A 72,089-nucleotide genomic window follows, 5' to 3' on the forward strand; every position below is an offset into this window, starting at 1 on the left:
ATATAAATAGTATGTGGGTTATTCGAGCCATAGGTATTTGGCGTTGTAGAAAGAAGGCTTTAACATAAACCTAATTAAAATGTCCAATGCATTTTGTTGGGATTCATTTAGTTGAGCTAACATACCCTGGTAGTAAACTAAGTCAGGTTTCAAGAGTAGAGTAGATTCTACTAAAATTTCCTTCATGCCTTATCCGTGGCAGTGCATTGTTCATGAAACCAAAGCTCCAGATAAGGGTTTAATATGATTTTGAGAATTACTCCCTACCTTATATGTAACGTTTGGCGTAGTCCACATTTCAAGTGACTTATACTGCATGATCTCCTTAAGAATCAACTTTAAACTCTAAATGTGTTGGCGAAGGAAATTATGAGCAAGCATATACTATTTTTAAAAAATGATGGTGTTTTTTCGAGAACGTTTAGTTTAATTGAAAAAAATACCTTGTAGAATACATTTGCTGAGTGCAATGAGTGCAGTTGTAATTGTGGAAAGTTGCGTATTGATATTAGAATGCAAATGCAGGTATTAAGTTGATCATTTAATTGACTTACACAGCAGAGTATGTGTATAGCTATATTACGGGGACACAAATCGTTATTCATCTTTTTACTTGAATTATTTGGACTTTTAAAAAGGTACTAAATGGCTAAATAGTTAAGTACACGAATCCTGCTTATTTAATACGACATATGGAAATTTCTTTGCTAGTAGTTTTTGCACAATGATGAGCTTGAAATACCAGAACTGAACCCAGCAAACACGCGACGTCGGTACGACGTTGGATTAATGTTGGATTTTGGTCGCGACGTTGGCGACCTAAATCCAACGTCTATCCGACGACATAATCCCGACGTCGATACACCGTCGGATTACGACGTTGTACCGACGTCGGATTCAGGTCGGAAATGTATAAGTCTACATTCCTCTTATATAATCATACTTTGTCGTACACACTCGTTGTAAACCAGACTGCGATGTTTTTTTGGAATATTTTTAGCACATATCATATTTAAGAAAAGTTACGCCCCTTCCGCGCATAAAAAAATGCCCACTAGGTGGCGCCGTTATTCATTGGAGCTATCTTAAGTAGACGCATTCGCGGATTCGGTTTAGTTTAGTTTTATACGTTTTAGCAGTACTAAATCGCAAGATTTATACCCGTTGAACTTTCTGCATTAATCATCGGCTTTGTAATTGCATTGATATTTTTGGGGAAACAAAATCTTAAATTTCGAAACTTCGTGTGTACCTAGCTTTGCAAGTGAAATTGGCGGCCATTTCAACCGACAGAAGGTAAACGGACAAAGGATTCGAAAACGACACAGCGTTTAGTGGTTAAAAGCAGAATAAACCAACTCGAAAAGGTATGCTCGTGATGTATTGACTTCGTTTTATGAATATTGCAAAACAAGAATGTAATTACGGTACCTGAATGCATGAAAATGTCTTGCATTATTAAAATTCAAAGCTCCGGATAAGCTACGTAATTTTGTTTCAGACAATCTGATTTCTCATCAAACCCTTTATTTTGTGATCATTCTTTGGTATTGTATATTAATAATAAATATGATGACTCGTCAAAATGTAGTGTTTGGTAACATATTCACAATCGATCTCATAATATCCCAGTTATCAAAGCTTATATGGAACTTGCAATAACTGTTCCTGTATATTAACATTGTTCCCCACCCACCCCATTAACAACAACTAACTACATTAACGGCTAAATGCAGAACATCAAACGATATTGTCATAGTGTCAATACAGATGAGTGATCGAAATATGTGTATTTGTGTTGTTTAAACAAAAGATTACGGGTCAGTGCCTAGATTATGGAAAACCATATACATTTTGCTAGAAATTATCAAAAAAGATTATTTTTAGCCCCCAACACTATAATATTATTGTGATTACTGGTCAAAATATCTTGGACGAATTGCATAAACAATATATACAGTCGGCATGATATATGTCAACTTGATATTTATTAACAAAATGGGTTGTCAGTTGTTCAACCTCATGTAACATGGTGTCGGGACAATTCGGACCAAGAGATGAGACAATTCTTACCAACTGTCTTTTAATTCTTTATATATTGAATGTAAAGATTTGCATGCAAACATGACATTTTGGATGAAGATTTATAAATAACATGCACCGTAATAAAGTTTTAACTAAAAAGGTGGTATTTTGAAGATACATGTTCTGCTTAGCTATATTTATAAATGACACTTGCAGCAAGCAAATATCAGTATATATAAATGCAATGCTTGTATACATCATGGTCAATTGCATTGTTGACAGTGCGGCGTTTGATCACGTGTTACATCTCTTTAAATTTGTGAATTGAAGGATGTAGAACACACGGCATATGACTAGTGTCTTTCAAGCTATATAATATTGTATAACATTTGTCAAAGCAAACATAAAGTATAAAATCAATGGTCACATTTGCATTATTTACATATCATCGATAAGTTTAAAGCTAAGCTGTCAATAAGTTGACTATGTGTGAATAACATAATAATAATCTATTCTCTCAAGTGCTTGATTGCGATCACGCAAAAAACGCTGTTTTATAATTATTGGATAATTTACGTAGTTATGCGTGTGTTTTATAACCTACTTAAAATCACATAATCTGAGGCAGGTGTGAAATTATTCTGAAAGGGCGCTGGTCAGTTATTTACCTTATTTTGCATAAGTTTTCTGTTCAAATTTACGCCAACTTATGAAAACTCATTAAAGTGTTGAAAATTAACGCATTTACTCATTGTTTTAGAAAAAATAGGTTGCAATAATAGAGATGTAAATAAATTATGTGTATTCAAATAAAAAAAAAATGATTTTTTTAAATATGGGGTCTGAATTGTGCCATCTCGTGGTCAGAATTTTCATATCGTGGCATCTGTGCGAATAAGAAACCTTATTTGCATGATCACTGTGAATAGTAATTTCCATCTATGAATTGTATTGTTTAGGAGATATTAGGATTGTTGCAAGTAAATGTGGCCGAGAGGTTTGAGTCTCCGACTTGAAATCCCTTGGTCCCTCACCGCTGTGGCTTCGAGCCTCGCAAGGGGTGAGATTTTTTTATGTGAGGAAGCCTTCCGGCTGGCTTGCGATAGGTCAGTGGTTCTACCCAGTTGTCTGTCTGTGCAACTCAGACGGGTTTCTGGGGTCTTCCTCCACTTGGTTTAGCCGGACATCGAGCAATGACTGCAATACTGTCGAAGTGACGTAAAACCCAACATAAACAAACAAAAGTAAAATATATCTTATATAACACATTTTTAATTAATCTTGGGTTCTTTGATTGAGGACATGATGGGGAAAAAGTTTTTGTTTTTTTGTTTTAAAAAACAAACATTTTTTGGTAGGATTTCAGAGACGTGTTCTGTTCCTTTTGGTGGACATGAGGAACGACATCCTGTCCCTCAAACGAGAAAGAAAGGTCGATGAGATGGTGCCGATGAGGATCGCTCCCAGGCCGCTACAATGGAGGATTACATGGGACTGGTGGAGAGGATTAAAATACCAGATGAAAGACACAAAATGGTGAATACAAATTAAGATACACTTAACTGCGGCTTTTTAGATAAATGACATACAATTGAGACAAAACATTGCTTTATACATTAGTTAAACTGATAATATATTACAGAGATTCACTCCTTTTACCAGGAGCCCTGATATAACCCCCGTCTGTTTTGTTTTGCCCTTAATGAGAATTCAGAAAATAAAAATGTGTCTTGTATCAGACAATGCGAATGTCCGTCGGACAGTCGGACATGTCCGGTATATTTCAATTTTGACCGACGAAATTTTGTGTTGGTCGGTCACAATGTCCGGTGAAAAATTAAAGTCAGCACCGTTTAATTTTCGGAAAATTTACTTTCAGTTTCTAAATAAATGTTCAGAGTTATTTTTATATCATGATTATTCAGCGTGTTAATCCGTGTTTCACTATTTGTAAACCCCGTTTCAACATGTTTCCGTAAAAGCCGATAAAACGCGTAAGGTTCCGATTTCAGCTGGTACTCTAATACTTTTATTTTACGGAAATGTTCGGAAATTACAAAATTCCGTTATGTAGTGGTTCCCGGCAATCGTGTTAATTTAAATATGATGATTAATAAACCGAGCTGACTTTCTTTCCGCTCTGTTTAACATTGCCAATAACAAGAACTCTACTTTCGTTTTTGCATAAATGTTGTGCCTGAGTTTGACTTGTAGTACAATTCGTAACATTTTATAACCCTATTGTATCTTTAATTTAAAGATGAATTAAGAGTAAGATCTAGCTGTTTCATGGGTAGACGAACCAGATATGAGTTTTTATTGGGGAGGCAAGGGAAGAAAAAAATTATGACATTTATAAGATTTTGTTTACATTATGTTTGGCTTTTTTTTGTAATTTATTATAGTACTGTAGGACAAATCTAACCAAAAGGATCTAAACCTGTTATAATGGGGAATTACAAAACTTATTTAAAAAAGAGGTTTATTAAATCAAGGTTTAGGCTTATGTTACTGAATACTGTTTGTAACATTGCGACAGGTAAAAATTTGGTGCGACAGGTAAACTTTCAGTGTTTACCTGTCGCAATGTCCTGTGAAGAAGGAAAAGTTTTCGCGTTGTCTGCAACTTATATTAGTGTATTTTATACACCAGCAAGTGGCAATTAATTTATTGGATGAGAGTAATAATTTTTATATGTTGCCCTTAAATGCAACTGATTGATCATGAATATTTTATTTATCAATATCTACATTGATTTAGCAAATGTTGATATTTTTAAATGTTGTTCCAGGTGCAGGCTCTCTCGGCCATCGGAGGTGTTAACGTGAGTGACAACGTGAAGAACATCCTGGAAAAGTAAGTTATCGAGCAGAATTTCTTATTTAGTAATGCTATTTAATGAACTAAGCTAAATACTGTTCAAATTAAAGTAAATAATATGTTAGCAAAACAATTGTGTATATAAAAAGATTCTAACAATATTAAATGAACTTGCTATTTAAAGTCTTGTTTGTTGTACCGTGGTAATAAATGCAAGCTGCGCTTATTTCATTATGGGCTTTCGTTTAACTTAGTTGGATTATGTGTTTTCAGATTGATGTCCAATGAGCTGATGTCCCTGTTTAACATGAAGGGCAACAACAATAAACTTTCCTTCAAATCCTCTGCTATTTGTGGAATTGTGATTGGTAAATATGATTTTATTCATTTGATAAAATACTGTTAAACAGTATTTCAAATTATAAACATAAATATGTAAGATTTTGTGATAGTGTGGTGGTAGTAATAGAAGTTGCAATACTTATATAAATAGAAAATAAGTTCACAGCATCATTTTATTAAATGAACAAAACATTACCAAGAGAAACTACAACCAGCGATGCAGTATGATTCAGTACTATCAAAACAAGATTAATAATACATTCTATAGTTAAATTAAAATTTCTCAATTCAAATTAAAATGTCAGAAATTGGTTTAGAAAAAATATGTGTCAAACAGATTTGATTCAATTGAGTCACTGAGTAAATCAGCATCTCATCTGGATCCAAATTATTGGTAAATGATGTATTTAAATGGTTTAAGTACGAGAAGGGTCAATAAAATGAGATGATAGATGGTCAATTTATATAGATATACCTGTTGATATATAGATACAGACTTTTCCTACATCGAAAGATTTAAAAGAGAGGCTAATGTAAACCATTCTTCAAAAGAGTTAATTACTGTAGAATAACAGCTGTAATAATATTTAGAATGCAAAGAGCAAATCTAGCTGTGATGACATTTGCAAACAGTTTGGTTCAGGCAGGTGAGAAAGCAAGTAACTCCGTGTCTGATCTGTAATCCAAACTGTTTGTCTCACTGACTGTAACTGCAAACTTGTGAAAACAAATAACTTGAATATTAACTTTAGATTTTGGCTGTGTATTGTTTTGAACATTCAATTATGGACCCAGAACAACCGCTGCATCTCTGTTCTGTACTAATATGGGCCTTTAATGTTTACACTTTAGTACATAGACTAGTATATTGAGTGATACCCATGCTAACTGATGAGACAAAGTTCATATGCTTCATTTAAAATGTGTCGGCTGAACAAGTTCCTATCTGATTGCATAGCAAACATGCTAAATATCCATAAAAGCTGTTTAAATAATGAATTATAACCCTCGCCTATAATTATTTTTTTAGCCAGTGCTATGAAAACAAAGGTGAAAGAGGGCATGACGGAGCATGAGGTGATGTTGGCAGTCCAGACTTGTTTGAAGTATGCCCCAGATCGTCGGGGTGGAGGCGGACGCAAGAAAAATACTCCCTAATTTGTATGCCCCCACAACTAAAAGGGGTGATATAGATTTACATTTGTATGTATATCTGTGAGACTTCATGGCTTTATTATTAAGGGTATGAACTACTGCCACTGTGTATTTTCATCAAATGGCACATAATATTTATGCTGCGATGGTCCTTAGTTTTGCAAAATATGATGATTTGACAAAGTGGAAATGGGGGCACCTGTGTCCTATGTATATATTTTAAGCTTATATTGTTTAGAGGGTCAATCAAATAGCATCTTTGAGCTAAGCACAGGGTACTGCAGTTGTTAAATAATGTACTTTGAATTGTAGTGGGTGACAGTGCTGGTTTTGCATGACATCTCCTTTTCTTGAATTGTACCCTGTTTAGGCTATATTTCACAAACAATTTTAAATATCTGCTTATTTGCTGGTTTTAATCAAGTTTAAATGGAATTTGTTGTCTTTGTTTACAACATTTTTGTGAACAAAGATAAAAACTTCCTTTTTATTTTGATATTTGTCTTGCCTATAGTGTAACCATTCAATTTTAACTGATTGTTGAATATAAGTTTGTGAACTTGGGCATACTAGTCCATATGCAAATTACACGAATCGATTTATATGGTTACTTGTCCACCATAACTAGATCGAAATGACACTTCGTTTTTATGGAAGAGACATACATTTGTACAATAATGCTGGTTATTTCATTGCACATTTCTATTGTATAAATATAAAACAAATAAATGATTTGGATGTAGATATTCTAAGATATGACTCAAACAATATGTCTTGTTTGAGAATCAAACTGTTTGCAACTTGGTTGCATTTGTAAACAAGTGAATATTTGAAGCGAACGACATTGTTTGCAACAGCATTAATGTGTAGAATTGATTGATTTGATCCGGGACTTCAATGTTTTTTTTTCAAATTTCAACTATTGCACTGTGTTTTCATTCATATCCATACTTTAATGAATTAAGAAAGTAACTTAAGGACCAATAAATGATTCAAGGTTGTTTATTATCTGATTGATATGGTTCAGAGTTCAGGTGCATATAGGCATTGCATTGAGTGGCTAGCAATTGAGTCACCAGGGTGTTGGGTCTAATTTTTTTGGTTTAAATAAAACATCAAAACTAAAAATCAGATAACAAATAATGGTCATGCATTTATCTTTTCGATACTAACATAAATGTTTTCATTTGTCGAACTGATGTTTATTGTACATTAACTCATCTCCTAGAGACGCATAATTGCGCATCTATTGTGGCTGCCATTTAAAGACATTATGAGAAATCGAGTATTTGCCCCTCAGGAGAAAATGCTCTATTTCTCATGTCTTTAAAACCATTGATATTAGGCAATACTTTGAGATTATATTAAGTATGCTAAAAATAGAAAAATATCGTCAAAATCTAAATATAGTATAGGGGATAATGAGTTAAAAGCAGCCAATTTTGTTCTTGTTTAGGATTCCTATGTTATGTTAGAATTCATTTTGATCCATACTCTTCTAGGAGTGCCTAAGCGTTTGTTCACATCAGATGTGGAGTTACTATATATATATATGCTTTGCATCTTATCTAGATCTTACCTTGTTGAAATTATGCCAAATAGTTGACATGAAACATTTGTCAAATAATTGTTGGAAAAGGTGATCATCTACATACTGACATCCATTGTTTATCTTTTTATGTAAAACCTCTCTAACCCTACACTTTTAACAAACGATGTCTATTTTCTGTAAGTGCAGGTGATAGCTGCGTTATTGCAGGCTTGCACACATACAGACGTTTTCTGTCCACATGGAGCTATAGCACATGACAATATTCATATATCCAGAGTGTCTGGTTTAGAGAGAATTTACTGTATGCAATATTTTCGTAATGTCTGCAAAACGATATGTTAAAAATTGTAGAAGTTTTATCATGTGTGTAATTTAATAACGAATACCATGCAAGCATAATAAAATTGATTTCGTAGCTAGTTGTTTTATTTTATGAGTCATTGTCTACCAGGTTGCATAATTCATCCTGCATAAAAACTGGATGTTCTCCGATTCAGGTTGCAGTAAAATTCCAAAATAAGAATTTAATTATTAAATGGTTGGATTTAGGTTGGATTCACGTTGGAAAAGGGTTGAATTTTGGTTGGGAAAAGGTTGGATTCACGTTGGAAAAGGGTTGGATTTAGGTTGGGAAAAGGTTGGATTCACGTTGGAAAAGGGTTGGAAAATGGTCGGACCCCGACGTCTATACGACGTCGGAAAAAAGACGTCTAAAAAACTTTCAAATCCAACCAAAGTCCAACGTTAATCCAACGTCGGGGTCCAACGTCTATACAACGTCGGTACAACGTCTTTTGTTTGCTGGGAAAGTCTCTGACGTTTTGCCGAACGAGTGTTAAAAGGACCATAGTGAAAAAAGTATGTTTACCATTACTTTGATTACTCTTTTAAAACTGGTTAAAGATATTATTTTAGCAAATGATGGTTTGATCAGTTTCGCAAAAAATTAAAACAAGTCTAAGAATTTGAGGACTGCTGCAGCATATATTGCAAGGTCGTACACTGAGGAGCTGGCCGAAAGGATAAGTATTGAAATTGTATCTGTTTACAAACTTTGACATTGGCTCTCCGATATGGGTGCCAGGTTTGTGCTGCGACATTTGAAAGTGACGACAATGCTAAAAAGGGCAATTATTATAAAAAATTTTATAAAAATGAGTCATTTACCAGGCGGTTGAGCGGCATTGTTGTTTCGCACGAAACCCTGCTTCGAATCCTCGTCCGGAGTGGAACTATATCCAATCAAGGAAATATGGTCTTCTGATAACTTAATATTGCCACCGTTTAGGGGCCATTTTGAGTTAAAAGTAAACGCTTTCTAACTTATCTGAATGTGAAAATGTATCACTTTATCAGTATGACCAGGAGCACATACTTTCGAGTTACTCTCGTGTACAATGCACAAAATACCCTTGACCAACAGTCACACCCAATGCTTTCTTTTTATAGATTTTATCGACATTTCATGATGTTTGAAGTATTTGTCACATTTCAATTTTAACATAAATTAAGTCACTGTGTATTCCAGATACATTTAAAACACGGCTTGCATAAACATATATCGTCATATACTCGACATTAAAGTCATGAGATAACGCGTTGTATTGTCTACATTCAAAAAAATATTTCTAAGGCACAACTTTTATGCTAATCTGGAAAATGTACACTCTTACTTACACTAATATAAAGGTGAACACATATCCATGAGTTTTTTACAGCGACTAAAAACTACATGATATGGGTAAAGGGTCTGGCATTAAAAGACAGCACGTTTACAATGTAACCATATAAACACAGTACAGCAAGATTGCTTATGATTGTTGGGATCACATTTTATTTGACCTGTTTTTAACAACAAAACTATTTTATGCAATTGCTCAGTTTAAGTTCCAACGGCAGGACATTCTCAGACGGGACACTAGTGCTGTCTCTTCATCGCTCAGTTCAGGGTTCAAGCGGTTAACTGTTGGATGTTTACAAACATTAGATTTGAGTATACTTAAATTTGGACATTAAACAGTAGAGAACTATTTTGCGACATTTTATGTGTTACAAATTTAGTAGAAGAGTAACTGACAGGGAATCACATTTAAAGATGCACTCTCACTCCCACATAAGAAGTACCGCCATTTACCGAAACTGAGAAAAATAATAGTTGTTATGAAGGATACCGAGTTAGATATGGAAAAAAAGATGCGTAAAACACAGAATTCCCTTATTATGAGACAATAATTGATTACTGTCGGACCACCAGTCATTCATTTTCAGTGCGTTCTAAGCTACTAAATACATGTTTACAATCCTATTATCAGCAATAAATAGTTTCCATAAATGCATAATAATGCAAGAATAAAAAGTTTATCACTCAAAAAGTATGTTTGTCATACATATGTATGGGTTTACATTACGATTGTCACCATAATATGATTCAAAACTATTTACGTACATAAATTTTTCAGTAATAAACCATTTCGCAGTTCTTTTTACCGTTAATAGAAACACACATACAATTACATTAAAACAGTCAGCCATAGTAATGGTTTGTCCTAATTCAAAGCTATTGACGTACATATAATTTTTGCAGTTCTTTTCGCCGATAAATGAAACACATATATGATTACATGAAAACAGTCAGTCAACTAATCATTCACTATAAAGTTAATGCCGCTCAACTGCCTGGTAATAGTATTAACGCATCATTACGCGATGAACAGTTTTTCGTTTGCTAAACCGTTCTTTTTATAAAGAAATAAACATATATTAACTGAGCCTGTAACATAATAAAAAAGGTATAAGATCAAAAAATAAATAACCTAACCCACTTGTTTTTTTAATGAATTCCGCAAAATTTGTTGACAACGGAAATAAAAAAGACTGTTATTTAATGACTAGTACGATTATTCCACACATTTTGGAATGGTTACCGGCAGCATGCAGTCTTTACGCATTCCATATAGGAAATTGTTACCTGTGATTTTTGTTTCTGTAGATACAGACTGGTCAATTAGTAGCGATTAAAGATTTTATATACAGCTTTTGTATAAAAGGTCATATATTTTGTAGGCAACCTTATAAGTTTTCATGATAAAATGATATGTGCAGTGAAAAACATTTAAATCTGTGATGGCACAATACTAAAATATGTCAAATAACTGTTATGAATCACTATAGGTCCATGACTAAGATATAGTTGCTGTATTTGGCTTGTAATGGTTCACTCTGAGCTTATTAGTTTTATCTGAGAGTTAGCATATGAACCTAGAATTGCCATTCGTTGTTCTCACGTAGTTGCGTCAGGACCGCTACCCTGGATAGTTAGGGTGGTGCAATTGTTCAATAAAACATTTTAAAATAAAACTATTATGATAAGCACTTTTGGCATTTGTGTCTATAAACTTTTAAATAAAGTAACAAATGCAACGAAAAGTACAGGTCTTTCTTATATTTTGTAAAGTATTGCATTCACATCAACCTTTGGGCGACACAATAACACGGAATTTACGCATATTTCGAAACTATTTTTTTGAGGGAATTTTGAAATCTTTTAAGTTGAACACAATTAAATTTTCTGTTAAAAAAAGTTTTGTTTTTCACATTTATGAACTCTTATCTTAAACATATAACTATGACAAGAAAATTATTAACAAAAATATAAATGTATCCCAAAGGTTGTTTTCAAAATATACACACTTTTTTGAAATTCATGATTTTTCCTAAAATGGTATTCCTGCTGATTAGTGCTTAATGACTGAACCTTTTTAAAGCGTTCAAAATCGTTTGCAAAATTGTTTTATTATTTTAAAAAATAAATTAATAAAAAAAAACACAATTACTTTTGGGCGACACAACATATATCCTATGGGCGACACGAGTCTCCCAAAGGTTGCATCAAAGTTACCCAAAGGTTGGATTGTTCTAAATATATATATATATATATATATATATATATATATATATATATATATATTGCACGCATCCGCGCTAATATCGGGCAAATTCCCGGTAGCTTTATATATATTGCACGCATCCGCGCTATTATCGGGCAAATTCCCGGTAGCTCTATATCTATTACACGCATCCGCGCTATTTTCGGGCTAATTCCAGATAGCTTTATATATATTGCACGCATCCGAACCATTATCGGGCAAATTCCCGGTAGCTCTATATCTATTGAGAATATATATAATATATCTCTATCCGCGCAATTACCTGACAAATAGTTGATAACCAAATATCTGTTGTACGCATTCATGCCATTTACAGATACATTGTTGATAACCCTTAATATATTGTCCAAGCAGCCATGCCATTGTCTATAACCATGTATCATATGCACGCATTGTCGAAAACCCTGTATCTTTTTTAAGCACCCGTGCCATTAACGGACAAATAGTCGGTGACCATATATATTTAGCAAAGTAACGTGCTATAAGTAAAACAAAAAAAGTGTGTCATATAATATATAAAGTAAGAGTCAAGCAAAAATTCGTACATAATTCCCATGCAAAAGTCATCGACATTAACAAAATACGCATTACATGATCGATATGTGTTATAGCGGTCAAGTCGTCCTAATGGGATAGAAGGTTTCGTTGAAGTAAATAATTGGAATCAGAACTCAACAGCTATATACAATTTACATTACTTTACCGAAATGACCAGTGGATTTCATATTGGCATTGGTTCGGACTATTGGGGGATTAAGCAGCAATCCTTTACTACCTGCCCTTTTTAACTTTTACGTCAGACAATCTGATTTATAGAATAATGTACAATACAACACCGACCTTTTACTTCTTTATGCATTCCTTGGGCGGTCAAACTACATGCCAGTTTTATGTACGTTACAACACGGACCTTTAAAGTCTGGATGTATGCTATAGGCAGCAAAGCTGATTGCCAGAAGTATGTATTCACAACAACGACCTTTATCGTTTTAATGCATTCCCTTGGCGGCGAACCTGATTTTTAGAAGTATGTACTCTTAACACAGACCTTTGTCTTTTTGGTGCATACCTTAGGAAGCCAAGCTCATTGTAAGATCGATGAACTTGACAACATCTACTTTTAACTTCTCGATGCATACATTGGGCAGCGAAGCTGATCGTCAGAACGGCGCACAACAACGACCTTCGATATCTTGATGTTTGCCTTGAACAGCCAAACTGATTGCAAGAATATGTAATTTTATAACACCGACAAACCGAAACTTCTTGATGCAAACCTTGACTAGACAAGCTGATTTCAAGACTTTGGTCTTTACAACACCGACCCTTGACTAAGGGCAGCCAGAATTATGTACAAATTGAGTGGAAGCCGTACCCGGGGATAGAGGTTAATCACCCGCGAACTAAACCCAGCCAGCGGTTTTCACTATAATTGTAATGGTTATGACTTTATATAGTTTTAACTCAATACAAGATAATATATTGTCATGCTGCTTCAAATGCAAGTTTTGTAGTAAATAATGAACTGGTTAGGAGAATTTCTAATGCCTCCATATTTTTCGACTCTCATTAGTGAAAGTCCAGATAAAAGGGTACACCAGTTTATTAAGCGCTTATGATTTGAATCCATCGATTTCTTTTTTCTTCTTCTGTTTTCCTATTTATAAGATGTTTATTAATTTTCTGATATGTTTTGGACCGATTCTCTAAAATATCTGAAGTTCTTTTTAAATATTTTTGAAATGTGATTGCTTTGTAGCATTCCATCGCACGCAGGCTGCAGTATGATCAAGAGAAACCTAATCGGTTCAATGAAAAGGTCATATGTAGTAAGAATTATCTAACTGTTATTTTTATTAAAGAAACTACTCAGATGGATTTAAAAAAAGCGTTCAGCTCCATAGAAACTTCAATGTAATGGAAAAATCGGAACGGTTCTAAAGGAAGTGATGTTGAAAATTGGATTTGGGAGAAAACAAACAAAACAATTACAAGACTAATTACCAAGATGTTCGTGTTTATAGATGATAAACACCAATATAATATCCGTTTTACGTATATAATATTTACATATGGAGCAAAGTAATATTGCAAAACATACTTATACCTATAACACATCCCCAATTATGATTGGAAGGTGATTTTTACATATGTTAAAAGTTTAATTGGCTGTCAAAAATGGTCAACCGAAAGTTTCTGACCAAAATGCAGTTTTTCTCGATTTTGTTTTACTGCACTATGTTTTGGTTAAAGAACAACGGAAAGGAACTATTGTCCGATGGTCATTTAAAATATTGTATCCATTGTTCAAGGTCATTTGTTTCGATAATAACAGGTGTAAATGTGGGAGAATTTGCAGATTGTCTCCCTTGATGAGGTGCAATGCCCGTACTAAAATATTCTGACGAACATCAACTATTGACACGTAGATAGTATCTTGTGGTTTTATCATCGTTGATATATTTAAAAAAAACTCTCTAAGTATAGTTATCAAACGGTTCACATGCTCACGTTCAAAATAAATACTTGGGAATCACTTCGTCGAAGTTCTGGGCGACATTGTATCATCTATAAATTATAGACTTATTTCATTAACAGATCCTTTAACAAGTCTGTACAATGGGCTTAAGGACTCTATCCAGACTCTTGATCACTCCAATTGGAACACCAACTCATTTATGAATGTAAATTTGAGTCCATATTTCCTTATCTTTCATTTGGCCATAGTTTTTGCCTGATTTAGTGATTGAGTGGCCGTGTGCACTACGAGATATCAGTGAAGTGGACACTATTGCACCAGTTAATATTCTACTATAGCCTATGTGCTTTGTTTGTTTCGTTTACAATGAACCCTGATTCATGATATACAACATATTTTGGGTAAACACATGTCGTAAGTTTTATGACAATTATTATAAATGAATTACCTTCACCTATCGTATTATTCATTAGTCATACCGGTACAGCACATATTAAATGTTATGGTATACAATTAAATATGTACAAATATGTAAAGAAAAAAAACACGCTATGTTCTCTTAAAACTTTTATATATATTTATATACGAACTCCAAAAAATATACAAACGGTGTTTTAAGCAAGGGCATATAAAATACAAAGCCATATTAATAGTAAAATTGCATTTCTTACAAAGTCATTTTAACCTATGTACCAATTAAATATTTGGATCTAGCTAGGTGGTGTGGTTTATTATTCAAAGCAAATCTACCTGCATAAATATAACCCATCACAAAAGCTGACAAAAAAATGAAAACAAAAAACCACACACGAAAAAACACAAGCTGTTACAAATTCAAACACAAATAACACAATTATGGCGTGTTTTACATATTGAAAACAGGTCCAGAAGTTTAGCCGATTAAATTTCCTAGAATATATACCACTTTACGAAGCAGACATTCTTCTTGAATATGTAATTGTATGTGAAGTTTAGATCTTACGACCCTTATGGCAGTTTACAGTATGTCCGTTCAAGTCATCAAATCAATAAAGCATTCCAGCCAAATCGAATATCAGTTAATGGCAGGGAAGGTAACTCTTCAATATTCTTTAAGAGTGATCTCCATCTTTGTTTCACTAGAGCGGACAATACTTGGCGCTAGGATCAAAATAAGTGCAACTGAGAAAAAAAAGTTGTATTTTTATGAACTGAAAAATAAACGATGGAATAATTTAAACCACGTTCAAGTTCTTATACTACTGGCATTCACCTATCCTGTAAGTAAGATGTAGTTAAGGCTTTGAAAGTAATGACAGCTGCGGTTTATTTAAGCGTTCAAAACAGATAAAGTATACGCATTATAAGAGCATAAATGATTCACGAGAGGCTGTGTTTGTTTCCAACGAGAAGAAAGCAACAACGCCATCACCCATTATGAAACCAGAACAGATACAGAGGATATTTGACTGATACAATGATTGGAACACTGTGGTATTCTCTGACAGCAGCTCTAAATAGCTGAATGAATTCCAAAGACTTGATATTTGGACCAAGGATGAGACTACCCCTCTATACCGGCGTCTAAAAAGCAGCCTTGACCTTCATGTGTGTTTTAGGATTTGGTACTGGGAGCTTTAGTACTGTGTTCTTTGACCAGTGAGTGGTTTTCTGTTGAACCTGGCATGTATTTACAATCGTGGTTAACGGAAGATAGGCTGACATATACGTTGTGACCACGCTACAGTCCTATAGAAATCTTTTAGGAATTGAATTAATGTAAGCAGGAATAAACATGCCAAGCACTGATGCCATGGAGCAGTAGGTTATGAAATTCTAGGTTACTTTGGACCATGAATTGATTGCTTCTTTAAAAGGGAGCATACCAAAGAGGATCAAAGGAGGAGTTATCAAATATTTAGAAATAAATGCTAGTTAATGATTTCCGGTTTAACAAGAGACGTGTGGTATGAACATACAGGAACGGTGTAACAAGAAACAGTTTAAACAGTTTGTTGCAGTTTATAACATAGTGTAAGAAATCGCAATTGCTCAGCTGTCTTGATAAAACACAATCACTTTGCAGCCAATCGGTTTGATCTGGTTCAGATGAAAACGTCAATATTATCGAGGCTCGTTGTCAGTATACCAGCTCGGTAGGAATTTGTATTCGTCTTCCGTTTGACGTTTACATGTCACACGACCGTCTGAAAATTCCTGGACGTGAACGACCCTGGTTTAAAATACAAAAACGTGTAAGTATGCTTAATCATTTCATTGTGCTGAATACTAACATTGTTCGATTAATTGGGTGAATTGGGTTTAGGAACCTTCATTTTTGGGGTTGTAGATTAATTCCAAAACAAAGGTTTACATTAAGTGTCCTTATTTAATAATTGGTATATTTTACAAAGCTGATAAATTTCAATGTGAGAGAAAACAACCTTTTTAAAAAGTTATTTTATAAAACAAACCCTTTATCATCTTCCGTCACATTAGATTTGATGAATCCAAGAAGATGGTCCAGGAAGTTCCAACAAACATTGGTCATCCAGGGATCTGGGGGAGGCTGTACGTTCGGAAATACAGATTATAAACTACATTTTCAGCCAATAAAATCGACCTACAATAAGTTGAACGCTTAATCATTTACAATTAACATTCATAACTTATTAAATGAATTCGTTTCGATCACTTTGCACTTGTTATATATGATTGAGTTCAATTTTGGCGATCTACGAAAAGTGCAAACCAAATGGATATTTCAAATTTTCTTTTCATTAATTTCACTTGGATCGATTATGAAGAATGCACAAAAAAATAGTTTCATAGATTATATTTTTGTCGGTCTATTTTTATGCCGAGCCTTTCTTTTTGAACAATTGTCAGTAGTAAAAGTTAACATATACTTGGTGTTTGCAAGTTTGTTTGGGCCATTGAAAATCATTTATTCAACGTCTATCGAGTCGGACCAATGCACCAACTTTTGTAGGATGGGTAGGTACGTTTGTTGTTTACTTTCGAATCCTTTAATTCACACATCTGTTCATTTAGCCGTACCTTGTTCTATGCTAAGATGTGTTTGATGCTTCAATGCTTTAACTTTAAAACATCAAATATACATGCGTTATATATCCCATCCATCATTAAATAGTTAAACGTCTATTTGTCATTACAACAGTCTCTGCACGACGGCACCAACACTAACACAACATCAATACGTTTATTCTATAACTTATACAGGTTAAGGGTTGTTAATGTTTATCAATGCAATGGAAACTAAAGGGACACACCGAATTGCCAAACATAAAATGATGATATTTTTATAGAGGTACAAGGTCCAAGACCTAACATCCTCCATGTCAAAAGACATTCAGCATGTCAAGGACAGAAACGACAGGGACACGCCCATTTGTCATTTGTTACTTATGTTGCCATATCGCGATAACATTTTCTTATGTATCTCGATTTAATTTTAATTTAATATTGTCTTGTTTTGTTCTTAAAATTCCAAGTGCTACTATCATACTATAAACAAGAAACTGTTTGAATTTTACTTTGTGCAGTGGTTTAAGTTTGTACTCATAGCTTCATATCGCAGGTTAAGTGCGAGACGGTTATGGCACATAATAGAAAACAGTCTTAAGCTACGCCTTATATATTTGGCATCTGAATACACAGTCTATGTATGTTTTACCAAATCGCCACTGCATAAGAAAAAATATTTCTAAAACGGTATTTTCTATTCTTCAATATCGTTGCTAAACGTTTCTACCTACAATTCTCCATTGAATTTATTGAACCTACTGTACAACTACAAGGCGTCAGTCAGTTTTCAATTGGTAACGTTTTAAAGGGTCATACATCGAAAAGTAAATGTGTTTGAAATGTGAACAAAACGTTTGTTTTACCGTCCTGACCCGTCCGGATACTTTTACGCTTCGATTTGCAACTTTTGGTAACAGTTGCTTTTCAATAAATTAAATAACTCAATTTCAACAAAGTTAATAATCCAGTCTTTAAAATCATTAAAATGTAAATAACTTTACCTCACTTAATACGGCAAAATATTTACCAAACGCAAACATATCATTGGCTTATTATTAACGAAATTAGCTCGTTCACATTTAGTATGGCAATCTCTCAGCAACAATTGTTGAATAAATGCATCACTTTAATAATGTATTATAAGATTAAAAAATGGCTTACGTTGGCGGCTATGATTGGTATATTTTCGGTGGGGAATGTTCTTAGCACTGAAACAATACCATTATCATCACGTAGCCCACAAACGATCTCAGAAACACCAATAAGAACACTCTGTGCCCACCATTTCAGGAGTTTAAACCTGTAAATAATACAAATAAAACTTAAGAAACCAACATCTCCAAAAACAATTGGTGTATTCACTTCAGGACCTGTAAATAATACGATGGAAACTATAGAGACGGACTCACAAGAACACGCTGTGTCCACCACGACAGGAGCTTCTACCTGTAAATAATAAAATGGAAACTATATATAAAGACGGACCCACAAGGACTCTCTCTGTCCACCACTACAGGAGCTTTTACCTGTTTGTAAAGCAATTGGAACTACAAAGACGGGCCCATAAGAACACTCTGTGTCCACCACTTCAGCAGCATGGACCTGGAGCCCACAGGAACGCGATGTGTGCGCAACTTTAAGAGCTTGAACCTGTTTGTAAATCAATGGGAACTATTGAGACGATATACAGCTAAAGAAACAAACGAAACACACAACGCCATACGCTCGAAAAAAAAATACAGTGTGTATGTTTAGCATTTTGATGTCCAACATTTGATATTGCAATTGACATCAGTTGAATATTAAAAAACATAAACAACCCTTGCCAATCCAATAATTTGTGTGATTATAATCCTTCGCATAATGTCGTCCCGCTCTTCGTTCAGTTGAATATTGTTATTTGTTCTGATCCTTCCGGATCTTTCAGTAATTAAGTGTTCAGACTCATCTCTCCGCCATTAGACGAGTCGGACAGATTCCCATATAATCATTTAGGAAAGCTTTGACTACTCCAAATCCATTTAGCAGATTACAATTGCCAAATTTCCTTTTAGTGTCAAAAATAACAGCCAAATTTCCATTTAATCATGAATTGATTTACTTACGTGAACTATTTAGAATATTGCCAATGCAAGGCATTTTATAATTGAAACGTTTCAATTAAGCCATGACTGGGACACAAAAAGCTTTAGACAAAATACAGATATTAGGTAAAATAACACATGTCTATTGTAACAGTTAACAAAAGTCATGCCTGTAACACCTTTTAAAATTGCGCTTCTCCAATGATGCATGTGTGGTGGTTTTGAACTCAACATAACGTTCCACACTAGGCCCATCTGTACCATCTGGACTCTCTTGACTAACAGCATCGACCTTGCTACTGAATACTGGAACGATATAGTTATTTCATGACGGTTGCGGTACTAATAGTAATAAAATAATAATAATAATAAAAATAATGATAATAATAAAAATAAGAAGAAGAAGAAGAAGAAGAAGAAGAAGAAGAAGAAGAAGAAGAAGAAGAAGAAGAAGAAGAAGAAGAAGAAGAAGAAGATGAAAAAGAAGAAAAATGATTGTGATAATGATTAAAATAAAAAAAAAATAAGTTTGTATATATTTAATTTGGAAATGAATTATCTTTATACGCAATTGCTTAATAGCGAGCAATTTAAAGCAGTATTGAGACACCTTGAAAATGATGTAGAAAATGCGTCTTCACCAAATTATATTGTCAGAAATTTATATAATTTCCTTTTAGGTATTGATAATATTTGCAACTTTATCTTCAAGAAAGTCGAACCATAACACGTAAGTTAACAAAATGCTTTGATGTAAAACACTATTTGTACTGACGATAGAAATACTTTTATAAGGCACTGGATGCGTTTAGAAGAAATAAGTCTCTTGAAAACAAACAATTAATGATTGAAACTAGAAGGATATATAAGTCTAGCGTTAAAAAATCGAATTTTGTGAAATTAAACAAAATACTAAAAATCTTAAGACAGCGACATGTAAAAATGCAAAACTTTATCTGTGCTCTCGCCTAAGTTACTACTATGCATATATTCATGTACACAGATACCCAAATTTGATCGCCGTGGTAAAGAACGCCGATGACATCCAGAAAGCGGTGCAGTTCGCGCGGAGTTATTGAAATAATTCAGTACTCGGCAAACACCCCCAAAATATAGCCATGGACACATTTAATGTTGAAGAAATATCTTATCAATGGGAAGACTGAACGTTCACCTTTCTTGTTAAAACTTTTAAATAAATTTAGCATCTCGGATATTTAAAGGTATTATTATGTTAAGCATCATTCCACGGGCAATATGTTTCATTGCATGGACTAATAAATTCATTTTATTAACCATAATAAGCAATTATTCTGCACATTTATTGATTTTACAGAAAACATTTTACTATATTGTAATACCTTTCGTTCAAGATATATAGACTTGTTTTCGCGGAAGTCAAAGTATACGAACAAATAGTCATTAAACTCACATTTGCTCACATTATATTCACTTATTAACTAAACAATGATATTGTAAATAGTACAAGGATAACATCAAGTGAATGAATGATAACATTACTAAATAAATATATACAAATATTTGTTTTGAGATCAAACAAATGCTATTTGAGATCAAGCAAATGTATTTCTTTAAACTATTTAATAAATGAGAGAACACAAAACAACAGTTTTCAAGTTTTTTGAAAAGATTGTTTCAAAATACCATTTGCATGGCTATGTCTGGACAGGTGTAGTAGGTATAGATGACCAATTGGAAACTGTCTTTTCTCTGTAACGTTCATCCGAACTCCGGTCAGACATGTCCGAATCAAGTTCATTTTGGATAATCACTGTCATTCACGATGAAATTCAGCACTTCTTGCCCAGTATAAATTCGTTTACTTTTAGAGGAAGCCAAATAAACACAATCATTTGTCCAAAATTGAATCAAACTTTAAATGGTGGTAGAATTGTCATTTGTTCACGTTTTTTCAAGAATCAGAAAGTGAAATTATTATCATGTAGCCGGTAATTAGTCTCGATCATCTAGACGCTTGCATCCGGGTCTTTATCGTTCATTGCGATCCGTGTTAACGTCATTGACTCTGATCAGAGGGGCTGAATGATTAACACTAGCCCGTATTTTGATAATTGTTACGATCGAAAAACGCGTTTATGTATAAGGGAAAAGGCTACATTCCACTAAACAAATTAGCGCTCGTAAAAAAATAACACATTTTTTCTTGATGGTGCGGGCGCAAGTGATAAAAAAATAAAAACATTTGTTTGCTATTCTGAAGAAATAGGTGCGGGAAATCCGATGAACAAGTTATTAATTTGGTGAGGCCTAAGGTTAAGCTTCAAAATGACAAAGGTGCAATATTCGAAAATCATCTAGAGTGTAGACTGGGTTAATGCCAAAAAGTTGTTTTTTCTTTTTAATAATGATTTACAATATACTCTTTATTTTCAAGGGGTCAAAGGAATCGATACTGCCAAGAGGATAATAAATTTCAAATGATAGTACCGCCATCGAAATCGTTTATAATGTTACCTACTTGGGAAAGGTTTTTACAACAGGAGGATCTTTTTACACAAGCCACAAAACACAAGTTGGTCTAGCGCAAAAGGCAAAAGGCAATATAACACGACAAGTAATAATTTATATAGAATAAACACATTCGCATATTTTTCAAATATATAGAGGATATCTGTTTTTGTTCAGTGTAAGATCGTATTTTATTTAACGAGTGTCATTGAAAAACATATTTTCACGTACGAAGAAAGAGAATCGGACGGTCAAACAATACAAAATTACCTAGTGTGTATGCGCCAACCTTGGATTCCGTAACACTATAGAAGCCTTCACAGGGGTTAAATGGCAGGTCTGGATTTGGAACAGATCCTCTGGAACCTGCATTACATATCAATAAGGTATGTGAATACATGTATACGGCACGTATTCGTTAAAACCCCGTTTTGCCTAAAAATCTTAATAGTTAGTTCAATGAACTTAAATCTGTACAAATTTTACACAAAATTATGAGTTCATTTTGATTTGGCTGGATATAAATCACACATATTATGCAAAATAATGATATCAAGATGACACAGAAAATATCCCTTAACGGATTGACTTTGATATTTTGTGAAACAGTACAAGATTCTTTTAAAATAACTAAATATACTTTATGATAATTAAAATTCTGCTAATGAGGATGTTTTGTAGATATTAACATATATATTTAATAATAATAGTAAATATCTAAACATCTGATATCTTGAAATTCTCCTTAATGACGATCCTATTTATCGGTCCCGATTGTTTTGTAATGAACATTCTTGTTTTAACAAAGATTGAGATTGAGACGTGGTTAAATTATGATTCAATTTTGGTTGCAACGATTTATCGTTATTTTTAAATTTTTCTCGAGATGATGTCCTGGGAAAGGACCTTTTGGCATAACAATCTTTGTCTTTGTTATTGTATGCGATTTTACACTACCGAATACAATGGGTATTCGATTGTTCATCTAAGACTGCCTAGTGGTATTATGCCATACTTGCGGTGAGATACTGCGCAAACTTGGAGCCCCATGCAGACATCTTTTTATCATCTTCCGTCATGTTTTCTTTGGTTTTTTTTGTCCTTGTCGGTTTTGCATTTATTCAGGTAGTATGTGCCTCCGTAAAGAGTCACGGCGAACTTCCAGTCATTTCTCGCGTACATGGTACACAGTAGCAATTTCAACAAACCCCTTCTGCATACGAAGACGGTTCTGGAAGCCCTTGATTAAAATTGATTTCAAAAAGCTAACACGTGTTTATAAATACAGAAATGCATCAGTAAAAACATACTAAACGACTATCGTCTAATCGCCTGAAATCGAAATATTACCCACGTTTTCAATACATCAAGCGGCTCATTGGCCTGTATTATAAGTACTACGCATAATCGATAAAAAAATCAAATTCCAAGGATGTGCTTGAAGTAAACACCGACTCACCGCAACACCGCAGCACCGCGGTGATATAACCGCAGCCACGGTGCTAGCAACGAGTCACCGGAATTTTACCAAAGCATATATATATATATATATATAAGTGATATTAAAGTGTAGCAAAGGAGTTGCTCTTCATCATGGCATAGTTCACTGAACTGCGTTTTGGGCAGTCTGTGGAATTTCGGTTGTATAAGGTGAAAAAAGCCCCGTCATATTCAACTATTTATAGCTGTGATAGCTGACAATGACAAAGGGGACCAGTGAAACCAATACCACAGTGTAGCCTAGGCCTAATCCAAGGTCATGACAGAGGTCACTGGTCTCCGATTTTAGGCAGGCTCTGAGTATTTGATACTCATAGGCTAATACCCTACGAATTTGCATAAACATAAATAGCTGTGATACCTTAAAACAGAGAAAGGGGACCGCTGACACCTATACCACAGTGTAGCCTAGGTCTAAACCTATTTTCGTCAACAATTCCAATTTTGGCGGTGATACCTTATAAATGAGAAAGGGGATCACTTAAACCTATACCAATGTCTAGCCTAGGCCTAATCCTAGGTCATTGCATAAGTCTATGGACTGCGATTTAAGGCAGGCTCTGGGTCTTTGATATTTATAGGCTAATACCCTAAGAAATTTTCATCAAAAATCAAATTTTGGCGGTGATACCTAAATGAGAAAGGGGACCACTGACACCTATAGCAGAGTGTTGCCTAAGCATAAACCTAGGTCGTGGCATAGGTCGATGAACTGCGGTTTAAGGCAGGCTCTGGATCGTTGGTATTTATAGGCTAATACCCTAAGAAATTTTCATCAAAAACCCATTTTTTGGCGGTGATAACTTAAAAATAATAAAGGGGATCACTAAAAACTATACCGCAGTGTAGCCTACACCTCGACCTAGGTCATGGCATAGGTTTATGGACAGTGATTTTAGGCAAACTCTGAGTTTTTGATATTCTTGGGCTAATACCCTACGAATTTCCGTCATAATTTCTAAAGTTAATAGCGGTGATCCCTTAAAAACGAGAAAGGGGACTGAGGTCACTGGTCTGCGACTTTAGTCAGGCTCTGAGTTGTTGATACTTATAGGCTAATACCCTAGGAACTGTCCATCAAATTTTCAATTACTTGTAGCGGCGATACCTTTAAAATGAGAAATGGAACCACTGACACCTATACCACAGAGTAGCCTAGGCTCGAAACTGGGTCATATCATAGGTCACTGGTCTGCAATTTTAGGCAGGCTCTGAGTTGTTGATACTTATAGGCTAATACCCTAGAAATTTTCGATTAAATTTTCAATTATTTGTTGCAATGACACCTTAAAAATTAGAAAGGGGACCACTGACACGTATACCACAGTGTTGCCTTGGCCTTAACCTAGGTCATGGTATAGGTCAATGAGCTGAGTTTTTAGGCAGGCTCTGGGTTTTTTAATACTCATAGGCTTATACCCTTTGAGTTTTCCATTAAAAATTCAAAAGTTAACGGCGGTTAAACCTTAAAAATAAGAAAAGGGACCACTGAATCTATACCACAGTGTGACCTAGGCCTTACTCTAGGTCATGGCATCGGTCAATTAGCTTTGATTCTAGGCTCTGGTTTTGGGGTATTCATAGGCTAATACCATAGTGTAGCCTAGGCATAACCGTAGGTCATGATAGAGGTCACTGGACTGCGATTTTAGGCAGGCTCTGAATTGTTGATACTTATAGGTTAATACCCTTTCCGTCAAAATTTTAATTATTTGTACCGGTGATACCTTAAAGGGTGTAGCCTCGGCTTCATCGTATCCCACTATAAATAGTTGAATTGTACGGAGCTTACACCCACATTATTCAACCGATATTTCACAGACTGATCTAAAGCGCAGTCTAGTGACCTATGCTATGACCTAGGACAATGCCTAAGCTAAACTGTGGTAAAGGTGGAAGAGGTCCCCTTTCTCATTTGTATTGGTATCACCGACATTGACTTGTTGACATTGTTATGGTAAATGCTAAGGGTATTAGCCTCAAAGTAAAAGAATCATATAGCCTTACTAAATTCGCAGTCTAGTGACCAATGCCATGACTTTGGTTAAACCCTAGGCTAGCCTAGGTCCTGTGGAATAGGGGCAGTGGTCCTCTCTCTCATTTTTAAGCTACCACCACTATAAATTGTTCAAATAATGTAAGAACGACCCAAGTGTCCATTTAAATGAACCAATATCTTACAAACTAGCTAAAATTGCAGACTAGTGAGTATCCCATGACTCTGATCATGACCTAATCGGAACTGTGGTGTAAGCGACAGTGAACCCATTTATCATTTTTAAGATATCACCGAAACAAATAGTTGAACTTTGTTGGATAATGCCTTGAGTACTTGCCAAGAAAGTATCAAAAACATACAGCCTGCGATACCTTTAAAATGAGAAATGGAACCACTGACACCTATACCACAGAGTAGCCTAGGCTCTAAACTGGGTCATATCATAGGTCACTGGTCTGCAATTTTAGGCAGGCTCTGAGTTGTTGATACTTATAGGCTAATACCCTAGAAATTTTCGATTAAATTTTCAATTATTTGTTGCAATGACACCTTAAAAATTAGAAAGGGGACCACTGACACGTATACCACAGTGTTGCCTTGGCCTTAACCTAGGTCATGGCATAGGTCAATGAGCTGAGTTTTTAGGCAGGCTCTGGGTTTTTAATACTCATAGGCTTATACCCTTTGAATTTTCCATTAAAAATTCAAAAGTTAACGGCGGTTAAACCTTAAAAATAAGAAAAGGGACCACTGAATCTATACCACAGTGTGACCTAGGCATTACTCTAGGTCATGGCATCGGTCAATTAGCTTTGATTCTAGGCTCTGGTTTTGGGGTATTCATAGGCTAATACCATAGTGTAGCCTAGGCATAACCGTAGGTCATGATAGAGGTCACTGGACTGCGATTTTAGGCAGGCTCTGAATTGTTGATACTTATAGGTTAATACCCTTTCCGTCAAAATTTTAATTTTTTGTACCGGTGATACCTTAAAGGGTGTAGCCTCGGCCTCATCGTATCCCACTATAAATAGTTGAATTGTACGGAGCTTACACCCACATTATTCAACCGATATTTCACAGACTGATCTAAAGCGCAGTCTAGTGACCTATGCTATGACCTAGGACAATGCCTAAGCTAAACTGTGGTAAAGGTGGAAGAGGTCCCCTTTCTCATTTGTATTGGTATCACCGACATTGACTTGTTGACATTGTTATGGTAAATGCTAAGGGTATTAGCCTCAAAGTAAAAGAATCATATAGCCTTACTAAATTCGCAGTCTAGTGACCAATGCCATGACTTTGGTTAAACCCTAGGCTAGCCTAGGTCCTGTGGAATAGGGACAGTGGTCCTCTCTCTCATTTTTAAGCTACCACCACTATAAATTGTTCAAATAATGTAAGAACGACCCAAGTGTCCATTTAAATGAACCAATATCTTACAAACTAGCTAAAATTGCAGACTAGTGAGTATCCCATGAATCTGTTCATGACCTAAACCGAACTGTGGTGTAAGCGACAGTGAACCCATTTATCATTTTTAAGATATCACCGAAACAAATAGTTGAACTTTGTTGGATAATGCCTTGAGTACTAGCCAAGAAAGTATCAAAAACATACAGCCTGCCTAAAAATGCAGTTTGCGTTAAAGCCTAGGCTATACTGTGGTATAGGTGGCAGTGGTCCCCTTTCTCAATTTTAAAGTATCAACGCTTTAAAAAGTTGATTAACACGGGGCATACATCAACTTATTCATCCAGAATCCCACAACCTGCCTAAATCGCAGACCAGTGATTATGGCATGACCTATGACAAGGCCTAAGCCACACTGTGGAAAAGGAGGCAGTGGTCCCCTTTCTCGTTGTTAAGGAACCACAGCTATAAACATTTGTAATTCTGACGGAAAATGCCTAGGGTATAAGACTATAGGTATACAAAATAGAGCCTGCCTAAAATCGCAGTCCAGTGTCCTATGCATTGACATAGATTAATGTCTGGGCTTCCATGTGGTTTAGCTGTCAGTGGTCCCCCTAATCATTTTTAAGGTATCACCCATATAAACATTCGAAATGTCAATGGAAACTTTCTCGTATATAAGCTTATAAGTATAATAAATCAGAGCCTGCCTAAAATCGCAGCCCAGTGACCTATGCCATGACCCAGATTTAGGCCTAGGCTACACTGTGGTATAGTTTCAGTGGTCCCCTTTCTCATTTTTAAGGTATCACCGCTATTGACTTTTGTTTTTTTATGGATAATTCCTAGGGTATAAACCTAAAGGTATAAAAACACAGAGCCTGCCTAAAATCGTAGTCCATAGACCTATTCCATGACCTGGGTTAAGGCATAGGCTACACTGTGGTATAGGTTTCAGTGGTCCCTTTTCTCGTTTAGAAGGTATTACCGCTATTAAAATTGTAATTTTGATGAATGATTTCTAGAGTATTAGCCTATAAGTATTAAAAGCTCAAAGACTGCCTAAATCACAGTCCATTAATCTATGCCATGACCTAGGTTTAGGCCTAAGCTACACTCTGGTATAGGTTTCAGTGGTCCCCATTCTAATATTTTAGGTATCACCGCTATTAACTTTTGAAATTTTGATGGAAATGTCCTAGGGTATTAGCCTATGAGTATTAAAAGAACTCAGAGCTTGCCTAAAATCTCTGCCCAGTCATTGATTTAATAACATAGGTCGAGGCCTAGGCTTCACTGTGGCATTGGTTTCAGTGGTCCCCTTTGTCATTTAAAGGTATCACAGCTATAAATAGTTGAATACCACGGGGCTTATTTTCACATTATGCATCCAACATTCCACAGACTTCCCAAAATCACAGTTCAGTGACCTATGCCATGACGAGGTGTAACTACTGTGCTTAACTGTAATATCACATATATATATATACTTTGATAAAATTCCGGTGACTCGGTGCTAGCACCGTGGCTGCGGTTATATTACCGCGGAGCTGTAGTATTGCGGTGCTGCGGTGCTAACTTCACCCACATCTTCCACGGGACTTTTTAAGCTACTCCTTATCAGAATTTGTGTAAGCTTTACAATACTTGAAAATGAACATTTACTGTCCGTTCTGGTTTCTGCCCTTTCAAAACACATGGAAGTATTGTATTTCGAGTTGATTTGTTTTCATTCATTCGAGAGATATTTATGTATGATTCAACCAATTATTATGGCTCGTCAAAGATACTGAATTAAAAAAGAGATCGAAAGCACAATACGTTCAGTTTTTTAAGTTCAAAAATGATTTCAACTATTGTAAATTTAGCGTATATTTACCTTTGAATGTTAGGATCTGTTTGATCATGTTCCACTGGCCCATTGATACAAGAGTCCCCATCATTACGTATCCATTGCAGAAGGTCATCGATCTTTCTTCCCTTCCATTCCGTCATTTCTTCGTATCCTTTTGTCAAATCATATTCAACATCATTGTAATCTGAAGGTGGGATGAAATATTTCACCTGACTTTTATTAAATTGAATCTCACTACCTAATGAGAAGTGCCCAATCTCTTTAGGCTGATATAAATCTTGGTATTGGTAATCATAAAATCCGATGTCTGTTCTCAATTTCGCCATTTTGTCACTGAATGATTAGTTAATGCACCGTTTATACATCTCCTGAATGTTCTAAAAATAGCTGTATGATCTTCAGTTTCACCTTACATAAGGAGAGAAAGGAGTCTCGTAACATTTAAGTATCGTGTTACATATTTAATCGATACAACGCCCGGATACACGCACACTGATGGCTTTTTTTAGCAAAGGTTTCGTGGGCTTGATAAATCTTCTATTAAAGGAGGAAATGTGATATCTATTTAGCCTTTGGTTTACTTTGCTCAGTTGCGACTTATTGAGGAGGTTTGAAAAAACACAGTTTTACAAGATATTTTCATTGACGTAGCCAAGTTTTTAATAAGGTGTTACCTTTACTCCGGTATTAGCTAATTAAAAGGATACCTGGTGACTCTTTGTACTTTTGGTATCAGTTGGAAGCGATTTGCTGCCTTATATCTAATCTGAAAAGAAATTACCAAAACTACATTATACATAGCTTGTATGTTTTAAATCTGACGTGACATGAGCTAGATGACCATTTTAAGGCCAATAAAGCTTGTTTGTTATATTCTTTTCTCTTTATTTGCCTGTACTTAAAACCCTTTCAAAATATACCAGAATAATACTAGTATTTGTGTATATGAAACATTAAAGGCGTCGCCGAAGAAATGTGTGTTTTCGCTGTTATTGCAATAAAAACATATTTCTTGTATGGATTCTTTCCATACTCCGTATATGTATAGGTTACAAAACAGGGGCAGGGTGCGTTGTTATGCCACACCCTATGGCAACCCCCTCCTTCCCCCTTAAAATGACTATCACTTTTAGGAAAATATGTAATCCTTAACCAAAGAGTTATGACATTTGTAATTATAGATGAACGAGCTACCCGGTAATTTCATCCAAATTTTCCAGACTAACAATTCATTATCCCACCATGACATCATCAAATGAACATGTGTACTTAACAAACACCATACATCTTGTGCGAAACCTAGGTTTGAGCCCTACCAGGATAAGAGTGATCTAGCGGTCTAGTGTATAATTTATTTTCCGCCTCTCACCCAAGAGGTCGTGGCTTGAGTCCAACCATGTGAGCGTTCTTTAGTCCATCGAAAAGGACAAAGTAGAGATTTTTGCCAACTCGTGAATCATATATGAGCTTTCAGATATTTTCACAATCGAGTAGAAATAAATTAGATGTGAATTCAATTATTATACAAAATATCAATTATTAATATTATAATTGTTATTTTACGTGAAATATATTGTGTACTTTTCTTATATGGTTAAATACACCAAAATGAAAATACATGCTTACGTTTTTTTGTACGCGATGGGATTTATACCAAATCAGCAAATGTTTAAAGCGGAAATTGAAACTCAACATTGTGTCAGTATAGATGAATGTGTGTCCACAGTGGCTTGATGACAAAGGCTCATTAAAGTCATAATATGAATATAACAGTATAGGGTACTTTTGAATTTTGTCAAATCTCATTTTATATTTAAGGCAATGTTTTATATTGATAATATACATGTTCAAGTATGTGTAAAATATAATTTTGGCTAGTTGAACTGATTTAATATAACTTTAATGAGCCTGTGTGTGTCGGCATAATTAACACTTCCTTATATATGTCTTGTGCTTTTCGACAACAGACTCAGATATTTGACATAATATTGTTGTTTTTTCTAAAAACTAATCAATTTAAAATTCGTGCCCGACAAACCCTGTCTGAAACGGCACGACCACCAATTCGTGTTTTCTCGTCGTTCCAGACCGATTTCTGCGAAAATTTTGCAACCTTGCACGGGCTTTAACAGAAGCATTAGCAATTATTTATAAATAGCAAGAATAATGTGCGAGTTTTACAGTATTGAAGAGTTAAAGTCTTATTTATCTTAATCAACTTTAAATCGCTTAAACTGACAGTCAGAAACCGCTATTATAGTGCGGTATAAAATTACTGTCTGTACGTGCAAAATCGTGCTGACTGTCGGTTGATTGCGTAAGATACATCCATAAATAGATTATCATTTATGTCTTTAAATTCTTAACATAATGTTGAAAAAAAGACTTTTGTAATGGCTGCATTTCCGTTGGGTATTTGTCTTACAAATAGCTAGATAATGTTAACATAAATTAAACGTGCCATAAGCCGTTATGTTAAAAATAATTTTATGGCGTGTTTCTCAATATAAATTTAGTACATTTTATAATGATTTTGTTTGCCATATAAATTATCAATTATTATTATTATTATTATTATTATTATTATTATTATTATTATTATTACTATTATTATTATTATTACTATTATTATTATTTATTTATTTATATTTTGTTTTAACTGAAATGTGTCGGGATCTGATCTATTATAAAAATCGAAAAGTTAGAGATGGTTTTAAATATTAAACTTAGGTTAATCTTATAGTCATACATCATTGACTTCATTCACCTTGTTGGTCAGTCATTAAAAACAAGTGATCCGATTAGCTACATCGTTATTAGATTCAATTAAGGCCAGACAGTCAATTGTCAATGTTCCTAACGAAGCATATTTAAAGTCTTTCTCTATTCATAAATCCTTGCAAATGATATACCAAAATAACATGGGTTAGCCAGCATTTATATGCATATCGAATTCCTAAAAACACATTTTTGTAGTTGGCGAATTATCGAAGCGTTTCTATAATAATAATACATGCAGTTACTATTGCATCAACTCGGGTTGTACATGCAGTTACTATTGCATCGACTCGGGTTGTACATGCAGTTACTATTGCATCAACTCGGGTTGTGCATGCAGTTACTATTGCATCAACTCGGGTTGTGCATGCAATTACGATTGCATCAACTCGGGTTGTGCATGCATTTACTATTGTATCAACTCGGGTTGTGCATGCAGTTACTATAGTATCAACTCGGGTTGTGCATGCAGTTACTATTGCATCAACTCGGGTTGTGTATGCTGTTACTATTGTATCAACTCGGGTTGTACATGCAGTTACTATTGCATCAACTCGGGTTGTACATGCAGTTATTATTGTATCAACTCGGGTTGTGCATGCAGTTACTATAGTATCAACTCGGGTTGTGCATGCAGTTACTATTGCATCAACTCGGGTTGTGCATGCAGTTATTATTGCATCAACTCGGGTTGTACATGCAGTTACTATTGCATCAACTCGGGTTGTGCATGCAGTTTCTATTGCATCAACTCGGGTTGTGCATGCATTTACTATTGTATCAACTCGGGTTGTGCATGCAGTTACTATAGTATCAACTCGGGTTGTGCATGCAGTTACTATTGCATCAACTCGGGTTGTGCATGCATTTACTATTGTATCAACTCGGGTTGTGCATGCAGTTACTATAGTATCAACTCGGGTTGTGCATGCAGTTACTATTGCATCAACTCGGGTTGTGCATGCAGTTACTATTGCATCAACTCGGGTTGTGCATGCAATTACGATTGCATCAACTCGGGTTGTGCATGCATTTACTATTGTATCAACTCGGGTTGTGCATGCAGTTACTATAGTATCAACTCGGGTTGTGCATGCAGTTACTATTGCATCAACTCGGGTTGTGTATGCAGTTACTATAGTATCAACTCGGGTTGTGCATGAAGTTACTATTGCATCAACTCGGGTTGTGCATGAAGTTACTATAGTATCAACTCGGGTTGTGCATGCAGTTACTATTGCATCAACTCGGGTTGTACATGCAGTTACTATTGCATCAACTCGGGTTGTGCATGCAGTTACTATTGCATCAACTCGGGTTGTGCATGCAGTTACTATTGCATCAACTCGGGTTGTGCATGCAGTTACTATAGTATCAACTCGGGTTGTGCATGCAGTTACTATTGCATCAACTCGGGTTGTACATGCAGTTACTATTGCATCAACTCGGGTTGTACATGCAGTTACTATTGCATCAACTCGGGTTGTGCATGCAGTTACAATTGCATCAACTCGGGTTGTGCATGCAATTACTATTGCATCAACTCGGGTTGTGCATGCATTTACTATTGTATCAACTCGGGTTGTACATGCAGTTACTATTGCATCAACTCGGGTTGTGCATGCAATTACTATTGTATCAACTCGGGTTGTGCATGCAGTTACTATTGTATCAACTCGGGTTGTGCATGCAGTTACTATTGCATCAACTCGGGTTGTGTATGCAGTTACTATTGCATCAACTCAGGTTGTACATGCAGTTACTATTGCATCAACTCGGGTTGTACATGCAGTTACTATTGCATCAACTCGGGTTGTGCATGCAGTTACTATTGCATCAACTCGGGTTGTGCATGCAGTTATTTTTGCATCAACTCGGGTTGTGCATGCAGTTACTATTGCATCAACTCGGGTTGTGTATGCAGTTACTATTGCATCAACTCGGGTTGTGTATGCAGTTACTATTGCATCAACTCGGGTTGTACATGCAGTTACTATTGCATCAACTCGGGTTGTGCATGCAGTTACTATTGCATCAACTCGGGTTGTGCATGCAGTTATTTTTGCATCAACTCGGGTTGTACATGCAGTTACTATTGCATCAACTCGGGTTGTACATGCAGTTACTATTGCATCAACTCGGGTTGTACATGCAGTTACTATTGCATCAACTCGGGTTGTGCATGCAGTTACTATTGCATCAACTCGGGTTGTGCATGCAGTTATTTTTGCATCAACTCGGGTTGTGCATGCAGGTACTATTGCATCAACTCGGGTTGTGTATGCAGTTACTATTGCATCAACTCGGGTTGTGTATGCAGTTACTATTGCATCAACTCGGGTTGTACATGCAGTTACTATTGCATCAACTCGGGTTGTGCATGCAGTTACTATTGCATCAACTCGGGTTGTGCATGCAGTTATTTTTGCATCAACTCGGGTTGTACATGCAGTTACTATTGCATCAACTCGGGTTGTGGATGCAGTTACTATTGCATCAACTCGGGTCGTGCATGCAGTAGATATTGCTTCAACTCCAGTCGTGAATGCAGTTACTATTGCATCAACTCAGGATGTGCATGCAGTAAATATTGCCTCAACTGCCTTGTGCCTTGTGGTAAGTGCAATTTCTATTGCCTAAATTCGGGTTGTGGCTGCAGTACATATTGGCTTAACTTGTTGTGGATGCAGTTACTATTGCCTCTACTCAAATTGTGGCTGCAGTAACTATTGCCTAAACTGAGACTGCGGCTGCAGTAGCATTTACCTCAACTTAGATTTTGGCTGCAGTAACTATTGCTTATACTATGGTTATAGGTGCAGTTATAATTGCTCATACTCAGGTAATTGCTGCAGTTTACCTTAACTCGGGTTGTGGCGGTAGAACTAATTGTTAAACGCGGTATGGCTGCAATAGACATTTCCTAAACACGGGGTGTGGGTGCAGTAACTATTGCCATAACTCGGGGTGTAGATGCAGTAACTATTGCCTTAATTTGGGTTGTCATTGCAGTAACTATTGCATCAACTCGGGTTGTGTGTGCAAAATCTATTGCCTTTACTCGGGTTGTTGGTGCAGAAACTATTGCCTTATCTCGGGTTGTGGGTGTAGTAACTATTGTCTTAACTCGGGTTGTCATTGCAGTAACTATTGCCCTAACTCGGGTTGTGGCTGCAGTAACTATTGCCTTAACTCGGGTTGTCATTGCAGTAACTATTGCCTTAACTCGGGTTGTCATTGCAGTAACTATTTCCTTAACTTGGTATGTGGGTGCCGTAACTATTGCCTTAACTCGGGTTGTCGTTGCAGTATCTATTGCCCTAACTCGGGTTGTTGGTGCAGTAACTATTGCCTTAACTCGGGTTGTCATTGCAGTAACTATTGCCTTAACTCGGGTTGTCATTGCAGTTACTATTGCCTTTAGTCGGGTTGTCATTGCAGTAACTATTGCCCTAACTCGGGTTGTGGCTGCAGTAACTATTGCCTTAACTCGGGTTGTCATTGCAGTAAACATTTCCTTAACTTGGTATGTGGGTGCCGTAACTATTGCCATAACTCGAGTTGTCATTGCAGTAACTATTGCCTTAACTCGGGTTGTCATTGCAGTAACTATTGCCTTAACTCTGGTTGTCATTGCAGTAACTATTGCCTTAACTTGGTATGTGGGTGCCGCAACTATTGCCTTAACTCGGGTTGTCATTGCAGTAACTATTGCCTTAACTTGGTATGTGGGTGCCGTAACTATTGCCTTAACTTGGGTTGTCATTGCAGTAACTATTGCCTTAACTTGGTATGTGGGTGCCGTAACTATTGCCTTAACTCGGGTTGTCATTGCAGTAACTATTGCCTTAACTCGGGTTGTCATTGCAGTAACTATTGCCTTAACTCGGGTTGTCATTTCAGTAACTATTGCCCTAACTCGGGTTGTGGCTGCAGTAACTATTGCCTTAACTCGGGTTGTCATTGCAGTAAACATTTCCTTAACTTGGTATGTGGGTGCCGTAACTATTGCCATAACTCGGGTTGTCATTGCAGTAACTATTGCCTTAACTCGGGTTGTCATTGCAGTAACTATTGCCTTAACTCTGGTTGTCATTGCAGTAACTATTGCCTTAACTTGGTATGTGGGTGCCGCAACTATTGCCTTAACTCGGGTTGTCATTGCAGTAACTATTGCCTTAACTTGGTATGTGGGTGCCGTAACTATTGCCTTAACTTGGGTTGTCATTGCAGTAACTATTGCCTTAACTTGGTATGTGGGTGCCGTAACTATTGCCTTAACTCGGGTTGTCATTGCAGTAACTATTGCCTTAACTCGGGTTGTCATTGCAGTAACCATTTACTTAACTTGGTATGTGGGTGCCGTAACTATTGCCTTAACTTGGGTTGTCATTGCAGTAACTATTGCCTTAACTCGGGTTGTCATTGCAGTAACTATTGCCTTAACTCGGGTTGTCATTGCAGTAACTATTGCCCTAACTCGGGTTGTCATTGCAGTAACTATTGCCTTAACTCGGGTTGTCATTGCAGTAACTGTTGCCTTAACTCGGGTTGTCATTGCAGTAACTATTGCCCTAACTCGGGTTGTCATTGCAGTAACTATTGCCTTAACTCGGGTTGTCATTGCAGTACCATTGCCTTAACCCGGGGTGTTGGTGTCTTAACGTTTGCCTAAACATGAATATTGATGAAATATTGCCTCAACTCGGGCTGTGGTAGCAGTAACTTTTGCCTAAAATCGGGTTGAGACTGCAGTTTCTATTGCTTCAATTTGGGTTGTTGGTGCAAATGATAGTTTTAAATTCGGGTTGTTGGTGCCGTTACTATCACACCAGATCGGACTGTGGTACAGATTCAATTCCCTCAACTGGGGGGGGGGGGTGCAGAAACTATTGCAGTTAATATTGCTTCAACTCGGTTGGTGGGTGCAGTTTTTATTGCCTCAACTCGGGTGGTAAGTGCAGTTTTTATTGGCTCAACTCGGGTGGTGTTTCAGTTTCTATTGACTCGACTCGGGTCATTGATGTGGTTACTATTGCTTCAACTCGGGTCATTGATGCAGTTATTATTGCCTCAACTCGGGTCATTGATGCAGTTACTATTGCTTTAACTCGGGTGGTGGGTGTAATTTTAATTGCCTAAAACCGGGTTGTGTTGCAGGTTTTACTGCCTCAACTCGGTTGATTGGTGCAGTTACTATTGTTTCAACTCGTGTGGTAGTTGCAGTTTTTATTGCCTCAACTAGGGTGGTGGACGCAGTTTTTATTGCCTCAACACGGACTCCGGGTGCAGTTTCTTTTGCCTCAACTCGGGTGCTGGTGCACTTTCTTTTGTCTCAAGTCGGGTTTTGGTTGCCGTAACTATAACATGGCTTGTATGATCTACGGTAACGCAACATAATTGAACACGAACAAAATGTTTTTAAATAAGTTATTGTATTAGTAATGTGTTGATAAGATTACATATAGGTATTCTGTTATAATAAATTTGTATTGTAACATGAATATTGGCCTTTTATTAAATAAATGTTCCTTCGTTCGTTCGTTCGTCTTAGATCGATAGTGATATTTATTTCTTTTTTTAAAAGTATATTTGAACTATAAATCATGCTATATTTATTGACTTTATTTATTTTTATATATATATATATTCTTTCCTTGTTGTATATTCGGTTGGGTGGAGTATGTTATAGAACATGTATACAAAAATTATAGCCATATTAAAATCTATATTTGTGTATTTGTATTATTATGTATGAACACTAAATAATCGCTTATTTGGAGGATGTTAAGTGAGGATCTTTCCGGTTTATTGAATATATACTATTTCAAAATACAAATTCTTTAAAACCATTTGATATAATAAGTCAGAATTTAGCTCATGATTCGCTCTATTTATTGTAGAAAAAACAAGGTGTATGGATATTTCGCAATAATGGTATGAATATAAACCCCCATTGACAGGTTAAGGTAGCTTTACATTTGTGTCGGCTAGCATTTAATATGAGGTAAGTTTATCACTACAGAAACTTTATGCCTGCATTTTCCCATTAATTTAATGACATTGATAAATTAGTTCATGCTGATACATGCCGTTCGTTTTGAAATAATGCAGATTAATTAACAGCCTTTTACGATGCAAATTTGGTGGGAAGCCTAAATTGACAAATTTAAACATTACTTTGCAAGGTTTAAATAAAAACCTTGTGCAACATTTTCTGGTGTGATATGGAAGATCTGTTGAAATTCCATTTGCAACCAAACCGAAATGCCTTTCGACTAGTTTCTGAGAGTATCGAGCTTGTACAGCTGTTAGAAATAATCTCTACTGCATTGTCTGGACACTTTAAATGCATTAAAGATTTTACGAAATAAAGAAAATGTGCAAGCGTTTGACTAGGTAACTAGTTCCTTATACTTTATATTTTGTTACTCTCAAACAGTGTTACATTCCATAAATTGCCTTTATATGTATCAACCAAGAAGTGCGTTTATTCTCATTTCTATTTAAGAATATTTTGAATAAGAAATGAACTAGTTCCCTTATTTCTCAATAGAAAAAGGAATTAGGAATAAGAAAGTCACTTCGCTTATCTCTATGAACCCCAATGGAAATTACTCTTCCCAATGGTTTCACGGTTAACATTGCTGCTGTATCGTGTTTCACTTTTAAGCAATATTACCATTATCATAATTACATGTTTGCTTATTCATCTTATGGCACACAAGAAATGTTGATGTAAGTTGTGTTCTTGTTGTTTTAATAAATACTAATGTTTTGCTGTTTTGACTTTTAACGATCAATAAAAAATCTATATATGATTTGTGTACAGATGAAAATAATATTAACCTTTCTTAATAAATACCTACGTGGCCACAAATTCCTAAACTAAAAAGCGCCATATATCGCTAATATTGTTAATCTGTATATTAAAATAGAATTTTTGTTTTGCATTATCCTATATTGAGCGCCTTTAATGGGCAAACCTTTGATCATCTCATATGATGTGCTAAAGTGTAGCCGACACATGGGCAATGCAGTATTCACTATTGGGGCGATACTTACTAGACTTACTGATAATGCAGATCCTACATGTATATATGTTGTGTGCGGGTAGCCTTGCTAGCCAGTGTTGCCCTTTGCCCAGGTAGTCCGGGGCACAACCGGGGCGTGAACAAGGCTTCAGACATGGTGGGCAGTGTTCAATGTCCGAGCGAACTGTTTTTACTGGTGCTGTATCTCGATAGCCTTTTTATAGCCAGTTTTCCCGTTACCCTTGTGGACTGGGGTGTGGGAAAGGCATCGAACATGGTTACGTGCTCTACGCCATCATCACGCGATGATTATTTTTATGAATTAATGTCTGTGACCAACGAAGTATCTCCTATTGTACTTCATCGCTTGCGCTAGCAAGTCTTACCCTTGTGAGCTGGGGTGTGACGATCAATGAACAAGACGAGAAAAGGAAACGGCAGGGGACATGTGTCGAGCACAACATCTCTCTGAACGATGCATGCATTCAAATATTAAGAATGCGGCCATTAAGTATCTCCTATTGCAGTTCAGCGCTGGCCTTGCTGGAGAGTGTTGCCTTGATAATCTGGGGTTTGACCGGCGATGAACATGACAGGGAACTTTGTAGCGTGCACAACATCACCGAGCGATGCTTGTTTTCATTTAAGTATGTAGTCATTTAAGTATCTCTTATTGCAGTTCAGCGCTAGCCTTGCTGGCAAGTGTTGCTTTGATGGGTTTGGGTGTGACTGGCGATGGACATGACAGGGAACAAGGTAGCGTTCACAACATCATCTCGGAGCGGTGCTGTCCGAGTGATGAATGCTACCCCTCTCAGATGGACATGGCCGCCCTCAACAATGTCATGAACGGGCACTTGCTGTTGCCAAGCTTCCCAGAGTACAGTAAACAGGCACATATGTACAACACCGTTGAACAGAGGTAAAGTGTTTATAATGCTCATATATATACAACACCGTTGAACAGAGCTCAACTGTCTATATTGCCCTAATATGTACTACACCGTTGAACAGAGGTCAATTGTTTATAATGGCCTAATATGTACAACACCGTTGAACAGAGGTCAATTGTTTATAATGGCCTTATATGTACAACACCGTTGAACAGAGGTCAACAATTTATAATGCCCTTATATGTACAACACCGGTCAACAGTGGTCTACTGTTTATAATGCCCTTATATGTACAACACCGTTGAACAGAGGTCAACTGTCTATAATGCCCTTATATGTACAACACCGTTGAACAGAGGTCTACTGTTTATAATGCCCTTATATGTACACCACCGTTGAACAGAGGTCAACTGTCTATAATGCCCTTATATGTACAACTCCGTTGAACAGAGGTCAACTGTTTATAATGCCCTAATATGTACAACACCGTTGAACAGAGGTCAACTGTCTATAATGCCCTAATATGTACAACACTGTTGAACAGAGGTCAACTGTCTATAATGCCCTAATATGTACACCACGGTTAAACAGCAACCTATCGTGTATCTAACCTGATGTACGTGTTATACACTCGACTAAGTTACCACCATGCGTATATTCATGTACACAGGTACCCAAATTTGATCGCCGTGGTTAAGAACGCTGGTAATATCCAGAAAGCGGTGCAGTTCGCGCGGAAATACAACTTACACGTGACAGTGCGGAGCTCGGGTCATGGCTATGTGGGCCGCTCCACGTGGGAGGGAAGTTTCCTCATAAGCCTGTCCGAGATGAACGAGATGGAGATAGACTTGAGCACGGAGAGGAGCCCACATGGCACGGTTAAGGTGCAGACCGGGTTACAATGGCAGGAGGTATACAAGGAAGTTAGAACCGTGCAATTTTGCCATGCATTAAGTTTGATAGCTAATTGTAACAGGTAGTTTGAGAACGAAATACGTTGGTGGTTCTTGAACCGTGCAGTTTTACCGTGCATTAAGGTTGATGGCTAATAGAAACATGCAGATTTACCATGCATTTAGTCTGATAGGTAATAAAAACATGCAGTTGTACCATGCATTAAGTCTGATAACTAATAGAAACATGCTGTTTTACCATGCATTAAGTCTGATAGCTAATAGAAACATGTAGTTTTACCCTGTTTTAAGTCTGATAGCTAATAGAAACATGCAGTCTTACTATGCATTAAGTCTTATAGCTAATAGAAACGAGCAGTAAGGGTATTGAATTTGTTGGAGGTTGTTGAATCGTGCAGTTTACCACGCATTAAGTCTGATAGCTAATCGTGCAGTTTTACCGTGCATTAAGGTTGATAGCTAATAGAGACATGCATTTTTAATATGCATTAAGGTTGATAGCTAATATAAACATGCAGTTTACCATAAAATAAGTTTGATAGCTAATAGAAACATGCAGTTTTACTATGCATTAAGTTTGAGAGCTAATAGAAACATGCAGTTTTACCATGAAATAAGTTTGATAGCTAATAGAAACATGCAGTTTTACAATGCATTAAGTTTGATAGCTAATAGAAACATGCAGTTTTACCATGCATTAAGTTTGATAGCTAATAGAAACGTGCAGTTTGAGTATGGAATATGTTTGGTGGTTGTTGAATCGCGCAATTTACCCTGCATTAAGTCTAATAGCTAATAGAAACGTCCAGTTCGAGCATGGACTATGTTTGATAGTTGTTGAACCGACATGCAGTTTTACAATGGATTAAGTCTGATAGCTAATAGAAACGTGCAGTTTGAGTATGGAATATGTTTGGTGGTTGTTGAATCGTGCATTTTACTCTGCATTAAGTCTGATAGCTAATAGAAACGTGCAGTTTTACCATGCATTAAGTTTGATAGCTAATAGAAACATGCAGTTTTACCATGCTTTCAGTCTGATTGCTAATAGAAACGTGTAGTTTGAACACGTTTCAGGTTTACCATACAATACGTTTTGTGGTCATGTAATCAGCAGTTTTGTCGTGCAATAAATCTGATATCTTATTAAGCAGCCCAGAGTTAAAGGTAGATAATTGAACAACGTGATTTTACCATGCAAGTTGGGAGATATGTGAACGTTGCAGTTCTTCGGGTGAAAGCGAAAAGGTTCAATCTTCTTCATTATTTAATGTCACTTAGAACCTTTTCGCATTCACCACTCGAGTTATACCATGTAATAAGTTTTTATGGTTATTTGACAATGCAGTTTTTCCATGCAATAAGTTTTTTATGGATAATTTAACTATGCAGTTTTTCCATGCAAAATAATATGGGAATATTTGTAAAATACAACTTAACCATTTAAAATGTTTGGTAGAGAATTAAACGTTGCAGAAGTACCGTGCAACATGTCTTGTAAATAATTGAACATTGCAGTTTTTAAATGCAATAACTTAGATAACTTGCAATAACCGTAAGGAGACTCGGATCGCACGCATATGGCCGTCAACGGTAAGGCGACATGGATCAGACACAGTTCATCGTAACCATGAGGAGTCTCGCATCACACGAAGTCGCCCGTGAACCCAAGAAGGAGACTCGGATCAAACGCAGTTGGTCAAGAACAGTACGGAGGCTCGCATCACACGCAAATGACTGTGAACCGTAACGAGACTCGGATCAAACACAGTTAACCGTGAACCGTAATGAGACTCGGATCACACACAGTTGGTCGTGAACTGTAACGAGACTCGGATCAAACACAGTTGACCGTGAACCGTAACGAGACTCGGATCGCACGCAGTTCACCGTGAACCGTAACGAGACTCGGATAACACACAGTTGACCGTGAACCGTAACGAGACTCGGATCAAACACAGTGAACCGTGAACCGTAACGAGTCTCGGATCAAACACAGTTGACCGTGAATCGTAACGAGACTCGGATCACCCACAGGTTGGTCTTGAACTGTAACGATACTCGGATCGCACACAGTTGACCGTGAACCGTAACGAGACTCTGATCGCACACAGTTGACCGTGAACAGTAAGGAGACTGGAATCACACCATTTGACCGTGAACCGTAACGTGACTCGGATCAAACACAGTTGACCGTGAACCGTAACGAGACTCGGATCGCACACAGTTGACCGTGAACAGTAAGGAGACTCGGATCGCACACAGTTGTTCGTGAACTATACTGAGACTCGGATCAAACACAGTTGACCGTGAACTGTAACGAGACTCGGTTCACACACAGTTGGTCGCGAACTGTAACGAGACTCGGATCAAACACAGTTGACCATAAACCGTAACTAGACTCGGATCGCACACAGTTGAATGTGAACAGTATGGAGACTCGGATCACACGCAGTTGACCGTTAACCATGAGTAAACTCGGATCACACGCAGTTGTCCGTGAACCATGAGTAAACTCGGATCACACGCAGTTGTCCGTGTGAGTTGCACATTCTCCGCCTGATATTTGAGAAACACATGAGACAGTAACCGTGGTATTCACACCATTATGGGCTGTCAATTTGATGAATGTGTTTCAGTTGAATGCGGTCGGGCGTGTTGTGGTGGGCGGCAGCGGGTGGCTACACGCTGGGTGGTGGGCACAGCCCCTTGTCCCGTTCCCTTGGATACGCCGTCGACAACCTGTTAGAGGCTCAGGTAGGGACTAATTAGAAAGATAGTGTTAACCGAGTACCTTTTAAATAAGCTATCTAATGATTGTACTGCGTGTCAACGGACTGATATCATGAGCAGAAAAATATGTTTTCAACCTTACCGAACACATGTACGAAAACGATTTTTGTTCAGGAAATAAATACAAAACATCGACATGTATGAAAATCGACACATAGCAGTATTCTTTAAGTAGTTATTTAATAATATTAAGTTTCATTTTCAAAAAGGTGGTGTTTTCTGACGGTTCCATCGCCACTGCGACAGGGGCGGCGGCGGAGGTACATTTGGAATTGCCGTCTTTTTTCTGTACCGCCTGCACCCAATGCCGTCACAGATGGTAGTTTTCAATATGCCCGCTCCCATTGAAATGAACGTTTTTGGGATAAACTATTTTGAAGAGGTATTAGAAGTATGTGAGAAGGTACTGGAGAAAATGTCGCCTATGGGGTGGCTAATGGATGCTTAACAACTTTCCGGGATCTTTCGTGGACCCCGGCTCCAAATCCATTATCATTTTCAAGGGATTGCTAACATTCTACTTTAACAAGTTTGCACCCTGGAATGGATCCGAACACAAAGAATTAGAGGCTGCAGTCAACTGGGCAAGAAGCAAGTGAGTATATACAATTGTACAAGGCATTAGACACTGATGTTAATGAGCGGCGGCTATGTTCACTGCTATTTATTTTATTTTCTAGGCAAAAAATGTAAGGTAATACAATTCCATTATGCGCGATCTAACAATCTGATACTTAAGTCTGATAAATTATAGAATCTTGATTGTGTTTCCTGGAGAGAAACGAGTTCTGGTTAGGGTTTTGAGAGGCCATGCGAAAGTTACTCTGTTGAAATGAACCAACGAGTGCATGTGTGAGAGTTGGACACCTTTACCACTAAAATTATTCTTACCCTGTTTAGGATCAAACCCATTTGTTCAGGTGCGAGAGGTTGACACCAACACCACTTAACCACTCTGGCCCTGTTAGAGATCAAACCCACAACTTCATTTGTGAGAGATAGCCACCTACACCATAAACTACTCTCACTCTGTGTGAGCGACTGAAACCTATACCACTTAACCATTCTCACCCTGTTAGAGATCGGACTCTACCCCTCATGTGGGAGCGACAAACACCTTATACCACTTAACCATTCTCACCCTGTTTAGGATCGGGCCCATGCCCTCCTGTGTGAGCGATTGGCACCTTTACCACTAAAACCATTCTCACCCTGTTAAGGATCGGGCCCAAGCCGTCCTGTGTGAGCGATGAACACCTATACCCCTAAACCATTCTCACCCTGCTTAGGATCGGGCCCAAGCCCTCCTGTGCGAGCGATGAACACCTATACCACTAAACAACTCTGACCATGTTTGGGATCGGGCCCAAGCCCTCCTGTGTGAGTGATGAACACATATACCACTAAACCATTCTCACCCTATTTAGGATCGGGCCCAAGCCCTCCTGTGCAAGCGATGAACACCTAAACCACTAAACCATTCCCACCCTATTAACGATCGGGCCCAAGCCCTCCTGTGCGAGCGATGAACACCTAAACCACTAAACCATTCTCACCCTATTTAGGATCGGGCCGAAGCCCTCCTGTGCGAGCGATGAACACCTATACCACTAAACCACTCTGACCATGTTTAGGATCGGGTCCAAGCCCTCCTGTGTGAGCGATGAACACCTTTACCACTAAACCACTCTGACCATGTTTAGGATCGGGCCCAAGCCCACCTGTTTGACAAAAGGCCACCTATATCAGTAAACCACTCTGACCATGTTTCGGATCAAACCCACTACCTCTTGTGTGAAAAGTGGACACCTATACACAGTCTGACCCTGTTGGGGAACGAACCCACGTCCTCCTATGTGAGAGATGGACGTCTTTACCACTAAACCACTCTCACCCTGTTTGAGATCGACCCTCGTCCTCCTATGTGAAAGATGGACACCTTTAACACTCAACAACTTTCACCCTGTTTGAGATCGACCCAGTTCCTTCTGTGTGAGAGGTGGCCATCTTTACCACTAAACCACTAACACCCTGTTTGAGATCGACCCACTTCCTTCTGTGTGAGAGGTGGACACCTTTACCACTTAACTACTCTCACCCTGTTTGAGATCGACCCATATCCTTCTGTGTGAGAGGTGGACACCTTTACCACTCAACCACTTTCACCCTGATTGATATCGACCCATATCCTTCTGTGTGAGAGGTGGACACCTTTACCACTAAATCACTCACACCCTGTTTGAGATCGACCCATTTCCTTCTGTGTGAGAGGTGGACACCTTTACCACTTAACCACTATCACCCTGTTTGAGATCGACCCATTTCCTTCTGTGTGAGAAATTGACACCTTTACCACTTAACTACTATCACCCTGTTTGAAATCGACCCATTTCCTTTATGTGTGGGAGGTGGACACCTTTACCACTAAACCACTAACACCCTGTTTGAGATCGACCCATTTCCTTCTATGTGAGAGGTGGACACCTTTACCACTAAACCACTCTCACCCTGTTTGAGATCGACCAACTACCTCCTGTGTGAGAGGTGGACACATTTGCCACTCAACCACTCTCACCCTGTATGAGATCGACCCACTTCCTTCTATGCGAGAGGTGGACACCTTTACCACTTAACTACTCTCACCCTGTTTGAGATCGACCCACTTCCTTCTGTGTGAGAGGTGGACACCTTTACCACTCAACCTCTTTCCTCCTGTTTGAGATCGACCCACTACCTTCTGTGTGAGAGGTGGACACCTTTACCACTAAACCACTCACACCCTGTTTGAGATCGACCCATTTCCTTCTGTGTGAGAGGTGGACACCTTTACCACTTAACCACTCTCACCCTGTTTGAGATCGACCCATTTCCTTCTGTGTGAGAGGTGGACACCTTTACAACTAACCCACTCTCACCCTGTTTGCGATCGACCCATTTCCTTCTGTGTGAGAGGTGGACACCTTTACCACCCAACCACTCTCACCCTGTTTGAGATCGACCAACTACCTCCTGTGTGAGTGGTGGGTACTTTTACCACTCAACCACTCTCACCCTGTTTGAGATCGACCCACTTCCTTCTATGTGAGAGGTGGACACCTTTACCACTAAACTACTCTCACCCTGTTTGAGATCGACCCACTTTCTTCTGTGTGAGAGGTAGACACCTTTACCACTCAGCCTCTTTCATCCTGTTTGAGATCGACCCACTTCCTTCTGTGTGAGATATGGACACCTTTACCACTAAACCACTCCCACCCTCTTTAAGATCGACCCATTTCGTTCTGTGTGAGAGGTGGACACCTTTACAACTTAACCACTATCACCCGGTTTGATATCGACCCACTTCCTTCTATGTGAGAGGTGGACACCTTTACCACTCAACAACTCTCACCCTGTTTGAGATCGACCCATATCCTTCTATGTGATAGATGGACACCTTTACCAGTAAACCACTCCCACCCTGTTTGAGATCGACCCGTATCCTTCTATGTGAGCGGTGGACACCTTTACCACTAACCCACTCTCACCCTGTTTGAGATCGACCCATTTCCTTCTATGTGAGCGGTGGACACCGTTACCACTCAACAACTCCAACCCTGTTTGAGATCGACCCACTTCCTTCTGTGTAAGAGGTGGATATAAATGCCAATAATCCACGCTCACCTTATAAGGGATACAACCCACACCCTCCTGTGTAAGGGGTGGACATAAATGCTACTTAACCACTCTCATCCTATAAGGGTTTTACCCACTCTCTCCCGTGTGAGAGGTGGACATAAATACTACTAAACCACTCTCACCCTGTTTGAGATCGGCCCCAATACCTTATGTGTAAGAGGTGGATATAAATACCAATAATCCACGCTCACCCTGTAAGGGATATAACCCACACCCTTCTGTATGAGGGGTGGACATAAATACTACTAAACCACTTTCACCCTGATAGGGATTGACCACACTGCCTCTGTATAAGAGGTGGACATAAATACAACTAAACCACTCTCACCCTGTAAGGGAACTAACCCACACCCTCCGGTGTGAGGGGTGGACATAAATTCTACTAAACCACTCTCACCCTATGAGGGATCTAACCCAAACCCTCCCGTGTGAGGGATGGACATAAATACTACTAGACCACTCTCACCCTATAAGGGATCTAACCCACACCCTCTTGTGGGAGGGGTGGACATAAATACCACTAAACCACTCTCACCCTGTTGGCGATCTAACGGTTTACCCTCTGTGTGAGAGGTGGACACCTTTACCACTCTTAATTTTAACCATTCCGTAGACATGAAATATTTTTCTTTTGCTTTTTATTATTTATCATACTGATATCATATACATATATTTAAATCAGTTTATAAACAGGTATTCTACCAGAACCATACAAGCATTGATCATAAATAGACAAGTCGCGAAACGCGGTGTGTACATTTACTTGAACGTATAGCTACACGTGCGTTGAGGTTATTTTTATTTTTAGAGAAAATTCACTTTATATAAACCACTTTAGCCGTAGTATCGAATATGCCATGCTAAACAATGTACACATGGCTGGATGTTGCATAAGAAGTGATGTGCAACCTCTCTTTTCTCTAATATGATCATGACTTCGCGTGTCAATAACCATGGACTTTTAAACGTACTTTTCCGGCAAATACTTGGCCAAAGTTATACTTTATCCTCATGATACCACCTTGCATTTGTCAATTTCCATTTATTCTGTGTTTTTGAAACCTTTTAATGCACCAGTCAATTGAAACCACGCCCACCGATGTTCGGGGAATAGAGGGGACTTTGACTTCCGGTCCAGCCAAACCCGAGTAAATTCCCCTCCCTGCAAGAACGAACTGCTGGTAAAATCCCCGCCAAATGCCCCCGCACCTCCATGACCATAGGTAAGGCTCTTTCTCGCTATTTTTGCGAGAGGTCAAAACCACCGTATTCACCCGGCACTGCGCGGACACCTGGAAGGTGAAAATTACGGCCCATTTCCCCGGGTATCCTCAGTGTACTCCCGGACCTTGGTGGCCGTGGTTACAGTTGACTAGCATAATGTAATTCTCCATAGATGGAACTATGCCAAACCGACCGACCATAGTTCCTTTATGTCTAGTACTTCAAAAAGATAAAATTATTTTTTAACAGACAAGTACCATTCACCATCACAAACAAGACCGATTTCTGGGACTACGAGAAAGACCTATATGACCCGCCAATCGTGCGCGCATATATGGCGAACACCTTGTTGCAGCCGGGACAGGCCAGGGAGGATTTCCGGGCCTTTATGAGGGAGCAGCTGTTTGTGGGAGTGGCCAGAGATTTGTGGATTGCATGCACAGGGGCTCTTTTGGGAGGTAAGGTAAACGACGGTGTTAAGCTTGACGAAAAACCAATCAGTGTTAAAAAATGCTCCTTTTCAACAAAGGTCGGAGGGACAAATTTATTAAAAATATTATAAAGAATGAAAAAAAGCTTCAAAATTTGATATGCATAGTTATTTATTTAACTTTTACTGGAGACGCTTTTTACATCATTTTTGCAACATGAAATGTATCTTTAATTAATAAAATATAAGTCAAAAGACACACCCTTCTGAAATAGCACTAATGCAATCGCAGCACGGTAATTTTGTCAAACAATGTCGGTTGCATCCATCTTAAAGGAAAAACCACGGAAGGTCCTTTAGGGAGCACACCCTAACATCCGGGCTATCGATCAACAGTGACGTCATTGTCATGTGGACTCTCCCTGGGCGACGCCGAAAGTGGGGTCCCTCTCTTGAATCAGACCACAGATAAGAACGAGCTTATCGAATACTTCCAGACGTTTGCAAAAGGAATAAGAAAGTAAGAATTATTAACTCAACATAGTTTGCGTTTTACTTGCCTTGTCCCCGTTATATGTATGACTGCGAGGTCGCGACCTATTGTCGCTATAGTAGCTTTTGTTTAATTTCTAATGTCCTTGTGTGCAAATTTGTAAAGAAGATGTTACACTTCGTGAACAAGAAGTGTGCGGTTAAGATTCAGATTACCTTGAATGGTACTTTATACCTGTCGTTACACCCGAAAACGTTTGAAACTTTATATCGTAGAAGTAACATATACACATTACATTCAGATCTTCTTCCATTGTACAAGATTACTTTATACATGTTGCCAAACACGACATGTACTTTAATGTGTATGTACTATGTACAGCTTCATTTACATGGTCAAGTTACACCTGAGTCTCAAAGCCGTTTGCAAATGATCACATAAAGCTTGTACTTGCAGCTCCCATAAATCACTCGCTTGCAAATCAAATCCATAAATCACTCGCTCACGAATATCACACACGTAAATCACGCGCGTGAATAACACTCATAAATCACACATACAAATCACACGCAATACACCTGCGTAAATTCCACGCATAAACCACTCTCATAAATCACACACATGAATAACTCACATAAATCACTCGCATGAATCACACCCATACGTCGCACGCATAGATCTCTCTTAAAATTCACACACAGTAATCACTCTCATAAATCACACACATAAATTACTCGCATAAATCACTCATATGAATCACACACATACGTCGCACGCATAGATCACTCGCATAAATCACACACAGTAATCACTCGCATAAATCACACACAGTAATCACTCATAAAAGTCGCACACAGTAATCACTCGCATAAATCACACACAGTAAGTATACGCATAAATAAACCGCATAAATAAAACACAAATCACACACATAAATAACATATAAATAAAACGCGTAAAAACACAAACAAATCACAAACATAAAAAACATATAAATATCACGCATAAACAACAAATAAATAACACGCATAAATACCACACATATAAGATACACACATAAACAACACGCTAAAAAAACATACATAAATCATTCGCATTGACCATACGCATAAAATGCTTCACTTTTCGTATCATACATTCTAGACGTGTATAATATGCATATACATGAATGACGTATTGCACAAAAAGTTCCCGTACTACTAGTGCTTACTATAACCATTGCATTACAATGCATCCCCTCTATCTGATTGTTTATTAACGGCATTAACAGACAAGTGTAACGTATCACCCATATGCCATATTTTGCAGTTTCGGGAGCGGTATGTACTTGAACGAGCCGTGGAAAGATAACCCTTACTGGAAGGAGGACTTCTGGGGAACCGAGAATTACGAGTGTCTGTTATGATGTATCTCTTATCAGAAGCTAATCTTTTAACATGTTCGCTTCCCTCGCTATAGTGATTATCGTTAATAACAACTTTGATTATTGCTGCTTTGTCAAAGCTTGTCGGAGGTCATGGCGAATAGCAGCATCGGCTTATAAGACTGGACGACGATTGGTCAATCGATGATCGAGTGGTTGATTTGATTGACAGGTCATAACATGCCAATTATGGCGCTGTGGAACATGACTGCCTCAATTACTTAAACGTTATATTTGCATGAAAGGTAAACATATAGGTGAACATAAATAAGCTGGTATCCAGTTCCATTTAATTGAATATTCTAAGTCTTTCAATGCATGTATATTCCGACGCGCTTCTCTAGATGTTATTGAATGACAACAATGGTAACCAGATAACTAGTAACTCTACGCCATATCAAGTCTGTGTTGTAATATGACAATACGTTTAATATTCAAACATCGTTTGTAGTGTATAACTGCAAACATATGAGAATAATATGAAATATCACGTACTAATAAATATTTTGTGTATGTTTTTTTGTTTTATCAAGTCAACTTGTTCCTGTATTAAGTCCACTATTTTCATCATGTATCAGTTTGAAAGTACATTGAATATATGATTAATCGATAAGGTGGTCTATTAAGGATTTATTCTTATTTTTCGTGCGTTCATGCAGTACGAACGCTCGGCCGCGATTATGCAAACCCATGAAGCGCGTTAGCGCTTTTTGGAACATTTGCGGAAAATTTGCGGCTGTTTATTTTTGTATTCCGATTTTACTTTTTGCAGAACTCCCTGGGTTAAGTCATATCATATCATATTTTGGGCGCTTTGCAAATAATATATGAAACCTTAACCTGAACACGATAGAATTTCGTACCAAATTAGCAGATGTTTGAAGCAATAACTGAGAAAAAAATCAGTTAAATAATAACTTTTCCGAGTAAAGCATTTTTTGTCAAGTTGATTGAAGAATTACTCATTTTTCGTCACGAATTTAAACGCATCTGCTCAATAATAACCCTGTACACTACGGCTTGAAATACCAGAATTTGTCATGTGTTAATCCGAAACTGACATATAAAAGAGGCATGAGGCAGATGTAAAATATCTAACCATGGTAATTATTACAAATTCGAACACTAATATATTGAAATACAAAAAGCGATGCGACTATCATTTGACACGACTTTGTAAGCATTTCAATTTTACTTTAAATATCGCTTTTTCATTTTTGATGAAATATGTAGTTATATTAGTGAAATAAAACCTTTGCGTATCATACATGTATTTCATATGAATATAAAGAACAATGCCAAAGACTACAGGTGTTCAGTTATTTAATTTCATTTGATTTAATTTTTAAAGAACTAAGCACTTACTTGATTTTTTAAAAACATAAAAATCGATTGATAATGATGAATTACGGTTCACTCTTAATTAAACACACTACATGAATAGTCAGAATATCAATTGGTGCACAAGTGTTCTCTTCGCTGAATTCTCGCAGTGCACACAGCCATTAATCACCAAATCAGGCATGAGCTCTAACCATAGGAGAGATAGACTCGAATCTGTTCATGAACGAGTTGGGGTTCCAGCTGTAGAGAAGAAGGGTTTGGGTGGAGTCGGACAACCGTTTCTTTAGCTGGTCTAACAGCTTTGTCAGAGGATCTATAAATAAAAGCAGTTAAGAATTGATAAATGTAAGTCACTCCATTACTTCGGCTTATGGTAAGAGAACATTTTATTGTGTTTTAGCCGGTAACCGGGATCGCTGACTGTGTTGCACCTGACGTTTACAATGTTGCACCTGTAATTGACGGTGTTCCACCTTATGTTGGCGGTATTGCACCTAATGTTGGCGGCGTTCCACCTAATGTTGGCGGCGTTGCACCTACCGTATACAGTGTTGCAACTATCTATAAAGCGAATGAACATTCTACATCAAACCGATACTTCCATTTTCTTTTTAGTTTGTATGAGTTTGCGTTTTCGAATGTCCAGAATTAAATGTTCATTACGTCTATATATATTTAATAAAGACAACTGAACCAGCAGTTATGCATGAAGCATATCTACAGGACTCATTTTCAAATCAATTCTCAATGGTAAGCGCAGGAATGACTGATTTAAAGACTGAGACCAAAACATTTGAAAATGTTGAAACCTTTGACTCAATAGTGTGTTGTTGTTGTTGTTGTTGTTGTTGTTGTTGTTATCCGTTTGCATGTGGCTTTTTATTGTTCCAACACAAGATGATTATAGCACATGATTCGTAACTTAGTTTGTCCCTGAAGTATATATTACGTAATTGATAACTTGTAACAAAAAGAGGTTGATTTATAGCAATGATACAATCACGTGGATTATTAATAATATATATGATCAAATATAAGACGTCTACCAGGAGGGGGCTCGGCACCGTTGTTGGGACCATCTACCCACCATGAGTGACCGTCATCCGATATACCGTACCTGCAAGGGAACTTAGCGTTTAATACATGAGAACCTGTTTTTTTATCATCGCAACAGTGAGCTGAGTGTATATATATTCAATTACATTCAACATGCTTTTGTTTTATAGATCAGAAATAATGTCAAAGATTATAAACACATACACGCATATAAACGCATATAAACACATAAATATGTATCTATATAATCCATGAAATGTTATCTACGTCTTGCTAGTTTCATTATCCGATTCTGAATTACCAAATTGGCACAAAACTCAATTTCTCGAGCTAACTTCAAATACAACTACCTAATGCGTATTTTTCTAACCAAGGAAACGAACTTTTTTTCTTATTCGTAACTCAAAACTAAGAAATTATTAAACCTGACATAACAGTCAAACTTAGAATGTAATAAAAGCCTTAGTGGAATGGATGTACTTGGTTAAGGATTATCAAAGAAACTGTAAAGGCTGGGAAGTTTGCATGAGATTTATTTTTTACAATTTCGCGTGCTATATTTTTGCTTGAAGATGAAACCTTAGCTCTGATGCCAGACAAAAACCTTTTTAAACCTAGAGATAAAATGATCTGGCTTGTTAGCATATACGTAGAAAAAAATATTTTCAAATTGATAACCAAACGGTATGCTCTATTTTCATAAAAACACCTTTTGTACTGACCTTGTATCACTCGGTTTACACTTATAGAAGGAAGTCCTCTTCAGCAGTCCCAGGGAGAAGATGTAATGTTCCGCTGTCTGCGCGATGTAGATCTTCCGCTGCTCCCGGAAGTCACCCTTTCCCTCGAACACCAGCGTTTTGCACCCTGGCAAAGCGACAGAAGGCATATCTTTCTTGCTTTTATGATAAATGTTTGATGCCGTTAGTGATACGATCATATCGAAGAGTCCATGCACAATTTCAGTCAGTCGCTACTTTCAACGCTTGAGGTAAATGTGGGTATTATAGATTGTTTAAAAAATGTTGTGAATACACCGCCTAAACGGTTAAATTATAATATCCGAGAAAAAAGAAACAACTATTTGCACTGAGAAGTTACATGTAGTTGGTGGAAAATAAACCCAAATGACAGAACGTGCCATCTTTCTGATACTGAGTGTGTTTGTAAAGAATTTAATTATTTGCAAGAGTTTAGAAAATTCAGTAACGGAATACGACGTTTCCTTTATAGCTATACTTATGTAACACCAAATATAAAAAGAGATCTGTTTGTTTCAGTGTAAGATCGTAATTCATTTCACCGAGTGAGCACAAAAAGTTATATTTCACGAGTGGCGTCTTTTGTGGCGTTCCAGAGGTGAAATATATTGCGATCTGACACCGAATCATGCAATTTTTTCTTTCTTTATATTATAATGCCTAAAATTGGTACAGTGTATTTAAAAACATTTTAATGCATTTTGTTAGAAAAACGTGCCAAAATGTATGCGCATGTAACGTCATTTCGGGAATGACTTCTTTAATTTTGTGTCAAAGCCCTTGCGTGCTGATATTTGTGTTGGATAGAAGAGCGGGCTAAATTTCAAAACAATAAAAGTATCAAACTGACAGGTTTATGAAAAAACAGCTTTTTTCTGTTCCTTACTTTAATTGTGTTGTCAGCTCTATTGAATACATCTTGAACTTGATACGGTCTCTTCCACTGCGATAACAGTTTGTTGAGGTCTGTTGGCAGCAAAATAAGCACATTATTACCAGCCTGTAACGGTCTTGGTCTTGCCTTTTTGTCATAGTCCTGCTTCTGCACATCATGCGCTGACAACAGGCTTTCACGAGCAAGCTTGCACGAAATTCCCATCGATTCGAATGAAACGGATATGGGGATTTACCCTGTTGATTGTTAATAAAAATTGTGCCTTCTAAGCCTTGATCCCTAGACTCGAATAGCGTTGCTACCAATTGGTTCGGTATTCCAAAGTTGGTGTTATTTTTTTGTGAGTGGCAAAAAGCCTGCTTAATTATAGACGAGCCAAAGTTCCAAACGGTTGCCTTCGTTTCTTTATAAGATATATCAGGCACTTGGTATAAATAACAGAAGACCTTTTTGGATCAGTTTTGATATGATATAAGTTGAATTACCCCTTACATACAACTTGTAGGCCTCCAACGACCACATTCCGGCTACTTTAATATGTTCTTCACCTAAAACCCGAGTTATGTAAAGAGCTACTGCACCCACCACCCGAGTTATGTAACGAGCTTCGGCACCAACAACCCGAGTTATGTAATAGTCACTGATCCTTCAACCGCGGTTATGTAAAAAGCTAAGGCACCAACAACCCGAGTTATGTAATAGTCACTGAGCCTACAATCGGAGTTATGTTAAAAGCTACGGCACCAACAACCCGAGTTATGTAATAGACACTGAGCCTACAACCTTAGTTATGTAAAAAGCTACGGCACCAACAACCCGACTTATGTTATAGTCACTGAGCCTTCAACTGGAGATATGTAAAAAGCTACGGCACCAACAACCCGAGTTATGTAATAGTCACTGAGCCTACAACCGGGGTTATGTAAAAAGCTACGGTACCAACAACCCGAGTTATGTAATAGTCACTGAGCCTACACCGCGGTTATGTAATAGTCACTGAGCCTACAACCGCGGTTATGTAAAAAGCTACGGCTTTTACAATTCGAGTTATGTAAGAGTCACTGAGCCTAAACCGGAGTTATGTAATAGTCACTGAGCCTACAACCCGAGTTATGAAAAAAAGCTACGGCACCTACAACCCGAGTTATGTAATAATCACTGAGCCTACAACCGCGGTTATGTAAAAAGCTACGGTACGAACAACCCGAGTTATGTAATAGTCACTGAGCCTTCAACCGGGGTTATGTTGATAGCTACGGCACCAACAACCCGAGTTATGTAATAGTCACTGAGCCTACAACCGCGGTTATGTAAAAAGCTACGGTACCAACAACCCGAGTTATGTAATAGTCACTGAGCCTTCAACCGGGGTTATGTAAAAGGCTACAACACCAACAACCCGAGTTATCTAATAATGACTGAGCCTACAACCGGGGTTATGTAAAAAGCTACGGCACTAACAACCCGAGTTACGTAATAGTCACTGAGCCTACAACCGGGGTTATGTAAAAAGCTACGGCACCAACAACCCGAGTTATGTAATAGTCACTCAGCTTACAACCCGAGTTATGTAAAAAGATACGGTACCAACAACCCCAGTTATGTAATAGTCACTCAGCTTACAACCGGGGTTATGTTAAAAGCTACGGCACCAACAAACCGAGTTATGTAATAGTCACTGAGCCTACAACCCGAGTTATGTAAAAAGCTACGGCATCAACAACCCGAGCTATGTAATAGTCACTGAGCCTTCAACCGGGGTTATGTAAAAGGCTACAACACCAACAACCCGAGTTATCTAATAGTGACTGAGCCTACAACCGGGGTTATATAAAAAGCTACTGCACTAACAACCCGAGTTACGTAATAGTCACTGAGCCTACAACCGGGGTTATGTAAAAAGCTACGGCACCAACAACCCGAGTTATGTAATAGTCACTCAGCTTACAACCCGAGTTATGTAAAAAGATACGGCACCAACAACCCGAGTTATGTAATAGTCACTGAGCCTTCAACCGGGGTTATGTAAAAAGCTACGGCACCAACAACCCAGGTTATGTATAGTGACTGAGCCTACAACCGGGGTTATGTAAAAAGCTAAGGCACTAACAACCCGAGTTATGTAATAGTCACTCAGATTACAACCGGGGTTATGTTAAAAGCTACGGCACTAACAACCCGAGTTATGTAATAGTCACTCAGATTACAACCGGGGTTATGTAAAAAGCTACGGCACTAACAACCCGAGTTATGTAATAGTCACTCAGATTACAACCGGGGTTATGTTAAAAGCTACGGCACCAACAACTCGAGTTAGGTAATAGTCACTGAGCCTTCAACTGGAGTTATGTAAAAAGCTACGGCACTAACAACCCGAGTTATGTAATAGTCACTCAGATTACAACCGGGGTTATGTTAAAAGTTACGGCACCAACAACACGAGTTAGGTAATAGTCACTGAGCCTACAACCAGGGTTATGTAAAAAGCTACGGCACCAACAACCGGAGTTATGAAATAGTCACTGAGCCTTTAAAAGGAGTTATCTTGATAGCTACGGCACCAACAACCCGAGTTATGTAATAGTCACTGAGCCTTCAACCGGAGTTATGTTAAAAGCTACATCACCAACAAACCGATTTATTTAACAGTCACTGAGCCTACAACTCGAGTTATGTAAAAATATACGGCACCAACAACTCGAGTTATGTAATAGTCACTGAGCCTTCAACCGGGGTTATGTAAAAGGCTACGGTACCAAAACCCGAGTTATGTAATAGTCGCTGAGCCTACAACCGGAGTTATGTTGAAAGCTACGGCACCAACAACCCGAGTTATGTAATAGTCACTGAGCCTACGACCGGAGCTTTGTTGAAAGCTACGGCACCAACAACCCGAGTTATGTAAGAGTCACTGAGCCTACAACCGGGGTTATGTTGAAAGCTACGGCACCAACAACCCGAGTTATGTTATAGTCACTGAGCCTACGACCGGAGCTTTGATGAAAGCTACGGCACCAACAACCCGAGTTATGCAAGAGTCACTGAGCCTACAACCGGGGTTATGTTGAAAGCTACGGCACCTACAACCCCAGTTATGTTATAGTGACTGAGCCTACGACCGGAACTTTGTTGAAAGCTACGGCACCAACAACCCGAGTTATGTAAGAGTCACTCAGATTACAACCGGGGTTATGTTGAAAGCTACGGCACCAACAACCCGAGTTATGTAATAGTCACTGAGCCTACGACCGGAGCTTTGTTGAAAGCTACTGCACCAACAACCCGAGTTATGTAAAAGTCACTGAGCCTACAACCGGGGTTATGTTGAAAGCTACGGCACCAACAACCAGAGTTATGTTATAGTCACTGAGCCAACAACCCGAGTTATGTAAAAGTCACTGAGCCTACAACCCGAGTTATGTAAAAGTCACTGAGCCTACAACCCGAGTTATGTAATAATCACTGAGCCTACAACCCGAGTTATGTAATAGTGACTGAGCCAACAACCCGAGTTATATAATAATCACTGAGCCTACAACCCGAGTTATGTAATAGTCACTTAACCAACAACCCGAGTTATGTAATAGCCACTGAGCCTACAACCCGAGTTATGTAAAAGTCACTGAGCCTACAACCGGGGTTATGTTGAAAGCTACGGCACCAACAATCCGAGTTATGTAAGAGTCAGTGAGACGACAACCGATCGTATAAAAACATATGTGCTAAGTTTTATAACAAGTTATATAAATGATTTATCCCTGGCTATCGTTATCCAATTAATATATATAGGAAATCACTACAACACGTTATGTTCTTAAAAAGTGTTTATATATATACATGTATTTATATACGAAATTCAAAAATATTTATATTGGTTTATTATGCCACTCAGATGTGTACTGATCTTTGGATTTTACAAACAATGAATAACATAAGTTCCAAGAAGTATAAAGATACAAAGGTATAATGTTAGTAAAATTGTATTTCTTACAAAGTCGTGTCAAAAATACGTAACCTTTAAATATTTGGATCAAAGTGTTTAAGGAAATAATTCAAAGAAAATACACCGGCAAAAATATAACACATCACATCAATGGCATGCAAAGCTTATTAACAAAATTGATAAAACACACAATTAACGATTTTTAACGAGATTTAGAAGCATAAGAAAAATAAGAGCTTGAAAGATTAACATAGGACTTTGCTTGTTTAAAAAAAAAACGGACAGAGAAGCTTCATTTACATCGCCTGGGAGAAACAAGTACAACGCCATCATCCATCATGAAACCAGAACAGATACAGAGGAGATTGGACTGGCGTATCTAGCACATATTCTTTTACTGGGACAACGTGCTATTCTCTGAAGGATGATCTTAATGGCTGTATGTCAACGTCATTGTAATTGGACCAATAATTTGACATGAGAGAAACGGGAAACAGGAGGAAATGAATTACTTGGACATATTAAACTATGACTTGATAAATAATTTGATATGGGACATACAGAGAAGTTACCAAATACTAATACATAGATGTTTGTGGATAGTTTAACTTCGAACTTGGAAAATATTGATTTTTATGATATGTATTATTATTGAGCATAAACATACCTTTGTCAAGAAGTTGAGCTAGCTCAAATAAAAGGCGCGCTACACTGGGCGGAAAATACTGGCACAGTGTAACAAGGGACGTGTACCATAGAAAAACGGAACAAGGGACCATTACCATAGGATCGATGTAATAAGGAACAGCTTAAAATAAATAATGACAAAGTTGTCAATTACCAAGCATTTTGTATTTATAAAGTCTATAACATGGTGTACGAATCTCAATCTTTTTAGCTGGCCTTCTCAAAAGCAATCACGTTGCATCGAACCTGTTTGATCTGGATCAGAGGCAAACTTCTACATAATCCAGGCTAGTGAGTATACTATTCATGCAGGAAAGTGTATTTGGAGTCAGGTGGAAGCCGGGTACAAGTAACATCGCCGCCTAAAAATTCCAGGAGGTGAATGATCCTGTGTTCAAATACAAGAAACAGTTTTGTTTTAACATTTCATTGTGTTCAATGTTGGATTTGGGTAAACTTGGTTAGAAACCTTAATTCGTTAAGTTTTTTTTATGTTTTCTCTTAAGATAAAAAAGCCGTATCAGTATAAAAAGATTAAATAATGATAGGTATATTATATTAGCTGCTAAGTTTCAATGTAGTATATTATTTGCATTTACCTTAAACAACGATGATTTTATTAAACAAACCTTGGATCATCTTCCTTCACATTCGATTTGATGAAGGTAAGGAGATGGTCCAGGAAGTTCCAACAAACATTGATTTTCCATGGGTTTTCGATGTCCTAAAATACAATTTGTATTTTAACCTTCTTTTCAAACTCATGAAAACGCCTATCGGTCTTTGTGTCAATGTCATAATGTTCAAATAAGAGCTCTATTTTTAATGTTTCTTTAAATATGTGAAAAAAATAATTGACAAGCGTTATTACACTATTGAAAATGGAATAAGTTTAGGCTTCATTTTGCAACCTCTATTGAAATGAGTCAGTTGCTTTTCAATATGTAAAATGACTAAATGTTAACAAAGTTTAAAAAACATTCAATTATATCTCACTTAGTTTAGCACAAACATCTTCAAAAGACACACATTTTGTATAGCCTTCTCAGGACTATTTGTGAATACATCTTTAAATGCATTAATTAAATTATCCTTAAAATAAAAAAAATGCCTTACTCCGGCTATTGTTGGTATATCTTGAGTTGTGTATGTTTCTAGCTTCCTAACAAGTCCGGCATCGTCACGGAATCCACAAATAATTTCGGGAACACCCGCAAGAACACTCTGTGACCACCAATTTAGGAGCTTGAACCTGTATATAAAACAATGGAAACTACAGAGGCAGACTTACAAGAACACTCTGTGTCCAACACTTCAGGAGGTTGTTCCTGTTTATAATACAATGGAAACTACAGAGACGGACTCACAAGAACACTCTTGTGTCCACCACTTTAGGAGCATGTACCAGTAAATTATATTATGAAAACTACAGAGACGGACTCACAAGAACACTCTTGTGTCCACCACTTCAGGAGCGTGTACCAGTAAATAATACTATGTAAAACTACAGAGGCGGACTCACAAGAACACTCTGTGTCATATACTTCAGGAGCTTGTACCTGTTAATGATACTATGGAAACTACTGAGACGGACTCGTAAGAAAACTCTGTATCAACTACTTCAGGAGCTTGTACTTGTATTATAATACAATGGAAACTACAGAGACGGTCTCACAATAACACTATGTGTCCACTACTACAGAAGCTTGTACCTGTAAATAATACTATGGAAACTACAGAGACGGACTCACAAAAACACTCTGTGTCCACCACTTCCGGAGCTTGTACCTGTAAATAATACAGTTGAGGTTCCAGAGGCGGACTCACAAGAACACTTCAAAGCTTTTCATATGAAGAAAATACAAATGTACCTAAAGATACGGGCTCACAAGGACACTCAGTGTACACTACTTAAAGAGTTTTTATAAGAACATTATACAAACGAATCTAAAGAGACGGTCTCACAAGAACTCTCTGTGTCCATCAATTTAGTAGCATGAACCTATAAATTATACAATTAAAACTACAGAGACGAACTCAAAAGAACACGCTTTTGCCAGCGTTTCTGGAGCTTTTAAATGTTTGTAAAACAATTGGAACTACAGAGACAGCTTACGAAACACACAACGCCATACGCTCAAAAATAAAGAAAATTTTGTCTGTCCGGCATTTTGATCTCCAATATTCGATTGTTGAATAAACATCAGTTGAATATAAAAAAAATGAAATAGACCTTGCCTATTTAATAAATTATTTGTAATATAATCCTTTTTCTAGAAAAAAAATATATTTCCCTAAATCTAACGTTAAATTGTGGCATTGTGGCCGGAAAATGTCGTTCCGTTCTTCGTCCAATATCAAATATTTTAATTTTTTCTGATCCTTCGGAATCTTTCATTAATTTAGTGGTCAGACTCATCCCTCCACCATTAGCACGTCGGACAAATTTCAATTAAATCATTAAGAAGAACATTGACAACCAAAAATCTATTAAGCAGATTATAACAAAGGCCGAATATTCTATTCACTCGTTTACTGATTTAATAGTGTGAGTTATTACGAAGCTTGCGCATGCGCACTGGCCGGTGTAGAGGCATTTCGCCGTTAACACGTAAAAGCGAACATTTATTTTTGGTCTAGAATAAACACCAATTATTACTAAGGCAATTGTTAATTAAACAATCATCTGAGCAATAATGGCAAAATATTTTGTAAGATAACACAGGTTTGCATAATCCAATTGATTAAACAGAAAATGATCTTACAAATTATAACGACAAGTTCCATTATCAGATTTGAGTACTTGTTAATTCTTGACATTAGAATCACGTTTGAGCCTGTGCTAGGGGCATTGGCAATGCTATCAATGAAACGTTTCAATCAAGCTATGGGTTAGACATAAAAAGCTTCAGACAAAAGCACAGATAAAAGGTAAGATAAAAAATGTCTATTGTAACAGTTAACAAAAGTAATTCCTGTAACACCTTTTAAAACTGACTTTCTCCAATGATGCATGTGTGGTGGTTTTGAACTCAACATAATGTTCCACACTAGGCCCAGTTGTACCATCTGGAATCTCTAGACTCACAGCATCGACCTCGCTACTGAATACTGGAACGATATAGTTATTTCATGACGGTTGCGGTAGTAATAGTAATATTAAAAAGAAGAAGAAGAAGAAGAAGAAGAAGAAGAAGAAGAAGAAGAAGAAGAAGAAGAAGAAGAAGAAGAAGAATGATTAAAATAATGATTATAATAATAAAATATAAGTCTGTATTCATTTAAATGGGAATATGAAGTATCTGTACAGGCAATCGCAGAATAGCAGGCAATTTAAAGCAGTATACACACACCTTGAGCATGATGAAGATAATGCATCTTAAGGAAATGATTTTATCAGAAATTGATATAATTTCCTTACAGGTAATGACAATATTTACAACTTTATCGTTTAGAAAGTCAAACCATAACACGTAAATTAACAAAATGCATTGTGTAAAAACTATTTGTGCTGACGAAAGAACGACTTTTATCAGGCACTGGATGCTTTTAGAAGAAATAAATCCCTTGAAAACAAAGAATTAGTGATTGAAACTATAAGTTTAGCCTTATATATAAAAAACACACTAAAAATCTAAAGACAGCGAAATCGTAGAAATGCAAAACTTTATCTGAAGTTATTGAAACAATTCAGTTCTCAGCAAACACCAAAACATAAGCATGGACACATTTACAGAATACCATCGCTCAATTAATGATCCAAACGATATTTATAGTTTTTCAAGCTGTCCATGACGTTATTTATTTTAATGCTTTTATAATGCAGAACGATTTAACAGCATGTTTGGAGAATTGGATATTCCTTTTACGTTACATGAGCTGCAAAGAAGTATTTCAAATTTGAGTACCGGCAAAAGTGCAGGACCAGATCTAATGTTGAAGGAATAGCTTATCAAAAAGAAGACTGAATTTCAACCTTTCCTGTTAAAACTGTTAAACAAAAATGTACATCTTGGATAGTTAGAGGTTTTATTATGTTTAATATCATTCCACAGGCAATATGCTTGCATTGCATGGGCTAATAACTGATTTTATTAACCATAATAAGCAGCATTTATTGATTATAAAAAAAAAACATTTGACTATATTGTAAGGGAATACCTTTGGTTAAAGATATAAATTCTGGTTTTCGTGGTAAACTTCTTAATGATATAAAGTCAATGTATAACCATGTATATACAAGAGTTAAGCTTCAAAATGACAAAGGTGCACTATTCGAAAGTCATCTAGAGTGTAGACTGGGTGAATGCAGTTTACCGATTTTGTTTTTTCTTTATATTAGTGATATAGAAGATACTTTTTATCTTAAAGTGGCAAAGAAGTCGATACTTGGTTACAATTGCTTTCTTACATAAGGCAGGCAATATTGTAATATTTGCTATTTCTGCGTAGTAACATCAGTATAATCTTGATTTATTATGCAATGTGATGACTGCAAACAATATAATCTTAAGTTCAACTACTTTGGAAAAGTTGTAACAACGAGAGGATCTTTCACACGCCACAAAACACAACCTGATCAAGAGCAAAAAGCAATAAACACGGTAAGGAAACCTTTTTTTATAATTTCCTTGTATAACCCCTGGTCAAAAAATTAAACTGTTTGATACACTTATCAAACCAATGTTGGTATATGGGTCTGAAGTATGTCGCTGCATGAGAATAAATTATATAGAACGAATACATTCGCAATTTTTCAAATAAATAGAGGATATTTGTTTATTCCAGTGTAAGATCGTATTTCAATTCAAGAGTGTCATAGAAAAACATATTTTTTGGGCGAAGCCACTTGTGAAAATACAATTTTACTATGATAACGAGTGAAAAAAGTATTATCTTACACTTAAATAAAAAAAAAATGTTTATTTTATGCTTATTTTCGGAGTTTTATTAGTATTTTAAATTTAATTTTCTTGATTACCCCTTCTTTGAAAAGGATGTTATGTACGCAGCTTCCCGTGGGACGCCCTTTACGTTTACGTTAACTAATAGCTGATAACGTAGTTTTCAATTTTCTTTTTCCGGTTTGTTGTGAAAATGTTATCTGATATTCTTTTTTATAGTTTATTAATCGCTCGTTTTCTTGCTTTATTTTATGAACAGTAGTCAATAAGGTTTTAGTTTTAGAGTGTGGCTCATGATACATTAGTATTAAGTCATCTTACTGTCGGAGATCAGTCTGTTTCGCTTGAAGACAGATCGTTGTCCAGATAAAGACAGAATATCCCGCTTGGTTGTTGACAACTTTTGAGGCGTGGGTGGGGCAATTAAATATCATTTAATCTGAAAACTGGTGCGTATTTTCCGAGTTCGTATTACGTATTACAACGACGAAATGTTCAAAATACATTTGAACGATGATGTAACATTCTATTTATGTTCGAACAGATGTTTTCGCCTGTAAATTGTTTGGCATGAAAGCAAATGCTCGAACATTCAGCTTCAAGATCAAGGGAACGTTTGGAAAACGGGATAACCATTTTTCGAATAAACTTTTATAACTTAGTTGTCAATTTCCAAATTTGTCTTTATTTAAACTTAAGTTACCTTTATTGATTTTAATATTTTTGCCAACATTTTCTGGTTCAAATAAGTGTTTTGCTTTTATTAAGGGTGGGTGGTTTCTAAAATGGATTTTAATTTAAAAGTAGTTCTAAAAGCTTATATCTTCACTCCTTATTTTGCAGTGAAAATATCATTTCACTGATAAAACTGCATATTATATCGAAAAGCATGAAATAAATACTTTTATATAAAACAAGTACATAAAATAACCTTATTCTATCAGAGACGAGACGCCTCGATCTAATGACGTTACGTACATTCAACATGATTAAATACTCGTTTTAAAGTAGTAGTTCGTCGGAATACAAATTCATTGAGCTTATTAACACACATGAAATTTACCCTAAATTTGTGTGTCAACTAAGGCTTTCCAGCGAAAAACTTCAGTTTCGTTTATCGTATGAATGACAGACATTGCGTTCGGGTCCGTTCCGTCAAAGGTCAACGTCAACGTAACGTAAAAATTTGGTCTCCGGCGATTAATTTGAGTTTGTGGAGAGCTTTCTTGAGATTGCTGTTGGGTCCGTACGGTCAAAGTTTAAGGTCACCGCTACTAATATAGAAATTTCGTTCACGGCAAATAGCTAAGATTAATTCACCAAAGTGATACCAAACTCTGTGTATCATAAATATAGAATTCGGTATCCAGTATTAGATAAAAGTTTCGTTCATCATATGGACACCACTTGGTGTATCGGACATGCTGAAAGCTCGCTTTCGATTGCATTTGAGTCCATTTCGTCAAAGGTCAAAGTCTCCGTTACTAAATATAGAAATTTTGTTTCTGGCGAATAACTAAAATATCCTTCATCACAGACACCAAACTCGGTGTATAGTCTGATCAGGGACAATCGCTTTGGATTGCTTTTGGGTCCTCCGTCAAAGGTTAAGGTCAAGCACAAGAGTGGACATCGATTTCGATTTCCTTTCGGTCCGTTCTATCAAAAGCTTCAGTCACCGTCACTAAATAAAGAAAATTATTATGTTCCAGCGAATAACTATAGTTGCGTTTATCATATAGACAGTGTATATTGAGAACAAATGGAGAGCTCGCTTGTGCTCCGTCCTGTTCAAGGTCTAGGTCACTGTTTAAAGTAATGTCATTTATGGCACCTTGAAGCATTAATGAGCATCATCTATTTACTAAAATAGACAGCCTTGGCGGGCAGCGTCAAACTTACCTTTGATTTTAAATACGTTAGTAAGGTTTCACTAATAGTGACCAAACTTGGTATAAAGGGTTTGTTTATTGAGACTTTTCATCGGATTGCAAGGTCATTGGTACTAAAACTAGGGAGAAACGGTAGGTACTGAATTACTTCAGTTAGAGATCACATATTGCGACTATATTTTGCATTAAGGAAGTGTATAAAAAGACCTAGCATGGGATGGTGTCTAGGGACCCTAGGATCAAAGCCCGGCCCAAGGGTCAAGTCAATGTCAAAGTTACCAAATATTGAAAACGGTTGTATCTGAATATATTTAGTTTGGATTTATATATGCGGCCAATCTTGGAAAGAGGTTATGGAGACCTTCCAGGATATAGCGTTTGGGGTCTTTTGGGTCAAGGTCAATTTCACTGTTACTAAAAATAAAGCAATGGTTGGGACTGAATAACCTAAGGTAGAGTTGACATATTCTGAGTAAACATGGTATATAGGAAGAGTTTAAACAGATGTTTCATGGGATTGTGTTTGGAACATAAGGGTTAAGGTCAAGTTCACTGTTACTAAAAAACGGGAAAAACGGTTGAAACTCAATCTCACAACGAATATTTAAGTTCTTTAGTCAATCATTGAGAACCTGGTTACGTTGCGTTGCTGTGTTTCTTCTCTTTAAAATGTGTTACTAATTTAAACTGTAGAAATGATCTCAGAGTTAATTGAGGTTATCATCGCATAGGCGTAATATTGAAGCTGGGAGATGGAATAATAGTAATATTGTAGATACTCAAGAATGTTTAATATCCTTGAACTTTTCATGTCAAAGCATGTTAACAGTTTAAGACCTCGCTGTTTTGTATAAAGAGCGTTTGAAATATGAAAACAGTTTACTCTGTACCCTAAACATGCTAATATATGGTATTTAATTGTGTTGAATGTCTTTTGAAAACGTTATAATTATTGGCATGTCAAGGTCTAATTTACATTTCTTTTAAATCAAATTAATATACATGTACAGTATGCCATATACTGTACTAAAATACCATTTATTTTTGATTCCGGTCCGTGCATGACTCACCGATCGCCATATTAATTGGAATGAATTGCGGGGTTGATGTGTATCGGGGTTTGGACGTAGTCGGTCTGGTTTCAGTGTGTAAAGTCCGAAGGACTCCACGCATACCATATCCAGCTCAACTGTGTTTATATCCCCGATAGTGACATCAATAACGCAATTCATTACTTATATCTATACCAATATTTTATTGTTTCTTTCAAGATTTGTTAAAATACTTCATTCATTTAAGAAAAACTTAACAGTAATTCTTTCTCACCCATTCTATAAATAGAACGACTCGACCGTAACCGGAAACAGTTCATGATATTAACGTCGGAATAACGCAGGAAAAAATAAAGCAATTCCAATCATCATCAAACGTAAAATTGAAACGCTAATGAAAACATGCATTTAACATAGCCTAACATAACACTGTCCAATATGTTGGTTTATGTTTTCGTAGCCTGCTGAACATTATAAACAATTTTCAATTTACATTTATATTAATATTTTTTCTCAATGATCAAGGGTCATTTTGATCTAATTCATTGATAGAAATTATGTCGATTGTTTGAAATACATTTATGTTTTCCGTTCGGATACCCTTTAAATGTTTGTTTATGATGTTATGTGCCACTGTAAATGTACACTCAATTTTGTTCTCTAAAGCACAATCAACGTTACTGAAACTGTTATAGATCTACAAATGGCACACTTGTTTCGTAGAAACGTACATACGGAAAAACAGAATCGTACGATCACACTATACAAAATTACCTAGTGTGTGTGCGCCAACCTTGGATTCCATAACAGTATAGAAGCCTTCATTGATGTTATATGGCAGGTCTGGATTTGGAACGGATCCTTTGGAATCTGCATAACATTTCAATAAGTTATGAGAAAACATGTATACAGAACGTAATCGTTAATATCCGGTTTCGCCTATGAACCACTATAGTAAGTTCAGTAATCTTAAATATATAAAAGCTTACACAACATTATGTGTTCGTTTTTGTGCTAAAATTAATCCACACAAATTATGCAAAACAAAGATACTTAAATGTAACTTAGTTATATCACATAACGGCTTAGATTGACTCAGATATTTTGTGAAACAGTACAAGATTCATTTAATAAGATAATTAAATACACTATATGATAATTGTATGTTCTGCTAATGATGATGTATTTTGGTCGATAATCAAATATATATTATATAATGATAGTAAATATCAAGATATCTCGGAAGTCTATTATATGACAATCCTTTTTACCGGTCCCGATTGTTTCGTAATGATTTTTTCTGTTTTAAGGAAGATTGATATTGAGTTGTGGCATATGGTTCAATTCTGCTTGAACCGATTTTTCATTATCTTTAAGTATTTAACATACCACGTGGTATTATGACCTACCTGCGGTGAGATACTGCTCAAACTTGTGGCCCCAAGCACACGTCATTTTGTCTTCGTTCGTCATCTTTTTTACGCGTTTCAATTCCTTGTCGGTAGGGTATTCACATAGGTAGTAGGTGCCGTGGTGAAGAGTCACGGCGAACTTCCAGTAATCATTTCTCGCGCACGTGGTACACAGTAGCTTTTTCAACAAACCCCTTCTGCATACGAAGTCGGTACTGACATCGCTTGATTTGAAATGAATTCAAATAGCTAACATATCTTCATAAATACAGAAATGCATCAGTGGAAAACATACAAAACGACTTCTGTCTAATCGCGTGAAATCACCAAGGTTTTAAAGAAATGAAGCGGCTCATTTCATCGGCCTTTATTAAGTATTACGCAAAATTGTTAAGAATTGCATCCTTGAAGGGGTTTTTCGATCTCCTACTGCTCAGAATCTGTGTAAGCGTTACCAAACTTGAAAATGTGCTTTTACTGTCCGTTCTAGTTTCTACCCTTTCAAAATACATGGACGTATCGTATAGCGAATTGATATGTTTTCATTCATCCGAGAGCTATTTATGTATGCGTTTAAGCGCTTGAATAATAAATTTTAATGGATATTAAAAGTGTTTTATTTTGTTTATATAATGCTCTTGTTTCGTGATATACATGCGAACATTATTTTTTGTTCTTTCTGATTTTAAGTTACATAAAAATGAATCTACAGTATAACAACAAACTGGAATCATAAAAGCAACTACTAATTTCAAATACATGATACTTGATTATCCAAAATTGTAATCCCTAAAAGGCGTTGATCAGACGTTTTGCATACTGCTGTCAAGTCGAGCATTGCCTGAAGATTTCCCTCTTTAAATCAAACTAAAAATGCAATGATATGACGTAAAATAAAACCATGCTTTTACGTCTTTTTTTTAAATAATTAACTATTTGCCGTCCTTTCCTAACTTACCTACCACCCTGATATAGAACTAATTGTCTATATATGAACTCAATATAAGGGTGCATGGATACCCCACACCCTTTCCCCTATCCTATTTTTTCCAAATAAACCGTGTTCAATGGGCAATAACTTTGCCAAATTTTAACCAAACTCAACATATTTAGCTTTACTTCAAGAGTTACTATTACTCTTTAAGAGAATGCATAACTTTACCGGAAATCAATGCCAGTTTGAAACTAGAAATTTGCTGTTATACGTGATTCGATAAACCAACTACTCGCCAAGTTCATGTGGTTATGCTTTGTTTTCTAGAACAAAATGTATTCCCCGCTTAGCCAGATTCAATTCATTAAATCAACCATTGCGCTTTAGCGAACTACTATCTTTAAAATACCATATCATTGTTATTGGGCAAAAATATACCGTTTACTTGTTATATTTGACTAACGGACAAGTGTTGTCATCTACATGCAAGGCTCCTGTGCTTTCGTTATTCATTTATAGTCCCAAAAGTCAGTTTCAAAACATAACAACTATTGGATTTTAAAATGTTGTTCGATCTATTAAGCAGAACCGCATTATGTCAAATACATACGTACTTCTTACAAATATCATCCTTTACAAAAGTTAGACGCTTTATGATATGTATCTAATATCATGCGAATGTTCAATATTTTAGCGATTAAACCAATAACCTTGGCTCGGCAAACGTAGATACTGAATAATATAGAAATATATATTGGCATTATTTAGAGACAAAGCACAATACGTTGTCAAGTATTTTGTGTGTGTGTGTGTGTGTGTGTGTGTGTGTGTGTGCGTGCGTGTACGCGTGTACGCGTGCACGTGCGCGTTTGTGTGCGTGTGTTTTTGTGTGTGCGTGCTTGCGTGCGTGCGTGCTTGCGTGCGTGTGTGCGTCTTTATTCTAAAAATGTTCAAAAAAATATATATCAACCATTATAGAATTTAGCGTTTATATTACCTGTCATCCTTAAGACCTGTTTGATCAGGATCAACTTCTCCACGAGGCCCCACACTATCGTGTATCCATTTCAGAATGTGGTCGATCTGTTTTTCCTCCCTATTTTCCATTCCTTGGTATTCTTTTTTCAAATCATATTCAACATCATTATAATCTGAAGGTGGGATGAAATATTTCAACTGAGTTTTATTATATTGAATCTCACTTCCTAATGAGTAATGTCCAATCTCTTTAGGCTGATATAAACCTTGGTATGGTTTATCATATCGTGCAATGGCTGTGCTCAAAGTCGCCATTTTGTCACTGAATGATTAGTTAATTCACGATTTATACCTCTCCTAAATTTTCTGAAAATAGCTATTATTAGACATATTGATCTGATAAGCGCTTTGTATAGCCTTCAGCTTTACCTTACATTGTGCATATTGAGAAAAAGAAGTCACGCTCGTATTGATATAACACTGGCTTTCTTCAGTATAGCTTTCGCGGGCTTGAGTCAATGCGGTTTTACTCAATATTAAAGTTCAAGGCGTTACAACAGTCTTGCGCTAAGCCTTTAGTTTGCTTAGCTAGATTCGACTTATTGAGGAGTGTTGAAAAACGCAGTTTGACAAGATCGTTCAAAGACGTTACCAAGTGCTTAACAAGGTGTAACCTTTACTACGGTATTAGCTTATGAAAAAGATACCTGTTGAATCTATGTAAATTTGGAACTCTGACAAATGAATGACCAAATCTACATTATACATAGATTGTATGTTTGAAATCAGACGTGACAGGAGCTATATGGCCATTTTAAGGCCAAAAAAGCTTGTTCGTTATATTATTTCCCTTTGGGTATGGGAATAACTTATAGGCTAGGTAATGTTTATATGAATTGATCGTGTCATAAGCCGTTTTGTTATCTGATAATGTGTTTCTTAATATAAATTTGGTATAGATTCAGTATTTTCTTTTGTGTATACATTATTATTACTATTATTATTATGATGATGATGATTATTATTATGTTTATGATTATGATTATTATAAATTTATTATTATTATTATTATTATTATTATTATTATTATTATTATTATTATTATTATTATTATTATGGTATTCAATATTAAACTTAGGTATTAATCTTAGTCATACATCATTGACTTCATTCACTTTGTTGCTCAGTCATTAAAAACAATTAAGTTATCCGATTGGCTTCATCGTCCTTATATTCAATTAAGGCCATGATTGAATACCAGCCCAGACTATCAATTGTTCATGTTCCTTACGTAAAATATTTAAAGTATTTCTCTATTATAAATCCTTGCAAATGATATACCAAAATGAAATGGGTTGACAAGTCATGTGTATGCGTATCGAATTCTCCAAATGACAATCGTTATAGTGGCTAATTAACGAAGCATTTCATGCACAAAAGAAAGTACTTTAAACGCCTAAACAGAGGAAACACAACACAACCTGTACTTATACATGTACTTTCACCTACACGGACATGTATTCGTAGGTTGCTGTTCGAATTCGATTGCGAATTGCTATGTTACGTATATGTTCACTGGCACTCACTGCATGCGTTGATGCGTTTTCCACATCGCGTTACTGATTTGTAAATCTTCAGATGTAAAACAGATCAATATTTTAAATGTGCTCTCAATATCGGCAAGCCGCTTGAAACTTAAGTGTGTCTTAGTCACATATTTGGATGACGTAGTTCTCAAAAAGGTGCCCCAGAATATGTTTGGATGACGTAGTATTCAAAAAGGTGCTCCAGCATATATCTGGCTCACATAGTACTCAAAAAGATGCTCAAGCATATATTTGAGTTTGCATTATTTAAAGTAAAGAGATACGAAAAA

The 72,089-nt window shown here is 36.9% G+C and overlaps 2 protein-coding genes and 1 pseudogene across 2 annotated transcripts; 1 reads left to right on the forward strand and 2 right to left on the reverse strand.

The window, feature by feature from the left end:
• Positions 1-14,875: 14,875 nt before the first annotated feature.
• On the reverse strand, positions 14,876-29,067 carry LOC128212060 (decapping and exoribonuclease protein-like). Its single transcript, XM_052917302.1, has 7 exons — positions 28,717-29,067; positions 22,938-23,162; positions 22,193-22,288; positions 19,612-19,738; positions 18,510-18,648; positions 16,775-16,869; positions 14,876-16,533 (listed from the first exon to the last, which is right to left on the reverse strand). The coding sequence occupies exons 2-7, from the start codon at positions 22,999-23,001 to the stop codon at positions 16,425-16,427; spliced, it is 630 nt and encodes a 209-aa protein (XP_052773262.1). The 5' UTR covers positions 23,002-23,162; positions 28,717-29,067; the 3' UTR covers positions 14,876-16,424.
• Positions 29,068-37,472: 8,405 nt separating this feature from the next.
• LOC128210426 (uncharacterized) lies at positions 37,473-50,835 on the forward strand (annotated as a pseudogene).
• Positions 50,836-58,217: 7,382 nt separating this feature from the next.
• On the reverse strand, positions 58,218-70,641 carry LOC128211889 (decapping and exoribonuclease protein-like). Its single transcript, XM_052917001.1, has 7 exons — positions 70,233-70,641; positions 68,299-68,525; positions 67,664-67,759; positions 62,026-62,152; positions 60,158-60,293; positions 59,671-59,765; positions 58,218-59,429 (listed from the first exon to the last, which is right to left on the reverse strand). The coding sequence occupies exons 1-7, from the start codon at positions 70,526-70,528 to the stop codon at positions 59,342-59,344; spliced, it is 1,065 nt and encodes a 354-aa protein (XP_052772961.1). The 5' UTR covers positions 70,529-70,641; the 3' UTR covers positions 58,218-59,341.
• Positions 70,642-72,089: the final 1,448 nt, after the last annotated feature.

Source organism: Mya arenaria, chromosome 12 (genome assembly GCF_026914265.1).
Source record: "Mya arenaria isolate MELC-2E11 chromosome 12, ASM2691426v1".
Lineage (NCBI taxonomy): Eukaryota > Metazoa > Mollusca > Bivalvia > Myida > Myidae > Mya > Mya arenaria.

What these genes read in the sequence shown, in the direction of transcription:
- LOC128211889 (XM_052917001.1), bottom strand. Translation starts at nt 70,528, where the DNA reads ATGGCGACTTTGAGCACAGCCATTGCACGATATGATAAACCATACCAA. An exon ending in GAGAAAGTCAGTTTTAAAAG is followed by an intron (nt 60,294 to 62,025) that starts GTGTTACAGGAA and finishes TTTTATATACAG; the next exon opens with GTTCAAGCTCCTAAATTGGT. An exon ending in ATATACCAACAATAGCCGGA is followed by an intron (nt 59,766 to 60,157) that starts GTAAGGCATTTT and finishes ATTGTATTTTAG; the next exon opens with GACATCGAAAACCCATGGAA.
- LOC128212060 (XM_052917302.1), bottom strand. Translation starts at nt 23,001, where the DNA reads ATGACGGAAGATGATAAAAAGATGTCTGCATGGGGCTCCAAGTTTGCG. An exon ending in GAGAAGCGCAATTTTAAAAG is followed by an intron (nt 18,649 to 19,611) that starts GTGTTACAGGCA and finishes TATTATTTACAG; the next exon opens with GTTTAAACTCCTGAAATGGT. An exon ending in GTGACGGAAGATGATAAAGG is followed by an intron (nt 16,534 to 16,774) that starts GTTTGTTTTATA and finishes ATTTTAAACCAG; the next exon opens with GGTCGTTCACGTCCAGGAAT.